Genomic DNA, 72089 nt, shown 5'->3' with positions numbered 1-72089 from the left:
TGCGGATGCCTGGGAAAATTGGATCAGCCCATGATTGAACGGCAGACCAGGCTCGATGGGCGGAATGGCCTACTCCTGCTCCTATTTCGTATGGTCTGATGCGCTTATAAAAAGTAGTCCCAGAATTTACAGTGTCTCACTAATTATACAGGAGACCGCATCGAAAGCACCAGATACAGCAGCTGTCTCCAACCGAGACATCAACATATCAAGTCTCCACATCTTTGACCCCCGTTCTTTGCAGAAAATGAACCACGATGTCCTGGAAAAGAAAGTGTCATTCTGGGAACAGATGCATTGGAGACAAAGCAGCTGAGAAAGGGGAATTACGTTTTTACAAGAGACGGGGTGAGTAGTGATACAGTTAAAATAGGCGTAGGAACCGGTCGTTGTATAAAAAGATATCGGTAGATGGTCTGTATCCAGAGATTAAGGCATAGATATCGAGATCGTGAAAGAGGACGGAGGTTTTAGAAATGGACGAAGTGTATTTAATGGCAGATTGGGAGTTGGAAGCAAAGGTAATTACATTGATGTGCTCCGCTCGAGTGTGTTTTTTTCCGCCCTGTCCTTCAATTATTTCTCGCTTTGCCTCGATCTTCCATCTTGCCCTTCAATTCCTAGTAATGCTAACAACACCTTTTTGCTATATTTACCCCGCATTGGTGTTGTTTCTTGCACCCATGCTGACGTCGTCTAGTTGCCTCCAAATTCTACAGACTTCCAAGGCTATTTGGACGATACCTATTCCTCAACTGTTTCGAGTTTCCCTTTTCTCTGTTCCTTCATCTACAATTCAAGTGTCACAGGATGAGGCTTTTGTTGATATCCCCCGTTCTGGTTCCCCGCTTATGCCTTGCTTCTCGTAAACAGTCGATAACATTCAACTGGTGCCCCTGCTACATCACTTTCAGTCATGGTCCATTCTGCTACCTGACCAGATTCCTTCTTCACTAGCTCTTTACCCTTTCCACCTATCACCTCCCAGAATGGTATTTCATACACTCCCACACACACTTAGCTTCACATATAACTAGTTAGCTTATACTCAATCTCCTTCCCACAGATTCCTAATCTGGCTTCTTCATCTACCTTTCCAATCCTGATGAATGTTCCTGGTCGGAAACGTCCACTGTTTATTCATTTACTTAGATGGTTCCCCAAGTGCTGAGTTCATTCATCATTTTGTGTGTGTGTGTGTGTGTGTGTGTGTGTGTGTGTGTGTGTGTCTAGAATTTCAACATTCGCAGTATATCTTGCGTTTCTGAGCATAGGTGTTAAAAATACAGCACGCCCAGAAATTATGGAGGGCACAGGTGAGTATAATGATCTGTATTACCCTCTTTTCAAAAAGAGGAATTGTAGCAAGATTTCACAAGAAATGGCCTGAGAAGATCGATTTCCTGCATCAGAAAAGATTGAAACGGTTTGATCCAGATTTTCCGGCGTTGAAGGGAATCTGAGATGTTCGTGGTATACGTCCACAATTGGAATGTAAGCAGAGGAGACTCATCTGTCTGAGGTGTCTCGAACAACCACTCAGAACGGAGGTGAGGAGGAATTCCATCACAAATACGGTGATGATATTTGGGGTTTACTTTTTCCATACAAAACAAAGATTTATGAATTTCCAGATATTAATCTGAACAATGAATATCGGGATCATGTATGAAAATGTGCAATGATAGAATATTAACCATGATATCGACCAATAATAAAGGTCGACTTTCCTGTCCTCTTCACATGCCTTGCATGATTTGATAGGCAGTTAAACTCCATCCCCAATTACTACACTGGCAAAGCTGTTCCGAGTTGACATTCTTTAATGTAGCAACTGACGGTAGGGTAAAACTGACAGAAAGAAAAACCTACAATCAAAAGATTTCCAAATTCCCATTATGGTAAGTACAAAGCAAGGGTTAAGTTTACCACAAATGATACAAAATAATACATACGATACTGTATACAAATAAGTTACAAATATATCATGAAGTTAGGCTACTGGTAGACAAGATGTTGTTATATGCAATGTATGTTATGCAAATTTTCTCACTGCAAGCTAACCAAAACATGTGCCCTACACTCACTCTATATTTTTATCTGCACACAAACAGTTCAAATATCTCTAATTTGTGGAAATATGCATATATATCAGTAAATAATAAACCCAGCAATTACTTTTACATACTAACTATGCTTTCAAAGACCTGACGTCAGGATGATGTCGGATAAAAAGGCATGAACTTTTCCTGAGCTTCAACATGGAGGATTGGCTAGACACTTACTGATGATGTCATCAACTGGAGACAGATCACATGACCTAAATGACTGCTATACAAAACTACCAGCAGATGGTTCTCAATAACAAATAAAAATAACTGACTACTGAGGCAGAACATTCCCCGCCTGGTATCCCGAGTTACCACAATTTTACACTTTCACAGTTTACCTCTGAATGAAGAATTCACTCATTCCTAGTCCTCAGGGGAGAGCAGCAGGACCACTTCAGCCACAGGCCTAATAAATGTCATCATCTCTGTTGATCTTCACTTCAACTTTACAGACTTTTCCGTCCTTGCTGGGAAATACCTGGGTTAAGACTCTCAGGGGCCAATCATTTCTCTTAGATTGATAATCTCTCACAAGCACCACAGATCCTGGTGTGATGCTTGGCCTTCTGGACGATTCAGGGCAGGAGTTTCAGGGAAAGAATTTCATGGGTGGAGTTTCAGTGGAGGTCTTTCAGGTGTGGAGTTTCGGGTGTGGAGTTTCAGGTGTGTAGTTTTAGGCGTGGGGTTTCTGGTCAAGGTCGACAAGTGTTGTTAGTGCCATCTTTCCAGAAGGTACTGGCAAGGCTTTGCACCTGCCGCCATTGTCTCTCGTACAGGTCCATGCTGTCGAACACACCTTGAGGAATGTGCTAAGAGCCGCTTTTCTGTGTGAGCAGCGTGGCAGGAGTGAGGATAAATAGATCTCTTGCATCTATGACACGGGCACTAGATGTCTATTGTTCACAATAGCCATCAGCTCGGCATAAAGGTAGTGGCTTCCTCATGAATGAGTCTAGAAGACCTTGACTGGAGAAGCATTGGGTCCAGGATTTTGCGGGTGATGCCGATCATGCTCTCTCATGCCCCTCCCATATGGGAGGAATGAGGCGGATTGAAAGTCCAGGTACAGCCCTTTTCTGAGAGATACCTCTTCACCGCATCTTCGTCAAAATTGGAGGAGATTCTTAGATCTTTGCACGCTCCGATTAAATTCATTCCCCGGTTGGAACGGATTTGCTTGACTGGCCCACGGATCGCCAGGAACCTTCTCAGGGCATTTATAAAACTTGAGCTGTCCAGCAACTCTATGACCTTGAGGTGGATAGCTCTCAAGGTCAAACAGGTAAATACAACTGCCCATCTTTTATTTTCGGCATGCCCACTCCTCATACGGCGCGCCAAGATGTCCAGGGTCCAAATACATCAGCTCAAATATACGTGAAAGGCAGTTCCATGTTGAGTCTCTCAGGAGGTATGTCAGCCATTTTCTGACTTCACAAATCCCCTGATGCTTACGGCAGATGATGTACTTGAAGATGAAACTGCTTACACTGTTTTTGGCACCCACAATCCAGTAACCAGCTGAGCAGACAGCGCCCTCAGTAAAATAGCGTCCTTGATATTGTGACTCCACATGGTAATGCTGCACAAACATGATGCCGTCTGAGAATGATTAGGGGCCTTCTCCCTTTATGTCCTAACTGTGATTCCTGTATACGTCCTTCGACTCTTAATAGGTCATCCTCACCAGTAAACGGATTTAGCATCCTCAGAGGATATCTCTTTGGGTTCGAATACATTCCATTTCTTCAGCATAAGTTTCCTGTTGCACAGATCGAATGATGACATTTTTGCTCTGACTGCGTCCCTCCACTGTGTATGGTGTCTTGCAATAATGACATCCCCTGCAGCTCCCAGTAGAGACTTATGAGGTCTTCTTGAAGAGGCATGCAATATGTCTGAGACAATATCTGGTACAATAAGAGCCCTCCAGGTAAGAAGCGCTCTATACGTTGAGGTTCAAGTCCGCTGTCTTGGTGGAGGTCAGCACTGTTAGTTGTGTGCGAATTTCTTTCGAGCAGGCCAGGCAGCATCTCTAGGAAGAGGTACAGTCGACGTTTCAGGCCGAGACCCTCCGTCCTGACGAAGGGTCTCGGCCTGAAACGTCGACTGTACCTCTTCCTAGGAATGTTGCCTGGCCTGCTGCATTCACCAGCAACTTTAATGTGTGTTGGTTGAATTTCCAGCATCTGCAGAATTCCTGTTGTTTGCGAATTTCTTTATCTTGTTGTGGGTCCACCAGTTCAAATACGGCTGTCTTGAGAGAAGTTTTCTCTGGCAGCGATAAGAAAGCAGGTCCGGTAAACCAGGTGGTGCCTTTCAGACGGGCTGCAGAGGTGCACCTTGTGGCATGGTCTACAGGGTTGTGTTCAGTGGACACATAATACCATTGTTGCGGCTGTGTGCCCCTCCTGATCCTCTGGATCCGATTGTTGACGTAAAGTAGAATCTCCGCTTTTCGTTATAAATGTAGCCCAGAAATATCGTGCTGTCTGTATAGAATGTGACTGCATCACACTCGATGTCAATCTCAAAGGAATTGAGCTCCGCCATGCCCACATCCATTATAGCAGCACAAACGCTAACCAAGGTAGAGCTTGTTCTGGACGTGGAGCTAATCTTGCCTTGCCTAATGTAAAGCCTATGTGGCAGTTCCCTTCTGCATCTGAGATTTTTAGATGGGTAACTGCCGATATTGGCTTATCTGAAGCATCCGAAAAGACACAGTTATTTGTGCTGGGCCTCTGTTGGAGACACACTTATGTATTGCCTTGGGATCTTCAGGTGCTGAAGCTCTTTTAAGGATTCTCATCATTTTTCACATAGTTCTTCTTTGTCTGGAAGTAATGGAGCATCTGAATCACTCGTTTTCATTGAGAATTCATAAAGTTAGGTCTTGCATCGTATAGCGACCGGTACTACGAATCTCAGCGGGTCATATAAGCTGTTCACTGTTGATAATACACCCCGGCGAGTGAACGGCTTCTTTTCTTGTGCGACCTTGAATAGGAAAGTGTCTGTCTTCAGGTCCCAGCAGAGTCCACGGCTGCGCTGTCTATGTTGGGAGTCGATACCAAGATTCAGATCTTTAAGGTCAGTGGCGTGATCCTCAGTGGGGAATGCCTCCATGACCTGTCTCCTGTTTGAGGCTATTTTATGTAACCCGATGTTGGACCAAGCCAGCATGTTCTGCGTTCTTTTGAGCAGGTTGATAACAGCCGCTGATGTGGACAGGAACTTAAGTCCATCATCAACATAAAAGACACTTTCAGCGAACTGGCTTGCACCCTTTCCGAACTCCCTCTCCCCTTCTTCAGCGGCTCGTTTGAGACAGTGAATGGCGACTACTGGCGATGGACTATTCCCGAAGACATGCACTTTCATGCGGTAATCCATGATGTCATTTTCCAGATTGTTCTCTCGATACCAAAGAAATCACAGGAAATTTCTGTCCTCCGGCCTGATGACAAAATAGTGGAATATCTGTTGTATGACCACTGTGATGGCAATGGAGTCCTTATGGAAGCGGATACCCAAGAAGTCAGGTTTTGAGGTCCGGGCCAGTCAGATAGACCTGATACAGCGAGACTCCCTTGTGTTGAGCAGTTGAATCAAAGACCATCCGAATCTGGCCTGGTATCATTGGATGGTCAACCCCAAAGCAAGGGAGGTGCCAATATTCTTCATCTCTTCCAAGGGGATGAGCTACCTCTTCGAGGCCATTCTGGAATATCTTTACCATGAATGAGATGAAATGATCCTTCAACTCAGGCTTCTTGTTCAAGGAGATGTGCAGTGAAGAAAGACGGTCTGCTGCTTGTGATCTGTTGTTGGGGAGGCGAGGTTGTGGTACTCCGAATGTCATGGGAGCTACCCAGCTATTGTCCTCATCTTTATATGCTTTCTGTTCCATAGTCTTCAGTAAGAGTATATCCTCAACTGAAAGGCCCATTTTGTTATCATCTTTTACCTCTTGAAAGACTCTACATCCCAGGTGGTCTCCGTAGTCCTCACATATGGGTCCCTCCACAAGGACAGGTGAGAGGAGACCAGGGGCCTTGCTGCGTTACCACTTTTCCTTTACGACGCAGCGATTAACATAACATGCTACGAGCATAGCTTGGTTCAAAGACGGAGTGGTGGCCATTTTTCAGAGTGTTGGTATAGTTGGCGCTCACAGTGGCCGGCTTGTGGACATTTCCTTGACAGACGTTGCCAACAATAACCCATCCCAATCCAGTTTTTTAGGGGGAGTCATGTGGTCCATTTATCTGTTTCTGTACTGTATGGATCTTTATGATGTCTCTTCCGAGCAGTATTATGATCGGAGCCTGAGGTTCGAGCTCCGGGATCTTTTGCGCCACATGTTTCAAATGTGCATGATGCAGTGCTGCTTCCGGTGTGGAGATTATTGCGAATCGCGTGAAACTCAATCAGAGTTGGTAGAGAGAGCATAAACTGCCCGTTCATGAATCCCAGCAGAAAGCCATGCGCTCTTCTCCCTGCTGTCGCAAACACACCCTCACACGTCTTGAGGGAGTGAGGAGAATTGTGGCCTTTGATGTCAAAAAGGTCAAAGAACTCAGACATTATTAATGAGCGATTATTCTGATCGTCCAGTATCGCATATAACCGATTGCATTTTCCTGCTGGCCAGCTGGATAAACATTCACAAGTCAAATCTTTGAGCACGATTTCCCAGTGAGGTCTCCCCCACAGACCTGTGTACAGATTTAGAAAACAGTAGCTTCTTTAATATTGTTACCTTCCTCCCCGCCATGCTCACGTGCAGGGGTTTGGGCCTTTGAGGACCAAGGAGCAGGTTGAGGGTGCAGGGCTTCCACATTCAGAACACTTTATGCTGCTGTCACAATTTTTGGCTAGATGTGCTGATGATGCACAACATTTGTAGCAGATGCCACGCTGCTTTAAAAAGGTTTTCCTGTTCTCGATGGACTTCTCCCTAATTCCAAGGCATTTTTAGAGGAGGTGCGGTTTATTTTGGAAGGGGATTGCTTAACAGGATCCACTTTACTCTTGCGTGTTGTGTCAGCCGAAGAGAAGGTATAAGAAGACACTTCAGTCTTGTGGACTGAGATTGGAGGCCTCTCACTGCTGTACTTAGAAGCTGACTTTCCCATCACTGGAGGGCCAGTACTGCCTGAAGAGAAGCTGGGATCACTTCGCATCTTGGCTTGCTGACAAACGAACGCCACAAAATAGGCTAACATACGCTTAATAAAACAATATTATGACAAATAACCATTAGACAGTTTCAATTTATAGTATTCGTGAAAGTGAAATAGATCAACCAATGTATTTATAATTTTCAGGATGTAACACATAAGGCCGATAAGTAGGAGTAGGTAGATATAACACGTTAGATTTTCCTTGTAGAGTAGAGGGTCGAGGATGCAGCTTTGTGGGGCACCAGTGTTGAGAAAATTCGTGGCCGAGCTGTTGCTGCATCTCAGGCATCTTTCGTGTTCAGTATTGGACTATTGTTTTACTCCCTCGTCATTATTGTCTGATAATTCCATTCATTCCAGATTGATGCCTTGCGTGAATTCACCAGGATTCCTGAACACAGCTAGTGAAGCAACAAACGGAAGATTCTGCTGTCTATATTAGTGGTTGACTGAATTATGTTGCCCTTTGGGAGCGAATACGTTTGCATTCTGCCAAGCCTGGGAAACTGGACTGTCGAGTGCACTGACTCTGCTTTCGTTTTATTTTTAGTTGTTCGTTTCAGCCGCATCGTAGGCTTCGTTTTCATTCGAGAGCTTAGTTAACGGCCCTGTTTAGCCTAGTGTTTATTGTTTTCCTTTGCCTTTAATACTGTTCGCATTAACGTCTATGAAATTTCGACACGTTTCATTGTCTCTCACTCACCACTCGAGTCATATCCAAACCTGGTGACAAACATAGGTTGTATACAGACCTTGCAAATGGTTCTTTAGGTCGTAGAATATGTTCAGGTTAACCACGTTGGTTCACAAAGCTGATGATTGAAGGACCTGAAGCTGGTGGCATGGGACCCAAGGGTTTTTAAAGCTTCTGTCCGATGATTGTAGCGAGAAGAAAACTTGGTCTGGATGGTAGGGTACTTTGATGATGGCAGCTGCTGTCTTGTTGAAATACCTCATGTAAGTGTACTCAGTGGTGGACCGGTACTTTCTCGTGTTTGACTGCGCTGTATATCCTGCTTTTGTAGTTTTTTTGTTCATTTCCCTTGGCTTCTTGTCGTTTTCTGCTATTGTAATCTCATTAAGAATTGATTTAATTTATTCCTGATGAGATCGAGTGGCTAATGACTTAATTATTAAATTGGAAAGTCGATACAACCTGCTGGGAGTCCAAATTTGCAGGCTTCTATGAGTTGTAATTTCACTTTACTTTGAAATCTCCCAGGTGTCAGATGTACCTATATTAATAAACACGCTCTTCATGTAACATGCCGTCATCGGAGTCATCATACATTAGAACAGTAGCTGTATTTTTCAACCGCTCTGGGAGAATTTCAGATCTTGTTGGAGACAATATAAATCCATGATTTTCTGCTGACCGTGACAGATCCGTACAGCAGAGCAATGTCTACGTTTCTGTTTTTGGCGTTACTCGCCGCTGTGCCGGGAGTGCCTGGGATCGTCTGCAAACGTCGTGCAAAGAACCATTTGCCTGATTTAAGAAAGGAAGGTGATATCATCCTTGGCGGGATATTCACCATACATCTGGATCAGATTCACGACTTCCATTCATTTACCTTAACACCGAAGAGTACTGGGTGTAAAAGGTGAGTTTAATTCTTGTAGTCCGGCATTTTGACAACATTCTGTCCATAAGAAATCGCTTTTGCCCATTGAGTATATGTTTCAAATCGAGAGCTAATAATCGGCGGATATTTTTTGTATCGTTGCCATTGTCCTTTATTGTTGCTCGGCACCGTAATGGAATTGTTATTTTAGCATGGTACATCAATGGGAAATTATTGAGTTGACGCTTTCTTGCGTCTTCAGAAACATATGTGTTTCTTATTCAACACTTGCTGCTGTGACATCATGGCACAAAGAATTCAGCTTTGAAAGGAGTAGTATCCGCTAATTTTCTCCATCATACGGTTGTAGTGAACAACATAATTGTGTCTGCCTTTCATCTCAGAGATCCTATTAGAACCCGGCTGGCGGTACACATTCTCTGAAGATCCTCCTTGAAAGGGCTAGTTTTAGAACTACGTGGTTACATAAAAGAGTGTGACTATTAAAACCTAATTACCATGGCTTGCTCTGCACTGGTTGTCCACTCTGATGCTACACTTCATGTGTTGGGTTTTCTATGAAATATGTTAAGTATTCCATGAGAGAGGTTTAACCAGTGGAGACCGCAAACGCTCGAGTCAGCAGTTAATACAAATGGACTGCTGGAGGAACTCTGCGGGCCAGATAAGATCTCTGGAAGGAAATCAACTGGCAAAGTTTCGAATCAATAATCTCACGAAGACCACATACAGCCTCACCCGCTCGGTTCCACCAGTAGTTCGTATATATTTTTTTATTTTTCTTTAGAATAACACCGTGAGTCATCAGTATATCAGAGAGAGGTTTCAGAGCAAGATTTCGACTCTTCGTACAAGCACGATTGCAAAGATTTTATTCAGGGATGCGTAAATTACAGTATAGCAAAGGCCAATTTTCTGTGCCATCCTGAGAGCAAAAAACAACTTACCATGAAAGATCATATGATTTTCTGTTGTTGCACATACACTAAGTATGTGCCACAATTGGATAAAATTCTGAAATAATTTATCCCCGCTTGGTTTTGTCGAAGAATCCAAAGATCTCGTCTCATTAGACTGATATTTCTGGCATCATGATAAATTCAGTAAACATCATTTCATTAAAAAAATATTGACTTAGTACCAGGGAAAACAAAAACAAACTGCAGCACGTTGTGTAACACGGCATATAGGTATTGCAGTGTGTACGGGGTTTCCTCTTTGTCATGTTAAATTTAAAATAGCTTTTTTGTTATTTTAATCTTCTAAACTGCTGCGTATGTGGAATAAAATGGCTTCTATGTTATGTTAAATCCTGAGAAAGTCTCTAGCTAGACATTTGCTTGGGTTAGTACAGACAGCAGGGTTCTATTAGCCAATGGGTGTCCATGTTATTCTTTTCTGGGGCGATAATGCTGTCTCATATGACTGGGTAGGATGGGCTTTTGGCGGAGAGTCAGACAAGAGACAGGGAGGACGACGGATCTGAGGGAAGACTCTGGTCGATCACTGCGGGTGGTTCCGAGCCGCGAGTCGACAGGGTCAGGGTGGTCCCGAAGAAATTCCTGAGCTGCAACTTGTGCACGAAGAACTTGAATTTTGATAAGTCTGGCGCCTTTTCCATTCCTGTTTTTTTCTGTATTGAATTTATATTAATTTCATAGACTTTATAATGCTGTATCTATAAAGTGTACTTGGTAAAACGTACTGTGTGTGCTACCTGATGATTGATGTTTGAAACTGATTTCGGTGGCAGTGGTACAGCAACCGACACAACTGGAAGTGTCCAGGCAGGCGCCAGACGGGATTTCCCCTAGATTTATACGAGCCAATGTAGCTGAGTGTTACAAGTGCAAGCCCATAACAGGATAGATTATGCGGTCAAGTCTTGTAATAAGGGAACATTTAACTACTTTTATAAGAGCGGGACAGAATTAATCCTTGTGTCAAATTGTACGCGTTGATGTGGATAGTATGTTTCCAATGGTAGTCGTATCTAAAACCAGAGGACACAGCTTAAAATTATAGGGGCATCGTGTAGAACGGAGTTGAGGAGGAATTGTAGTATTAATAGATGAGAGTGGTGAATCTGGGGGGGGGGGGCGGAATATCTATACATGTTTAACTGAAGTGGTCATTGAATTTTGATTGGTCAGTTTTTGCGTGGATACGGGTTGGAAGGAGTGGAAAACAAGGAAGGCAGGAGATTGGGGTTGAGAGGAAAAATCTATCAGCCATGATGAAATGACAAAGGAGACTCGATTGGCCAAGTGTCCTAGTTCTGCTCCAGTAGCTTAGAGTCTTATGGTCTTATGGCGTTCTCATTCTTATTATCTCTGGCGCAATAGGATGGTACCGAAGCAGAAGGTTTCCATGTGTGGAGTGATGCTGATGTTCTCTGCCTTAGCGAGGCAGAAACAGGGACAAAAATGGAGGGGAGGCTGGTTTGCATGATGAACTGAGCACTATCCACAACTTTGGATGTTGAACGGAGCAGTTGTTATTCCCAACTGTGATGCATCTGAGTAACCGTGAAGCATTTGTCCTGCTGAAGGGCCTCAACCCAAAACGTTGACTGTCCTCTTGCCATAGATGCTACAGGGCCTGAAGAATTCTTCCAGTAATTTTTGTGTGTTGCATTGGAATAGGATGGTTTCTATGTTGCATCGTTAAAAAGGGGCACCTCAGAGGGAACATGCATAATAATGTTACTGTTTCAGTATAGTTTATAATATTGTTCTACCTTCAACCTTGATTGGCAGACAACCTAAATAATGTTCGAAGCCACAGCATAATAAATCATAGGGGCTGGCAGCTGGTTCTACCGACACACTAGTCAATGTCGACCGCAGTGTCTGTCGACGTCAATCAGATATTCGGAATATATTGTTCAATTACCTGCCAAATTTGCATTTCAAGCGTAGTAATTACATGTGTGCAACGTAAATACAGAATTACTGATGAAAGGATGGTTCATCGATAATGAACATTGATATTCATTTAAATTGGTGTTTACCTGTTCTTGGATTTTAATATTGGACCATATTTTTAAAGTGAAAGGTGAGCCATTTTAAGGGTGTTTTACTATTTAAAAAGGAGTTATTGCCCGTATCTGATTCCTGATGTTGTGACTAAAACTCTAGTTTGACCATATTCGTAGTATTTCATTCATTTCGGGTTGTCCGATGAAGGACAGGCAGGATTTGGAAACGGTGCAAAAAATGCTTATCAAGGTAATACCTCGATTAATGAAATGTTTAATGATATATGACTCTTGCCCTTCCCTCTCCTGACTGTTACATAATTATCTGTCTCCCGAGGCCACGGTGTCACTACGTGCCTTTAGCTCCTCTCTATCTCTTATTCACTTTACCTGACCAGATTGAGGTCACCGAGCTGCACCTCCATTTCTCTAACCCGATCGCAAAGGAGCTGCATCTCGACGCACCTGGTGCAGATGTGGATGTCAGGGAGGCTGGGAGTCGCCCCGACATCCCACGTCTGACACCTAGCACAGAACACCGGCCTTACAGACATATTTCTTATTCCTATTATTCACAAGTAAGTTAAATCGCCTCGATCCGTTATCGCCAATAAAGATCCCGTTCAAGAGAACGATTGAGGCTGCTTGGCTTCGACTCTTAGACTATGTGATGTTGCGCCCGTCCTCACCGGTATTGTTAAAATATCTCTGCTCAAAACGGGACTGTTGATTTTCCTCTCTAGATACATCCCGACCTGTTAGCTATTCCATCATTATTTTCGTGCTGCTTTGTTCTGGTTGTCCCCCTAATGCTGAATTCGACTGTGAGATCCGATCACTCCTGTTTAATTTGAGATGAGATGTGTTTGTTAGCTTGAGCTGGTCTTTGGTGAAATAATCGATAAACAGTGTCCGTTCCGAGCCGAGTTAAGCGCTGAGAACACCATCTTTCAACACCAATAAAGCAATGAAATGATTTCCAATTAAATTAGGAATTCGAATAATTTTATTACCTTTTCTTACATTTATCCCACAGTTTTGATTTTGAGAGCTTCCGACTGGCGCAAACAATGATTTTTGCCATTGAAGAAATAAACCAGAATGAGAATCTCCTCCCGGAGATCACACTCGGGTATCAGATCCACGACGACTGTTCTTCCTCTGCGAAGGCTTCGAATGCAGCGCTGGCTCTGATCACCGGAGAAGAAGATTCAGTTGAATCCCTTGAATGCAGAGGTTCGTCCAACGTCGCTGCTATTGTTGGATGCGATATGTCGACAAACTCCATCGTGACAGCAAGAACAATGGGTCCTTTCGGGATTCCGCTGGTAATATGTCAAACATTCAACTGCATTTTTAGTATGGTGGTACATTTCCTTATTAACAGTGGCACAAGGCATACATTTCCCATGTGAGATATCGGTTGAAATAGGGATGTCTTAATTTTGAATGCTCACACAAATGAAAGATATTTCATGTATTTAGTTTAAATAAAGTTTGATAGTAGATGTAATATTTTATAGCATTGATACGTTAAGGTTTTCATAGCCCATAGAGGGAGTGAGGATAAGCTCACATTGTCTATTAAATACTCCCAAGAGCATGCGTCTCAAATGGACTCTAACATCAAAGTCCAGTTCCTGGTTTTCACGTCTCTCTATAGCTATTAAGTCTAGTCGAACTGTTTCAGCTGATAGAAGACAAGGCAAACGTGGATTATTGGCTGCATAAAACCAGCCGCCTCGAGCAGATGGGGCTCGTTAGCCGTGGTTGGAAGCTGAGCTAAGAGAAGGCAAACTGAGATCTCAGACCTTCGCTGCCTTGAGGATAGACCCAGTCATAAGGAACTGGGGTCCTTAAGAAGTCCTACGTGGCTTTGAACGATGAATGGCACCTCCCGCGATGTCGGTGATGCCAAACTGTATAGGCTTCTGCCGTTGTTATAGATTCGTCAGATGCGTGCAAAAGGAAGCCTGATCTGCCTTGCGTATAGGCTTGTGTATCATATAGTGAGCCGAGACGCAATAGCAATACTCTACCCCGACCCCGATCAGGTTTACTGTTGTGTGCTGGGGCAGCAGGCTGAGGGTAGCAGACACCAACAGAATCAACAAACTCATTCTTAAGGCCAGTGATGTTGTGGGGATGGAACTGGATACTTTGAAGTTGGTGTCTGAAAAGAGGATGCTGTCCAAGTTGCATGCCATCTTAGACAATGTCTCCCATCCACTACATAATGTAATGGTTGGGCACAGTACATTCAGCCTGAGACTCATTCCACCGAGAGGCAACACAGAGCGTCATGGGAAGTCATTCCTACCTGTGGCCATCAAACTTTACAACTCCTCCCTTGGAGGGTCAGACACCCTGAGCCAATAGGCTGGTCCTAGACTTATTTCCTGTCATAATTTACATATTACTATTTAATTATTTATGGTTTTTTTTAACTATTTAATTATTTATGGTGCAACTGTAACGAAACCAATTTCCCGGGGATCAATAAAGTATGACTATGACTATGAATATGACCAACGGAGGGCCTCATATACCCACCAGCATGTTATGTGCCATTCACAGTAATAAAACAGTGTAAAATAAAAACACAGACCTTCAACAAATTTTGTTCGATTTCGCTGTTATAGAACATTGACGACAGAATGTAGAACATAACGGCTTAGGATCAATCCCTTTTGCAGAATGGTGTTCCGCTGAACGAATTTAACTATTAATTCAACGCCGAACTAAATTACTACCATATGCATTTGTGCTGTGTCCACATTACTACGTTCTATGCATATTTTATTGCCCAAGACTCTAAAGCGCGTTGCCTCAGTTACCTACGCTACCATCCTTTGTCAACGGTTGCAGGCATTCCCGTGTTCTGCATTAAAAATGCTCGGCAAATCTATTTTAAACAATGCCCCTCGCAGCTTAAATGCCTGCCATCTGGTATTAGAGTTTTAAACATGTAATATTTATCTTACCGAAGCAATAACTAAGTAATTTTTGGAACGTTGTAAATTATATCTGCAATTACTGTTATATCTTTTGTATATTCGTGTTGTATATTCAGTATTAGAGTTATGTAAAAACAAAATGATTCAACGAAACGAGAACGGTATATTAGTCACTTACAGTTACACATCTGACCCAGATATTGATCTGATTACTTTGTAGGTTAGTTACTACTCCACTTGCTCCTGCCTCAGCGATAAGAGAGAGTACCCCACTTTTTTCAGAACTATCCCAGGCGACCAGTACCAGTCCAAACTTCTCGCTGAACTTGTGAGAACTTTTGGTTGGACATGGATTGGAACCATTAGAAGTAATAGCGATTATGGTAATTTTGGAATGCAGGGATTTGTAGAACATGTGAGCAGGTTAGGGGTTTGCATTGCCTACTCTGAGTCATTCTACAGGACGGACCCGGCAGAGAAAATCACTAACGTCGTCCAGGTGATTAAACAGGCCTCTACTAAAGTGGTAGTGGCCTTTGTTGACAGTGGTGAAATGCGAATTTTATTGAAAGAGATTTGGCGTCAAAATGTAACCGGTATACAATGGGTCGGAAGTGAAGCTTGGGTGACAAGAAACTTTCTCCCGGCTGAAGAAAGTGCAATTTATCTCACCGGTACAATTGGTCCGGCCACCCGAAGGATCGAGATAGATTATCTCAGAGATTATCTGCATAACGTCCATCCTTCAGACTTTCCAGGCAATGATTTGGTGACGGAGTTTTGGGAAAATTTATTCACGTGCTCTTTTAGCACAGACAACAAGTCGAGCTCGGGGAATTCTCCAGTTCAAAATCGGCAATGCACAGGGAAGGAACAGATGGAAGGGATAGCAAATAGCTATCTACCGCCGATCATGGACGGGAGTTCTTACCACGTGTATACAGCGGTCTACTCCATCGCTCACGCACTCCACGACCTATTAACCTGTGTCGAAGGGGATGGACGGTTTATCAACGACACATGCGCGCATATTGCAAACTTCGAGCCCTGGCAGGTAGGTCTGTACTTCATTTAAAAAAGGAGGCAGCTAATTGACAGCAGGGAGAGTTTATAATTAATATCTGTCGATTTTTACTAGTACACTAGAATACCACCGCACAGTACAGGCCCTTCGGCCCTCGATGTTGTACCAACCAATATATTCCTTAAAACAAGTTCTAAACGCACTCTACCCCTTAACCTTCTATTTTTTTTTCATCCATGTGCCTGTTCAAGAGACTCTTAAATACCCCTAATGATTTAGCCTCCACCACCATCCCTGGCAAGTCATTCCAGGCTCCCATAACTCTCTGTGTAAAAAAACTTACCCCTGATGTCTCTTCCACATTGTCCTATACTGAGGTGACCAGAATTGAACGCAGCACTCTAAGTATGGTCTCACCACAGATTTGTAGAATTGCAACATGACTTCTCTACTCTTGAACTCAATTCCTCTATTAATGAAGCATAGCATCCCATAGGCCTTCTTAACTATCCTATCAACCTGTGCAGAGACCTTGAGGGATGCAAGGATTTAAACCCCAAGGTATCTCTGTTCGTCCACACTCTTGAATAACCGACCATTAACCGGGTACTCAGCCTTCTAGTTTGTCCTTCCAAAATTCATCACCTCACATTTATCCATATTGAACTCCATCTGCCACTGTTCTGCCCAACTCTGCATCCTGCCTGTATCCTCTTGTAACCTTCGACAACCTACAGCTCCATTCACAATTCATCTAATCTTTGCGTCATCCGTAAAGCTACCCAGCCATCCTTCCGCCGCTTCATCCAGGTAATTTCATGTGCGGGTAATCAGCCACTTACAACTATCAGCAACGTATTATACTTGTGTGTCAAAACCTCTATTCTCAGCAGGTGACTCAAATACATAGCACGCCAATCCGTTAATAAATTTTGAATAGTGCAGCTTACGAACTGAAAAGTAAACTCCAACAATAATAGCGTGATGACGCTTCGATCATTTGACGAGGGTGTTTGCTGAAGGATAAAGTTTAGCCAGGGTACTGGTGCACATTTCCTGCTTTCCGTCAAGTGCATTCTGATGAATTTACTCCTGTATATTAGCTGGTGGTTATATATTCTTGTATGTTCAGGGTAGGTAGGGATGAAGAGAGAACACAGGAGAGTAGTGCTAAGAGGATTAGCAATGATGAAATGGCGTATTAGACGATGGAACATAGGGCATAATTCTGCTTCAATATCTTATGTTTTCATTCTTTCAGTAAGTAGAGCTGTCTCGAATTTACTCTTCTATATTAGTGATAGGGAGGCACATTGTAACACAATGTTCATTGAAGAAAGTTGCGTTCCTTCGGTTTTGCAGTGGCGTGGAAGCCTGGAGGTCATTTGTGTCTCTACCTTCTTTCTACAGCCTAGAGCTTTTTTATTCAGTGATTATATCTGGGGATCAACGGCAATTATAGTATTCCATAAACACTCTTCACCCTCCGTAGAAACTCGTACGTTACACTACTGACCCGTATCTATCATCAATCCCGAAAAACAGATTACTGGAAGAACTCACCGGGTTCAGGTATTATCTGTGAAGGGATATGGACTGTAAATTCAATTCCAAATAGATTTCAACCTGGCCTCCTGAGTTTCCCGAGTAGTACTTTTTAAAAACTTTTTTCACATCATAGTTTTTACTCCAGATCCTATTTTCGGCCGTCTCTAAAATACGTCACTTCTTTTGTGGTAGATTCAACTGCAGCACCTTCAAATCAGTTACATTCATGGCAAGTTTGAAAGTCGTGATCCGAACGCACGACACAGAGATAAGCCTCTGCTGTTTCCTTACCCCCTAGATGGTGAACTATCTCCGAACCGTGAATTTCACAGCGAAGAGTGGAGAAGCCGTATATTTTGATGAAAATGGTGACCCAGTTCCAAGATATGAATTCGTGAACTTACAAACGAATTTGAAAGGCAGCGTTGACATAGTAAGAGTCGGATATTATGATGGCTCGGCGCCGGAAGGGAATGAGCTAACGCTGAATATCAGAGATATCATGTGGAGCACGACCGGAAATACGGTATGATTTTTTAACCATGCATTTAAAGCAAGCGAAATGGAAAACACCCGGTATATGGTTGGTATTATAGAAACAGATGTAACTTGTCATGTTCTGGCTATCTGCAATGTAAACTGCAGTCCGCACACTTCAGTTTGCTTTCTTGAGCGCTTAAAAGAACAACTGAAAAGTTTATTTAAAGACATGGGCCCAAGATTAGATGTTCGGATCGGTTGGCCAGTTGGATAGTACCGAACAAGGGGAAACAGTCGATGAGGTAAGTCGCTCGTCAGTATAAACTATGTGCATGGACATTTCTGTTTTCAGATGTTCGTGAATCTCCGAGATTCTCGGCCCCGTGAACAGTGAAGAACACATAGTGAGTTACGTTTAATTAGGTGTCGAAAGGAATTGAGAGCGAAGCGGAACTGTCACAAAATGGGAGGTGAGCCGAGCGTGGCACGGTCACGTTCAGGCTGAATAATGGAAAAGGCTCTTGGCACCGAACGGGCTTGCCTTATATCCTTATGTGCTTATGTACATCTGCATCCAATTTCACTTCCTACAGCAATAATTACTAACCTTAAAATAATGTTTCCTAACGCCAATTCGGCTTTCGAGAGCCATAGACAAACACAATTTCAGCTCAGCTAGACTGTTGAGTGGTCCACACTAATCCCATGGAGTTGAACCCGGGCAAGAGTCCTCCAATATCCTACCAGACATTACTTATTCAAATTTTCTATTAAATGTTGAAATAAAAGCATGCATCCAACACTTCCGCAGACAGCTCGTTCCACTCTCTCGCCAGTTTATCTGTGAAGAACTTCCAAGTCACGTTCCCGTTACACATTTCACCTTTCCTCATGAACCCATGCTTCTACTTCTAGTTTCAATACTATAAGGGTGGGATATACAGACACAAAAACGATGGAAACTACTACACACAGACGATGATGTCCGGATTTCGAAATCACGAATGGTTCGGCTCAAATAAGTAAATAAGGACTAGTAACTTATCTCAGTTCAATATATCGCCAAGTTCAGAATGTAAACTATTCTATAATTCTGTACCAGTGTTCATATCGGAATTTAAAAAAAACAGGTTTGCTTTAAGCAATACTATTTGCAAAATTATTAGATGTCGTATAACGAAGTAAAATAGAAGGTACAATCACACAGGCAACAATTATATGAGAATAGGGCACATGGTATTTCGAGCCTGTGCAAATATTCAGACTCATCATGAATGGTGTACCTGGCCTCAACTCATTCTGTGCCAGCTCTTGTTCACCATCAATTGCTATCGAACATCTACCTCATTCTATCCTAAATGCATTTTATGATCTGGCTTCTACCACATTAGGGAGCGAGGAATCCAGAGATTCAATAAGATCGGATACAAGAAAAACGTTTGAAATAATCAGCGTCATGCTTCGTTACTGTTTCCTTTCGTACGATACATTCAAACTGCACAAACGATCTCAACACCTTCACGTTGACCTCGATTTTATTTTATAATAATAACATACCCGGTCCTCTAAATCTTATGAGAACTTACCAAACTGTGAATAATGCATTTTACATTGCATTCTTGTCAATAATCGCTTATATCTTCATAGAATAAAGACATAGGATACAGTAGCACAGAAACACCCTCTTCCAGCCATCTGGTCCGCTTCGAAACAGTAATCAATCTCAACTTGGGCCATAGACCTCAATAACCAATAACGAATCCACCCATGCATCTATCGAAATTTCACGAAGATGCCGATATCGATCCCGCATCCACCACTTGCGTTGCTGACCACCCACTCAGGAAAGAAGTTCACCTCATCTTCCCCTTAAACATTCCATCTTTCGCGTTAAACCATGACCTCCCGTTTTAGTCTCACTGAAACTCAATGGAATATGCGTGTTTGCATTTAAGATATCCATGCCGCTCGTAACCTTGTATACCCCCATCAAATCTCTCCTCAAACCTCTACGTTCCAGGAATAAAGTCGTGGCCCATTCAAACTTTCCCTGCAACTCAGGTCCTGAATTCCCATAGAAATCCTTGTAAATATCCTCCGCACTCAAACTTACTTACATCTTTACATCCTGCTTCGGGTTTGATTCGAAGAAGGAGTCTGAGAGTCTGAGTGGGAGTACCGAGAAAGAGATTTTTGAAATTTTCGTTATTTTTTTTCTCCAACGGCTTTCTGAGAGGCGGGACTGCGCAGGCGTGTGACGTCGGGCAGTGCAGCGCGGCAGATTTAAAAGGAACAAAGCCTCATAGAGCGGGCAGCGTAGTTTGCGGGCTGCGGAGTGAGCCGGGAGCAGAGTGAAGACTTAAGGGCTTCGGCTCACCGGGCTTAGGCGGAAGCGGGCGAGGCGAGGAAGGTTTGACATTCATTTTCTGTTGCTATTTGAGGAGAGGGGCATTATGACTGTGAGGGCAGTTTGCTGTTCTCGGTGTCGGATGTGGGTGGCCCTGGAGTCTCCAAGCCTTCCGGACGTCTACATCTGCGCCAAGTGCATCGAGATGCAGCTCCTAAGGGACCGCGTTACGGAACTGGAGCTGCAGCTCGATGACCTTCGTCTGGTAAGGGAGAGCGAGGAGGTGATAGAGAGGAGTGGAAGGCAGGTGGTCACGCCGGGGCCACGGGAGGCAGACAAGTGGGTCACGGTTAGGAGGGGGAAGGGGAAAAGTCAGGTGATGGGGAGTACCCCGGTGGCTGTGCCCCTTAACAACAGGTACTCCTGTTGGTTTCCCCCGGGGGAAGCGACAGTGGCCGTGCCTCCGGCACAGAGTCTGGCCCTGTAGCTCAGAAGGGTAGGGCAAGGAAGAGGAGGGCAGTTGTGATAGGGGACTCGATAGTAAGGGGGTCAGATAGGCGATTCTGTGGACGCAGTCCAGAGACCCGGATGGTAGTTTGCCTCCCTGGTGCCAGGGTCCGGGATATTTCTGATCGTGTCCAAGATATCCTGAAGTGGGAGGGTGAGGAGCCAGAGGTCGTGGTACATATAGGTACCAATGACATAGGTAGGAAAAGGGATGAGGTCCTGAAAGGAGAATATAGGGAGCTAGGAAGGGAGTTGAGAAAAAGAACCGCAAAGGTAGTAATCTCGGGATTACTGCCTGTGCCACGCGACAGTGAGAGTAGGAATGCGATGAGGTGGAGGATAAATGCGTGGCTGAGGGATTGGAGCAGGGGGCAGGGATTCAAGTTTTTGGATCATTGGGACCTCTTCTGGGGCAGGCGTGACCTGTACAAAAAGAACGGATTACACTTGAATCCTAGGGGGACCAATATCCTGGCAGGGAGATTAGCGGGGGCTACTGAGGTGACTTTAAACTAGAATGGTTGGGGGGTGGGAATCAAATTAAAGAGGCTAGGCGTGAGGAGGTTAGTTCACAACAGAGGGATGGGAACCAGTGCAGAGAGACAGAGGGGTGTAAAGTGAGGGTAGAAGCAAAAAGTACAAAGGAGAAAAGTAAAAGTGGCAGGCCGACAAATCCAGGCCAAGCATTAAAATGGGCCACTTTTCAACATAATTGTATAAGGGCTAAGAGAGTTGTAAAAGAGCGCCTGAAGGCTTTGTTTGTCAATGCAAGGAGCATTCGTAATAAGGTGGATGAATTGAAAGTGCAGATTGTTATTAATGATTATGATATAGTTGGGATCACAGAGACATGGCTCCAGGGTGACCAGGGATGGGAGCTCAACGTTCAGGGATATTCAATATTCTGGAGGGATAGACATGAAGGAAGGGGAGGTGGGGTGGCGTTGCTGGTTAAAGAAGAGATTAACGCAATAGAAAGGAAGGACATAAGCCGGGAAGATGTGGAATCGATATGGGTAGAGCTGCGTAACACTAAGGGGCAGAAGACGCTGGTGGGAGTTGTGTACAGGCCACCTAACAGTAGTAGTGAGGTCGGAGATGGTATTAAAGAGGAAATTAGAAATGTGTGCAATAAAGGAACAGCAGTTATAATGGGTGACTTCAATCTACATGTAGACTGGGTGAAACAAATTGGTAAAGGTGCTGAGGAAGAGGATTTCTTGGAATGTATGCGGGATGGTTTTTTGAACCAACATGTCGAGGAACCGACTAGAGAGCAGGCAATTCTGGACTGGGTTTTGAGCAATGAGGAAGGGTTAATTAGCGATCTTGTCGTGAGAGGACCCTTGGGTAAGAGTGACCATAATATGGTGGAATTCTTCATTAATATGGAGAGTGACATAGTTAATTCAGAAACAAAGGTTCTGAACTTAAAGAGGGGTAACTTTGAAGGTATGAGACGTGAATTAGCTAAGATAGACTGGCAAATGACACTTAAAGGATTGACGGTGGATATGCAATGGCAAGCATTTAAAGGTTGCATGGATGAACTACAACAATTGTTCATCCCAGTTTGGCAAAAGAATAAATCAAGGAAGGTAGTGCACCCGTGGCTGACAAGAGAAATTAGGGATAGTATTAATTCCAAAGAAGTAGCATACAAATTAGCCAGAGAAAGTGGCTCACCTGAGGACTGGGAGAAATTCAGAGTTCAGCAGAGGAGGACAAAGGGCTTAATTAGGAAGGGGAAAAAAGATTATGAGAGAAAACTGGCGGGGAACATAAAAACGGACTGTAAAAGCTTTTATAGATATGTAAAAAGGAAAAGACTGGTAAAGACAAATGTAGGTCCCCTGCAGACAGAAACAGGTGAATTGATTATGGGGAGCAAGGACATGGCAGACCAATTGAATAATTACTTTGGTTCTGTCTTCACTAAGGAGGACATAAATAATCTTCCAGAAATAGTAAGGGACAGAGGGTCCAGTGAGATGGAGGAACTGAGTGAAATACATGTTAGTAGGGAAGTGGTGTTAGGTAAATTGAAGGGATTGAAGGCAGATAAATCCCCAGGGCCAGATGGTCTGCATCCTAGAGTGCTTAAGGAAGTAGCCCAAGAAATAGTGGATGCATTAGTGATAATTTTTCAAAACTCGTTAGATTCTGGACTAGTTCCTGAGGATTGGAGGGTGGCTAATGTAACCCCACTTTTTAAAAAAGGAGGGAGAGAGAAACCGGGGAATTATAGACCGGTTAGCCTAACGTCGGTGGTGGGGAAACTGCTGGAGTCAGTTATCAAGGATGTGATAACAGCACATTTGGATAGCGGTGAAATGATCGGACGAAGTCAGCATGGATTTGTGAAAGGAAAATCATGTCTGACGAATCTCATAGAATTTTTTGAGGATGTAACTAGTAGAGTGGATAGGGGAGAACCAGTGGATGTGGTATATTTGGATTTTCAAAAGGCTTTTGACAAGGTCCCACACAGGAGATTAGTGTGCAAACTTAAAGCACACGGTATTGGGGGTAAGGTATTGGTGTGGGTGGAGAATTGGTTAGCAGACAGGAAGCAAAGAGTGGGAATAAACGGGACCTTTTCAGAATGGCAGGCGGTGACTAGTGGTGTACCGCAAGGCTCAGTGCTGGGACCCCAGTTGTTTACAATATATATTAATGACTTGGATGAGGGAATTAAATGCAGCATCTCCAAGTTTGCGGATGACACGAAGCTGGGTGGCAGTGTTAGCAGTGAGGAGGATGCCTAGAGGATGCAGGGTGACTTGGATAGGTTGGGTGAGTGGGCAAACTCATGGCAAATGCAATTTAATGTGGATAAATATGAAGTTATCCACTTTGGTGGCAATAATAGGAAAACAGATTATTATCTGAATGGTGGCCGATTAGGAAAAGGGGAGGTGCAACGAGATCTGGGTGTCATTATACACCAGTCATTGAAAGTGGGCATGCAGGTACAGCAGGCGGTGAAAAAGGCGAATGGTATGCTGGCATTTATAGCGAGAGGATTCGAGTACAGGAGCAGGGAGGTACTACTGCAGTTGTACAAGGCCTTGGTGAGACCAGACCTGGAGTATTGTGTGCAGTTTTGGTCCCCTAACCTGAGGAAAGACATCTTTGCCATAGAGGGAGTACAAAGAAGGTTCACCAGATTGATTCCTGGGATGGCAGGACTTTCATATGAAGAAAGACTGGATGAACTGGGCTTGTACTCGTTGGAATTTAGAAGATTGAGGGGGGATCTGATTGAAACGTATAAGATCCTAAAGGGATTGGACAGGCTAGATGCAGGAAGATTATTCCCGATGTTGGGGAAGTCCAGAACGAGGGGTCACAGTTTGAGGATAGAGGGGAAGCCTTTTAGGACCGAGATTAGGAAAAACCTCTTCACACAGAGAGTGGTGAATCTGTGGAATTCTCTGCCACAGGAAACTGTTGATGCCAGTTCATTGGCTATGTTTAAGAGGGAGTTAGATATGGCCCTTGTGGCTACAGGGGTCACGGGGTATGTAGGGAAGGCTGGGGCGGGGTTCTGAGTTGGATGATCAGCCATGATCATAATAAATGGCGGTGCAGGCTCGAAGGGCCGAATGGCCTACTCCTGCACCTATTTTCTATGTTTCTATGTTTCTATGTTTACTGTAACCATGTGTCGAAAACTGCACACAATACTGAAAGTGCGGCTTCACTAATCACGAAAGCCATTTCAACACAACATCCCTAATCCTTCAACATGTACGTTGATTTATGAAGACCAATGTACTGAAAGCAGTATTTGCGACCCTGTTTACGCAACATTCAAGAAGTTATGGTTCCGTATTACCAGTGTCCTCTGTTCGACGGCATTCTTCAGTGCCGTACCAATTATGGTATAAGAGGTGGTCGTCCGAAAGTACAATTTACACTAGCCTGTATTAAATTCCATCTGCCATTTTCCGGCCATGTTTACATGTGGTCCAGAAAACATTCGAAGATTTGGCAGTATTCAATGCTGTCCACTACACCACCGATCGTGGTTCCTTTCATATATTTAATAATCAAATTTACCACATATTTATCCAGAACGTTGATATAACGTTGCACATTATAAGTAACAGACCTACAGTTGGAGAAGCAACCATCTACTACCATTCTCTGGCATCTCCCGCGAAACCGACGTCTAATCAATTTATATGTCATGACGTCCGAGCGACTGAACGTTCTTGATCGACCACCCATATGGGACCTTGTCAAAAGCCTTGCTAAAGTCCATATAGACAACATACAGTGACTTGCCTTCAATATATTTCCTGGTAAATTCTTCGAAAATGTATAACATTGGTTAGAGTGGAACTACCACGCAGAATACCATGTTTGCTACTCTGAATTTACCCTTCTCTAAATAAATATTTAAATATCTAGCACCTAGGAGTAAATTCCAATAAATTTCCCAATACTGACATCAGGATCATCGGTCAAACACTTCCTGGCTTATTCACAGAGCATTCTTGAAACAGCAAAAACATCTGCTATCGTCCAATCCTTGGCGGTACACCTCTGCTGTAAAGGGTGCATGCAATTTTATCCTAGGATCTCACATGGAACACTTTATCAGGCTCTGGGGAATTATCCACTGTAATTTGCTTCAAGACAGCGAACACCTCATTTTCTGTACACCTTATAGTTCCGTGACCTGTCTGCTTCACATCTATTCACTCTGCGTCTATATCCCGAGTAAATAGAGACGCAAAAGATATCCATTTAAATTATCTCTTATCTTTCTTTTTTGTCCCTGTATAATTATTTTTCTCTCTCTTCTTCCAGAGGACCAACTTTGTCTCATGCTAACCAATTGCTCTTGATATATTTGTAGGAAAACATCATTATCTTTCACAGTCCAGGTGGTGTAACCTCATTTCTTATTATAGCCCTCCTGATTTTCTTCTGAAGTGTTTTTGCAAGTCATATAGTCTTCAAATGCCTGATCTGTTGCTATGTATCTGTACTGGCTTCGCACCTTATTTTTCAAAACATTAATATCGATGAATAGTCAGACCACTGAAAGGATACTCTGTAGAAGTGAACGGGAAACCGAGATGGTATGTTACCTCCCAGGTGACAAGATCAGGGACGTCTCACAACATTTTGGAGTGGGAAGGGAAGCAAACAGTTGTACCAATAATGTAAAGGAAAAACAAAGATGTCCTGAAGAGAGGAATTAAAAGGAAGGGGAGAAAGAGGAGAAACACTCTCCAGGGTGGGATTTGATACCTGTGCCACGCGACAGTGAGGGTAAAAACAGAAAGATTTGGCAGATCAACGCGTCACTGAGAAGTGGGTCCAAGGGGCAGAGTTTCATGTGTTTGGATCATTTAGGATCTCTTCTCGGTTAGGTATTATCTGTACAAATGGAGTGGGCTGCACCTTAAAAGGTTGGGGACCAATATTCTCACGGGCAGGCTTGTTAAAGCTATTTTGAAGGATTTAAACATATTTTTATTGGGATGGGAACCGAAGTAAAAGGACTCAGGGATAGGACCGATGATAAAAAGCACAGATAACGTGCAGTCAGACTGTCAGAAAGCGCAGGAAGACGATAGGACAAAAGTGCAGCAGCAGGGTGAGTATCAGTATAGTAGGCAGTGTAAGAAATGAAGTGGTTAAACTTGTTGCACTTTTACACACTGTCGAGTGTAACGTTGTGACCATCACTGAAGCATGGCTGCGACATGATTGTAGTTAGGAGCTAATTGCACAGCTTTACGCAGTTAGCATTATATCAGAGGGATAGGAAGGTAGGTAGAGGGGGTGCCGTGTCACTGCTGGTAAAGAGTAACATCGAATAATTAGAATGAGGTGACATAGAGTCGGAATATGTTGTATGCTTGTGGGTTGACGTGAGAAAATGCAAGGACATAATACCTTGATGGCAGTTGTCCACAGTCCTCCAAACAGTAGCAGGAATGTGGACTACAGATTGCCGTGGGAAATAGAAAGTGCATGTCAAAAAGTAAACGTTATAATAGCTTTTGAAAATTTCAACATGCAGATTCATTGGAAAAATTAAATTGATCATGGATATCAACAGAGTAATTTTGTTGAAGGCCTACGAGATGACTTTTTAGGGTAGCTTGTCGCAGAGCCTAGTAGTTGATCAGATATACTGGATTGCGTGGTGTGTAATGCACTGGAGATGATTAAGGAGCTGAAGGTACAGAAAATTTTTGGATGCAGTGAGCACAATTTGTTTGGGCTCAACATGAAATTTGATAGGGAGGAGGTAACGTTTGACATTGCAGTACTTCAGAACAGTAAAGGAAATCGTAGTCTTATGAGAGAGTACTTGACCAAAGTAGAGAGGAAAACGTTGCTGATACTCGTGATAGCAGAACAGCAGTGGGTTGCATTCCTGGTGAAAAAGAAAATGAGGGAGGCGCAGGATACACGTATTCCATAAATATGAAAATGCACAAATGTCAAAATAGTGCAACCGTGGCTGACAGGGGATGCCAAAGTTAATGTAAAAGCATTAAATAACATCTAGAACAACGCAAAAAAGTAGAAGAAATATAGAATATTGGGAAGCTTGTATAAACCAACGGAAAGGAATGAAAATAAACATTGGGAGGGAAAAGATCAAACATAAAAGAAACAATACCATGGTGGATAGCAAAAGTGCTTTCAAGTATATATATATATATATGCATAAAGTAAAAGAGGGCTGAGAGTGGATATACAACTGCGAGTCCGGGTAAATAACAACGGGGATAAAAAATAACAGATCAACTAAATGAGTACTTTGCACCAGTCAACACTGTGGAAGACATCAGCAGTGTGCCACGTGTAAGGGAAGAGAAGTGAGTGCAGTTACTATTACAAGGGAGTAGATGTTCAAAAAGCTGAAAGACCTAAGGGTGCATAAGTCATTCGTACCAAGTGACCTGCGCTCAGATTTCTGAAAGAGATAGCGGTAGAGATTGTGAAGTCTTGGAAATGATCTTTCAAATTATAATTGGCCTCTGGCATGGTCACAGAGGAAAGGAAAATTGTAAACGTCACTCCAGTCTTTTTTTTTTAAGTAAGGGGGGATGACAGCTGAAACGAAATTATAGACCAGTTACCCTGACCTCTGTGCTTGGAAAGATGTTGAATTCAGTTTTAAAGGATGAAGTTAGGCAGTATTTATTAACAAAGGGCAAGATAGGACGAAGTTAACATAGTTTTCTTTAGGGAAAATCTTGCCGGATGAACCTGTTGGAATTCTCTGAGGAAATTACAACAAAGGCTGATAAAGGGGATGTAAAGGATATAGTATATTTGGACTTTCAGAGTGCCTTTGACAACGTGCCACTTACCAAATTAATAGCCCGTGGTATTACAGGGCAGTTAATGGCATGGTTAGCGTAGTGGCGGAATGGCAGAGGGCAAGGAATGGGAATAACATGATTATTTTCCAGTTCGCTGCAGGTGGTTACTTGTTTTCCAGGTGTTGGAAGCGTTTCTTTTACGCTGTATATCAATGATTTAGTTGATGGCAGTGATGGCATTGTGGCCAAGTTTACAAATGATACGAAAATTGGTTGGGGTAACAGGTATGTTGCAGAAATTAGACAGATTAAAAGAATAGGCAATAAAATGGAAAACGAAAAACCATGTTGGAAATACAGATTTATGCACTTTGTTAGTAGAAATAAAAGTGCAGACAATTTTCTGAACAGGGAGAAAATGCAAAATTCTGAGTTGCAAAGCGGCTTGGTAGTCCTTGTTCAGAAGATTCTAAAGGTTAACGTGCAGGTTGAGTCGGTGGTGAGAAAGGGGAATGCATGTTAGTACTCATTTGAAAAGGTCTAGAGTAGAAGTGCACGGATATGATGTTGATGCTTTATAACGTACCACGAGGATTCACATTGAGTATTATGAGCAGTTCTGGGTTCCTCATCTAAGAAACTATTTGTTGACATTGGAGAGGGTTTAGATGGGCTTCAGAAGGATGTTTCTGGGAATGAAATGGTTATTATATGAATAACGTTTGGAAACTCTGGGCCTGTACTCGCTGGAACTATAAAGGATGAGGGGGCATATGATTGAAAACTTTCGAATATTGTAAGGCCGAGACAGAGGAGATGTGGAAAGGATGTTTCCCATTATGGGGTAGTGTAGGATAGGAGGGTACAACCTCGAGATAGAGGGACCACAATTTAACAAAGAGAAGCAGAGTAAATTTCTTTAGGTAGAGAGTGATGAATTTATGGAATTTGCAGCTGTGGAGCCAGGTCGTTTTGATATAATTAAGGAAGAGATTGGCATGATTAGCCCGGCCATCACAAGTTACGAGTGTGATGCAGGGAGCAGGACTAAGGAGGGTAGAATAAAGGATAAGACGTGATTGACTGGCGATCCTGCCTCGATGAGCCAAATATCCTAATTCTTCTCCTATGTCTTCTGGCCTCTCGAAAACAAAGATTTTCTAAACATGTCAGCCCTGCCTTTTATTCTGCCAAGAGGGTAGTAACTCTCTACTTTCAACATTTTACTTTTGAAAGCCTTGCTATTAAGTTTACCCTCAGCAATAACGAGGCTATTTATAAAAAGCCTTTATTTGCAGAGTTTATAAGCATGTGAGTTCATACAAGCGAATACCGGACTGCAGACCGTCTAGGCTTTTCTGATCCTCCATGTAGGTCAATGAAGAGAATCGGTAATACACGGGAGAAATAGTTTACTCTTGCCAGTCGTACCTCGTGTTCCTAGTGTTATGTCCATGTGTCCGATGTGGGATCCTTTACATTCAGGACTGTTGATTTCTATGAGATTTCACTACCAGTGACTCCCTAGATCTACAATCTTATCGTTTTCCTTATTAGATCAATCCGTGATACAGCAATTTATTTGGTAAAAAGGTTATCTGACATCCAATGGGAAGTGGATGTAACCCAGGGATGCAATCAACATGCTTTCTGTGTGTTTCAATCAGATTTCTGCCTGAGGAGACTTCCATTGTTCTCTCCGACTGAGACTAGCTCAAACTGATCTAACGAGGTCACCGAAAGAGTGTGCCGAGCCGAACAGATCGCAGGTGCTAACAAGCTATATCTTAGGTATAGAGCAAACTCACTCTCATGAGATACATTACCGGCCTGTTTTTCCCAATCTACCTGCATGTTAAGATTTTCCATGACTACCATAACGTTGCCCTTTTGACTCGCCTTTTCTCTTTCATGTTGTAACCTGTGGTCGATCTCCCAGCCACTGTTGCGAGGCCTATATATAATTTCCATCAATATCCTTTCAACCTTGCAGTTTCTTAACTCAACCCACAATGATTCAAAATTTTGCAGTCCTATGTCAAATCTTTCAACTGATTTGATGCCATTCTTTACCAGTGGAACCACATCACCCCGTCTGCCTACCTACTAACCCTCTGGTATAACGTGTAAACGTGTACATTCAGTTCCCAACTACAACCATCTTTCAGCCACGATTCAGTGATCGCCACAATATCACACCTGGCCAACTGCAATACTGCAACAAGATCATCCATTGTATTTCTTATATTACGCGCATTCAGACACATAGGCTCGATTGCAGTATTTGCTATCCTTTCTGATTCTGCATCTCTAATGATCTGATACTCAGCCTGTGGGCTGCAACTAAACCCCATCACCTGCCTGCCCTTCCTGGCAGTCTGACCGCATGCCATCTTTCCTTCTTTAACATCTATCCTGTCCCTTCACTGTGGTTCCATTGGAACTACGAAAATCACTAGCACGTGGCAGGGGTAACAATATTGAGATCACAACTCTGGAGGTCCTGTTCTTAAACATAGCACATAGCATCTTAAAATCTCTTTGTGGGACCTCGTAATGCCCCCTACGCATGTCATTGGTGCCGGCGTGGACTACAAACTGCCTTCTTACTGTCACATATTAAAGCGCCTTTGAGTCGATCCTAGATATTCCTGACTCCGGCACCTGGGAGGGAATATACAACGTGGTAATCCCCTTCTCGGCACAGAATCGCCTTGTGAGTGTTAAATCAACAAACTACAGCTCTGTTATTCAACACCCACAACTTCAAAACCAAAGACAAAGTCTCATTGCCGAAGATATCCACTGTAGCTTTTCTCTGTTAGGTCCGTCCCCGAATGTTATACAAAGCGGTATATCTGTTGTTGCCGTCCACGACCACAGTGCAGTTCTACACTGTCTGCATATCTTCTTTTCGCCTCCTGCAGTTTGAGTATAGTTCAATCTCTGTCTTGTCTAGCAATCCCTGAGCCTCCAGAATGACACGTTGTTAATCCAGTTCCAGCTCTAACTTGTTAAAGTGTTCTGTTGGAAGGTGTAGCTGGATCAAATATTTGCATGTGTAGCTCCGAGGGATATTGAAGATCTCCCTGCCTTCCCCAGGTTCCGTAATAGTGGAATTCCTCTACCTTGCTTGGCATCCCCACTGCTATAAATGTGCAATATGAAAGAAAGAATAAATAAAATAGAAAATATCTAGCTATGGCCAACACCTCTCCTACCCGAAACCTCGAATCAGCAGAAAGATCAAGTCTTCTGATCCAAAGAGCAAGAAACACAAAGACTTGCTCTTTTGCCACATACAATATAAAACTTTCCACTAAAACAGTGACTGCCTCACACGCTGCCCGGTCTTCTTACACCTAACTCCTCTTGAATGCTGCCAAGTGGCTCATTATCCGCAATCTAATGTCTCCTCGAGAAGTATGGCGCGCAGTAGTGCCGACAAGAAGCGTCCTTCTTGTAATGTCAGCAGCATTCTATTCATGTTCCCATATCCCAGGCATATCACAATTTTTATATTGAGCCTAAGTAGAAGAAAGCTATACCGCATTTCCCGTCGTGCCAGTGCTTAATCGGGCCGTCACAAAGGTGCACATAAAGCTATATCTTCGAATTTTCCAAAAACATATATAGTGCATGAGAATTACGACACAAAGTACAGACGTTCATATAAGACGGCCGATGATCAGATCCGAATTTGAGTTCTAATGTAAATAAAAATATTGTACTGCAGATTTCAGCAGTAGGTAAGAGGTTGGAAGTTATTCTAAGGACCTGATATATAAATATATGGAGACACATGGAATAATTAGGGATAGTCTTCATGGCTTTGTGCGTGGGATATTAAAGACTTGTTCGATAATGTTACCAGCAAAGCTGTCGAAGGCAAGACAGCGGACGTTGCCAGCAGATACCTTAGCAAATCTTTTGACAGGGTCCCGCATGAGAGTGACGTTAAGAAGACTTAGTAATGCGGCTTTCAAGATGAGATTTAAAAAAATTAATTCAGGAAGCAACCATGCAGTTGAATTAAATGATTGTCCCTCTTACCGCATATCTGTGTGCCGTATTAGTCGGTATTGGACCAGTTGTTGCCCGTTATGTATGTCAAACATGTGCAGGATAATGCGGTAAACTGGATCAGCAAACTCTGGAAAACTCTAAGATTGGTGTTGCCCATCCTCTGGTCCCACCCCCCCACTTGTCTTTCTCCCCGAACGTCCTGTCCCATGATCTTCTCATATCCCTTTTGCCAATCACCTGTCCAGCTCTTGGCTCCATCCCTCCCCTTCCTGTCTTCTCCTATCATTTTGGATCTCCCCCTCCCCCTCCCACTTTCATATCTCTTACTAGCTCTTCTTTCAGTTAGTCCTGACAAAAGGTCTCGGCCCGAAACGGCGAATGTACCCCCTCCTAGAAATGCTGCCTGGCCTGCTGCGTTCACCAGCAACTTTGATGTGTGTAGGTTGGTGTTGTAGTGGATAGCGAGGGAGACTGTTAAATATTGCAGGGGGATATAGACCAGCCGCAAAAATCGGGTGAAAACTGGCAGATTGAATTTAATGCAAAGAACTATGAGGTGTTGCATTGTTGGAAGACTAACTAGGGTATGAATTACTGGGTGAGTTGTTGGGGCCCGAGGAGTGTGGTACAACAAATATATACGGGAATACAGAACCATGATTCATTGAAAGAGAGTCAAATGTAGACAGGGCTCTAAAAATGTTTGGCATATTGACCTTCATAAATTGGCGCTTGAGTCCAGGAGTTGGAATGTTATGCAGAAATTGTATTAGATGTTGAAATGTTCTTAATTGCACTGTTCCTGCACATTGAATAACGTACATGCAGTTAAGATGCAAATAAGTTTGACAGAGTACAGAGAAAATTTACAAGAATGTTGTGAGGAGCTGAGAAACAAGATCGTACAGAAATGTTGAATGGTTTAGGACTTTCTTCACTGGAACAGTATAATTAACGAAATGAATAGGAGCGTTTGACAGCTTTTCGCCAGTACTCACTAGAATTTAGATGTACGCTTGGGCACCTCATTGAAAGCTAACGAATTTTGAAAGGATTGGAAAGTATGGATATGCAGTTGAAGCTTCGTATGGTAGGAGTATCCAGAACTGGAGGGCACATAATCAAAATTGAGGGTGCAAACTTCAGAAAAGATGCAAGATGGTTTTCACTAAGCCAGAGAGTGGTGAATCTGTGGTACGCTCTGCCACAGCCTGCGATGGATGTGAAGTCCAAGGCTATATCTAATGCGGAAGGTGATTGTTTCCTGATTGGTCAGGGCATCAAAGGATATGGCGCGAAGGCTAGTGCATGGGGTTCAATGGGATCTGGGATCAACTATGAAGAAAGAGTGGAGCTGACGCAAGGAGGAATAGCCTTATTATGATCCATCTTATGGTCTTGTGGTCTAAGAATGTGTAGTCCTGAGAACGTTATACAGAATATTGAGAGGTGTAGATATGCTAAGTAAAAGTATAATTTACTTAACATATATGGAGTAGTGGGAGACAGAGTAGGAAGGCTTTGGCTCGAGAGGCTTTGGCGAGCAGACGCTGAAGGACGAGCTTCACTCCATGTGAGATAAGATCGGGAAAGTTCCTTTAATCAATTTAATTACCTCAGGAGTAGGTAGTGGGGGCAGCAGTTACGGCAGCTGAGTGCTCCGTTTGCAGTACGTGGGAAGTCAGGACGAACACAATCGTCACTAATGACTACACCTGTAAAAGGTGCATCCAACTGCAGCTCCTGACAAACCGAGTTGGGGAACTGGAGCTGGAGCTGGATGAACTTCTGATCATTCGTGAGGCAGAGGCAGAAATAAACAGGAATTACAGGGAGATAGTCATCCGTAAGAGTCAAGAGACAGGTAGCTGGGTGACTGCCAGGAGAGAGAAAGGGAATAGACAGAATGAGCAGAGCACCCCGTGGCCGTTCCCACCAATAATAAGCATATCATATTCGATACTGTTGATGGGGACGGCCTACCAGGGATAAGTTGCAGTGGTTGCGTCTCTGGCACTGAGACGGGACACACAGCTCAGAAGGGAAGGAGGGAAAAGAGGAGAGCAGTAGCGATAGGGGGTTCAATAGTTAGGGCGACAGATAAGATGTTCTGTGGAAGAGATCGAGAATCCCGAATTGTCTGTTGCCTCCCTGGTGCCAGGGTCCGCGATATCTGGGATCGAGGTCTCAGTATGCTCAAGAGGGAGGGTGAGCAGCCGGATTCCGTGGTCCATGTAAGGACCAGTGACGTGGTTTGGAAGAGTGAGGAGGTCCTGAAAGGTGAGTTTAGAGAGCTAGGCGCCAAGTTAAACGACAGGAACTCCAAGATAGCAATCTCAAGATTCCTACTAGTGCCACGTGCAGACGGGTTTAGAAATAGTAAGATAACGTAGATCAACACGTGACCGAAGGTATGGTGCAGATTTATAGATAATTGTGCGGTTTTCCAGGGAAGGTGGGACCCGTTCCAGCGGGACGGTTTGCATTTGAACTGGAGGGGAACAAATATTCTTGCAGGTAGCAGTGGATTTAAACTGGATACAAAGGGGGAGGGGAATCAGAGTGTAGGAACAGATGTAGGGGAGAAGGAAGAAAAAGGAAATAGTAAAGATGTTTGCACCGTTAGTAATAAACAGAGAGTGAGAGGTAGAAATGTTCTTAAATGCATTTTTTAATGCTAGGAGCATTGTAAGAAAGGTGAATGAGCTTAAAGCATGGAATGATACCTGAAAGTGTGATGTGGTAGCTATTAGTGAAACATGGTTGTAAGAGGGGTGTGATTGGCAACTAAATATTCCTGAATTTCCTTGTTGCAGGTGTGTTAGAATCGGAGGGACAAGAGGGTGAGGTGTTCCATTGCTTGTCAGAGAAAATATTACAGCTGTGCTCCGGCAGGATAGAATAGGGAGCTCGTCTAGGGAGGCTATTTCCGTGGAATTGAGGAATGGCAAAGGTGTATCAACACTTATAGGGGTGTATTATAGACCATTAGAAATAATGGGGAGCGAGAATTGGAGGAGCAAATTTGTAAAGAGATAGCAGATATTTGCAGTAAGCACAAGGTTGTGATTGTGGGAGATTTTAATTTTCCACACATAGACTTGGAATCCCATACTGTAAAGGGGCTGGATGGTTTGGAATTTGTAAAATGTGTGCAGGATAGTTTTTTTTTTTGCAGCAATACATAGAGGTGCCAACTAGAAAAGGGGCAGTGTTGGATCTCCTGTTATGGAATGACATAGGGCTGGTGACGGAGGTATGTGTTGGGGAGCACTTCGGATCCAGTGATCACAATGCCATTAATTTCAATATAAATATGGAGAAGGATAGGTCTGGACCCAGGTTTGAGATTTTTGATTGGAGAAAGGCTAAATTAGAGGAGATGCGAAAGGACTTAGAAGGAGTGAATTGGAACAGTTTGTTTTATGGGAATGATGCAATAGAGAAATGGAAGTCATGTAAAGGTGAAATTTTCAGGGTACAGAGTCTTTATGGTCATGTTAGGTTGAAAGTAAAGATTAAAAGTTTGAGTGAGTCATGGCTATCAAGGCATATTAGAAATCTGGTTCAGAAGAAGCAAGATATCTGCAGTAAATATAAGCAGCATGGAGCAAATGAGGGGCTCGAGGAACATAAAGAATGTAAAAAGAATCTTAAGGAAGAAAATAGAAAAGCTAAAAGAAGATACGAGGTTCCTTTGGCAAGTAAGGTGCTGAGGATGTTCTATGAGTCTGTGGCCAGTGCTATCATGTGTGCTGTTGTGTGCTGGGGCAGTAGGCTGAGGGTAGCAGCCACCGACAGAATCAGCAAACTCTGTCATAAGGCCAGTGATGTTGTGGTGATGGAACTGGACTGTCTGACGCTGGTGTCTGAAAAGAGGATGCTGTCCAAGTTGCATGCCATCTTGGACATTGTCTCCCATCCACTACATAATGTACCGGTTGGGAACAGGAGTACATACAGCCAGAAACTCATTCCTCCGAGTTGCAACTCTGAGCGTCATAGGAAGTCATTCCTGCCTGTGGCCATTAAACTTTTCAACTCCTTCCTTGGAGGGTCAGACACTCTGAGCCAATAGGCTAGTCTTGGACTTATTTCCATCTGGCATAATTTACATATTATTATTTAATTATTTATGGTTTTATATTGCTATATTTATACTCTGTTCTTGGTTGGTGCAACTATAACGAAACCCAATTTCCCTTGTGATTAATAAAGTGTGTCTATCTATCTATCTATCTATCTATCTATCTACCTATCTAAATCCAAAGCGTATCTACAGTTATACTAATAGCAAAAGGATATAAGGGATAAAATTGGTCGCTTAGAGAATCAGAGTGGACAGCAATGTGTGGAACCAAAAGAGATGGGGAAGATTTTGAACGATTTCTTTTCTTCGGTATTCACTAAGGAGAAGGATATTGAATTATGTAAGGTAAGGGAAATAGGTGGGGAAGTTCTCGAAACTATAATGACGAAAGAAGAGGAAGTACTGGCGCTTTTAAGCAATATAAAAGTGGATAAATCTCAGGGTCATGACAGGATATTCCCTAGGACATTGTGGGAAGTTAGTGTAGAAATAGCAGAGGTCTGACAGAAATATTTCAAATGTCATTAGAAACGTGGATGGTGCCGGAGGATTGGCGTATTGCTCACGTTGTTCCATTGTTGAAAAAAAAAGTTCTACGAGTAAACCTAGCAATTATCGGCCTGTGAGTTTGACGTCACTGATGGGTGCATTGATGGAAAGTATTCTTAGAGATGGTATATATAGTTATCTGGATAGGCAGGGTCTGATTAGGAACAGTCAACATGGATTTCTGCGTGGAAGGTCATGTTTGACAAATCTTATTGAATTTTTTGAAGAGGTTACTAGGAAAGTTGGCAAGGGTAAAACGGTGGATGTTGCCAATGTGGACTTCAGTAAGGCCTTTGACAAGGTTCCACACGGAAGGTTAGTTACGAAGGTTCAATTGTTAGATATTTATATTGAAGTAGTAAAATGGATTCAGCAGTGCTGGATGGGAGACGCTAGAGAGTGCTGGTGGATAACTCTTTGTTAGATTGGAGGCCGGTGTCTAGTAGTGTGCCTCAGTCTGGGTCCAATGTTGTTTGTCATATATATTAATGATATGGATGATGGGGTGGTAAATTGGATTAGTAAGTATGCAGATGATACTGAGATAGGTGGCGTTGTGGATAAGGAAGTAGGTTTTCAAAGCTTGCAGAGAGATTTAGGCCAGTTAGAAGAGTGGGCTGAAAGATGGTAAATGGAGTTTAATGCTGATAAATGTGAGGTGCTACATTTTGGTAGGACTAATCAAAATAGGACATACATGGTAAATAGTAGGGTATTGAAGAATGCAGTAGAACAGAGTGATCTAGGAATAATGGTGCATAGTTCCCTGAAGGTGGAATCTCATGTAGATAGGGTGGTGAAGAAAGCTTTTGGTATGCCACCCTTTATAAATCAGAGCATTGAGTGTTGGAGTTGGGATGTAATGCTAAAATTGTACAAGGCATGCTAAGGCCAATTTGGAGTATTTTGTACAGTTCTAGTCAGCGAATTATAGGAAAGATGTCAACAAAATAGAGAGTACAGAGAAGATTTACAAGAATGTTACATGGGTTTCAGCACCTAAGTTACAGAGAAAGGTTGAACAAGTTGGGTCTTTATTCTTTGAAGCGTAAAAGGTTGAGGGGGGACTTGCTGTTTAAAATTACGAGGGGATAGGTAGAGTGACGTGGATAGGCTTTTTCCATTGAGAGTGGGGGAGATTCAAACAAGAGGAAATAAGTTGAGAGTTAGGGGGCAAAAGTTTAGAAGCAACATGAGGGGGAACTTCTTTACCCAGAGAGTGGTAGCTGTGTGGAAGGAGATTCCAGCGGAAGTGGTAGAGGCAGGTTCGATATTGTCATTTAAAGTAAAATTGGATAGCTATATGGATAGGAAAGGAATCGAGGGTTATGGGCTGAGTGCAGGTCGGTGGGACAAGGTGAATGTAAGCATTCGGCACAGACTAGAAGGGCTGAGACGGCCTGTTTCCGTGCTGTAGTTTTTATATGGTTGTATGATTATAATTATTTTCATCGCATGTTCACTGGACATTTAGTTTACTTTTCCTTCTCAACCATAGTTTTATGGTAATCTGTCGGCTGTTCCGCATGATCGACAGAGTGCATTTACACATCCCATTGGTACAATCAGAATGTTTTCTGTTGCCTCAGATCCCGCGAGCAGTTTGCTCAGAACCCTGTCTTCCTGGATCAAGGAAAGTCAGCCGGCAGGGGCAGCCGATGTGTTGTTTTGATTGTGCAGAGTGCGCCGATGGTGAGATCAGCAATGTCACTGGTAAGTGCTGAGATTTGACAGTAACGTTTCTCTCACTTACGCAGTTCCGCATTCACACTCGTTTCTTATAAAATGATCATTCCAGATTCTACCGATTGCTTCACGTGTCCATCGGAATACTGGTCAAATCATGCAAAAACTCTTTGCGTTCTCAAGAAGGTTGAATTTCTTTCCCTTGGAGAAGTTTTGGGGTTCGTATTAGTGACGCTTACTCTGGTAGGAATATGCTGTACATTGGTCACCGCTGTGATTTTTTACCGGTACAGAGAAACTCCCATGGTTAAAGCGAACAACTCCGAGCTCAGTTTCCTGTTGCTCCTCGCAATCCTGCTTTGCTTCTTTTGCTCGCTCGCCTTCATTGGAGAGCCATCCCGCTGGACTTGCATATTGCGCCGAACGGCTTTCGGAGTTCTTTTCGTTCTTTGCATTTCCTGCATTTTGGCCAAAACCATTCTTGTCGTGGTCGCCTTTAACGCAACTTCTCCTAACAGCAGCGTGATGAATTGGTTCGGAGTAGCGCAGCAGCGCCTGGGCATCTTCGTCCTTACATCTATGCAATGTGTAGTTTGCTTGGTCTGGATAAGTGTGTCACCTCCCTACCCCCTGAAAAACATGAAACATTACAGAGATATAATTATTCTGGAATGTGACGTGGGCTCGTTGACTGCCTTTTACTTAATGTCGGCCTACATTGCTCTGTTATCGATTGTGTGCTTAGTGCTTGCATTCCCTGCCCGGAAACTTCCGGATAGTTTCAACGATGCCAAATACATCACCTTCAGCATGCTGATCTTTTGCGCTGTTTGGATAACTTTTATTCCAGCTTATGTGAGCTCTCCGGGAAAGTACACAGTGGCTGTAGAAGTATTTGCTATTTGGGCATCGAGTTTCGGTCTGCTCGTCTGCATTTTTGTACCGAAATGTTACATAATCTTATTGAAACCGGAGCGTAACACAAAGAAACTCGTGATGGTTAAAGGGGATGCCTTGTAACTACGTCCGTAAATAGTTTTGAAACAGATGGTTTTGGATTCAGTGGATACGTCGGTTAATATCTTCCAAAATAATGTAGATTCATTAAAAAGTTTCTGCAGATATTAAATGTAAAGCAAATATTTAAGAGCCCAGAGAAACCAAAGACAGGGAATTACCAATCTGCCGCTTTGACGCAAATAGGTAGGAATATGCTGGAACGCATCCTAAAGTCAGTAATTTCGAAATATGAATAAACATTAATATGTCTGTGTGAAGTCAATATGGGTTTATGAAGAATGTGAATGTCTGGCTATGCGTATATGCTCTTTGCCTGGCGAAGAAAATGGCGAAAAGATTACATGTGTTTCAGAATAGTGATATTTTATACTCTACTTAGTAATCGATCGGAGTGTAATGACAAAATAATATTGTTAATATTCACAGGTGTGGTAATATCTGCTGCAATAAGCATCACATTTAAAAACTATTATCTGCTGTGATCCGTCATGTAGCAAGCTTGGATTAAAATTTGCAATTAATGGGTCCCACATAAGTTGTTATGCTGTGACTAATGGAATACCACAGGAATTACTGATTACAAATATTTCGAATTTTCCACGGATGCTGCCCGACCTGCTGAGTTCCTCCAGCGTGCAGTGAGTGTTGCTTTGACCCCAGCATCTGCAGATTATTTTATGTTAACAAATATTTCGGGTTGGATCTGTATCAAAAATTTAGTATAGGAACTGTAACACTTCCAAAATATTTTGGGGTCACCCAGCACTGAAATGGGCCATCTGGCTTAACTTCACCGAGCCAACTGAGATTCGTATCTAAGCTCATCGAATCTGCCTGTGTTTTGCCCCTGTGCTACGAAACCTTTCCTTTCAATGTCCCTGTGCAGGTGCATTGATAACACAAAGCTGAATACTGTGAATAATAAGCATTACAGGCATTTGTGGAAAGGAAGAAACTGTTGTTAGTTTGAGGTCAAATCTTTGCATTATGACTGGTTAAACCCACGACAGCCCAGCATGTGAACAGTTTCTTTTATTTTCGCTCCATCCGTATATATCAAACACCCACCAATAATAGGAGCTATTTTTAAATCCATCATTTTGGATAGTAACATCCAATATGTAGTGACGACTACGGGATGAGACCATAGTTTTTTTGGGCTTCAAAGGCTGTCAGGTTTGAAAAATCGTTTCTTTCCTAACTTCTCCTGGGTCCTGATATTCTGGAATATCTGGCATTATCAAAGAATACATTCCTTCAGTCAGGACATGTCAACAACGCATTTATTTTCTGAGGATGTTGATGAGACCTGACCTATACATCAAAACTCACATTATTCTACACCCTAACAGAGCACCCTAACAAGCTTAATCACTCTATGATATGAAACTGCACTGCCGTGTAGAGGAAGGATCTACAATGGGAGTGAAAACAGCCAACGCACCAATACCAGCCTAGCCACCATCAAGAAAGTTTTAGACATCTATGTATAGGTTGTGTATCGAACGATTTTGCATGGTACTGTTCTTATCATAGACATAGACTTAAGAGAAGATAGTAAGTAAATACGACCTTCTGTCCATCTATTACATGCCAAAACCATTTAAGCCGCCTAATCCAAACGGACTGAACATGAAACATAACCCGCTATACATTCTACATATCCAAAATTATCTTAAACGTTGAAATCCAGCAAGGATGCACAAGTTGTGCTGGCAGTTGAGCAACGACTCCCACGACCATCTGAGTGAAGTTGTATGTCCGCATACTCACCTCAAGCTATTTCACATTTCACTCTGCACCCATGAGCTCTAGTTGTATTTCGCACAACTTCTGTAGTAAAAAAATTGCTTGTACTAAGCTGAACTACAACCCTCATAATTTTGTCTACCTCTCTATTCTACTGTACTGTCATCCTTTTGCTATGTAAGGAAGACAGTTCTAACCTGTTCGACCTTTCCATATAACTCACGTCATCCAGGCGGGCAATATCCTTCTGTATGTTTCCAACACTTATATATTTTCTGTAGGTAGGAGAACAACACACTACTCAGCTTCACCAACGTGCTATACAACTTCAACTTATCAACCTATCTCATGTATTCAGTAAGTTGATTTACGAAGGCCAATGAGTCAAAAAGTTCCTTTAGAACCCATCTACCTGCGAAGCCACTTCAACGAATTATAGACCTATCGCTCTGGATCTTTTTCTCCTCCTTCATTCCTCAGCGCACTGCCGTTGACTGTGAAGAAAAAACTACCCCAGTTTGACCTACCGAAGTTCAATGGCTCACACCTGTTTGCATTAAACGCCATCTGCCATTCATCGGCCCATTTTCACGGTTGTTGCACTCACTCTACCAGCTAAAATAGCCTTCCTCGTTGCCCAATAAACTCCCAAACATAGCGCCTATAGCAAATATTCTGATCCACTTATCCACATTGTCATCCAGATCACTGATATAGACGACAACAAGCAACGGGCAAGCATCGCTCACTGTGGCTGAGCAGTACCAGGCCTCCAGTAAGAGATGTAACGATATATTACCACTCCCTGACATCTCCCATGAAGCCAATGTATAACTAAATTTTCTACCTGATCAGGAATGCAGAGCGACTGAACTTTCTTGACCGATTTCCTATGCAACCCTTTGTCAAATGCCCTTTTAAATCCTTGCAAACAACATGCGCTGCTTTGCCTTACACCACTTTCTATAATATTGTTTAATCATGACCTACCACACATGAAGCCATGCTGATTATCCACTATCTGAGTGTGGCTAACCAATTTCTTATATACCCGGTCCGTTGGAATAGCTTACAATAATTTTCCCATAACTGATGTCAGAATCACCGGTCAATAATTCCTTGCTACGAAAGAAATTTCTCAATGAAGGGTTACAGTATCTGAATTGTTAACACCCTTCCCCTTCCTTTAGTTAGCAATATGCATGATGCTTATTGTTTTCGTTACGTACCCCGAAAATATTAAATGAACCAGCAGCAGTAAACCAAGCCTTGAAGCTCGTTTTGATGTTAAAACGGCTATCTTTACTCGTATCTACTTAATATAGCAACTTAAACAAGGATAATCAAAAGTTAACAGTGTTATGAGTATACATATGTGTATATATAACTCCCAAACAATTGAACTCGGGGGCGGGGGGCGGCACCAGGCTTAAAATCTTGAGATGGTCAGGTATGAAAGTTTAGTTCATCCACGGATTAAAGGGTGTGAGAGAGATATTTGTAATGCAAGGAAAATATCGAGAGAAGGCATTTATGTCGTATTCTACAGGTTCCACGGTGGTAAACAGGGTAACAATCGCCTTAGGTTTTACCCGTCGTCGTTCCCAATCTGCTTACGAATATCACCAATAGTAGTTTATCACAGGGGGTACCATCTTCAAAGAGAGCTATCACCCAGGCAAGGGTTAACGCATAGGTAGATTCCACGAAGTTGACCCAATCACACAACGTAATAGCCACTTATCGATGTGCTGGATCGATACTCTCCCACCCTTGTGGGCACTCGAAATTTCCAAGTAGTGACCCCTTAGTCACTGGCTTCCTTCCATTGTCCGATTCCAGCTGCGAGTGATGTGTAAGTGTGTCTCCTTACTTAAATCTTACTTAAATCAAAACAAGCTGCAGAGTCAAATATTTTTACCGATTCACGACATTCTTCTGGAGTAGTGCATGATTTCGGAATCCTATTGCATCATAGTTTTTATTATCTTCTATGCTAAATCTATATAGCATGTCCAATTTACTAAGAATTAACTACAAGCAGTTTTGTTGCCTCAGCAGATTGTTGTAATGAAATGTGAAGCCCTGTGGTACAACGTAAAGCTACCGTAGATGCGGCCGCTAAATCCGCCGCCATTTCGGAGAGGCCATAACAGTTTGAATAAACTTACAACTGTTTACACCAGGACTCACTACCATTGATTCCTTACTAGCTGCGTAACAGGTGGCCAATACAAAGAAACAGCAGCTTTGTTAACGCTGCACAGGTGATGCCGATGGGTGATGCCTGTCCTGTGTGTACCAGTAGTATGCCATCGTTAAACTACAACATGGCCAAGGACATGTTGGGGAAAGGAGGAGTGGCCAAATAGCATAGCAGTGCTTCGCCGCAGGGCTACCGCTAGCAGCAGAACAGCAAGTTAGAAGTCATGAGATTTGCCAAAGAAATAATTGGGGGAAGTTTGCTGCTAAATTTGATCATTTACCCGCCCCGTAGACTCCACCAATGAATCTGCAGATGCACATTTTATAGATGGTAGCAAAAGGAGGATTTAAATATATCAATAATAGTGCACATGTTTTCCCCATGCCATTGGCAAACTGCAAGGTTACAATAGGTCAATAGTTATAGTCCCGATGAAGATTATTCCCAGATTTGAGATTCCTTGTAAATTTAACAGTGGTAAAGGAAAAATATGTGAAGTATTGGGATAAGCTATGGGTTTCTCCTGGAGGTAGCGTTACCCTACGAACCACAAGCATCGGGATTAGTGGAGAAGGGTGAGTGCAGTACCGAAAGACATCTAGCCAAAGTATACCAAGAGGAGGGATTGAAATAGCCTGAGGCGCTTTTAATTGTTCTGCATATTTTGAGAAATAATGTTAACAGGACCAGCAAATTGACCCATTTTCAAGTATTAACTAACTGTGCGACCTCATCGCCCTTCCTCCTTATACTGCGCGCATTGATATATAACACCCGTCCGTTCTGTAATAACTCTTCAATTTTGACCGCCTTTTTCACTGCAGCTCATTGTGTTGACTGGAATTTTGCCATGTCGTCGGCGAGTCACTACATATTGCCTCTAATCATCCAACCATTTCATCTTCAGCACTTTAACGTTGGTTTTCACCCCCTGCCAAATCCATCTAAACGTCCTGAAGAATTCCAGCCAACCTGCAAAAATATTTGACTCCTCAATTTCAGGCGTAACCCATCCTTTTTGTGCATGTTATACCTTCCCCAGACGAGATTCCAATGATCCATAAATCTGAACCCCTGTCCGTTGCTGCACCAATTTCTCAGCCACACATTCACCTACCAATTTATCCTATTCTTCCCCTTACTGACACCTGACACAGCGTGTCAGGAGATCACGACCCTGGAGCTCCTGTTTCTCAGCTTTTTCCATAGCTTCCTAAAATATCTCTGCGGAACCTCATCACATTGTCTACCTATTTCATTATTCTCTGCTCACCCTTGCACTTGACAATGGTATGGACACGATCGGCGGCATTCCGGCTCATGGCAAAAGGGAAGTAACTTTCCACCTCGGCCCAAATAATCTCGGGTCTGGTCCTCAGTCTATTAAATTTCCTCTGGACACAGTATTCTTCGTCAACCCTCTGCTTTTTTGAGCAAGTGCACCAGACTGTTTGTTTCAGAGCCCAGCACACTTTGGCTCCACCTTATTTGGACTTCCCCTGTCCTGTACTCCGACTCTTCCTTATTTGGGACACAGCCTAGTAAGGATGTGCCATCTGCAAGCTTGTCGCTGTTGTTAAAGCAGAATCTGCCCACAGAGTCGTGAGAGTGTTCAGAGGAGAGCACACATTCGGTGTGCCACAGATGGGGGGAGTTCAAAAGTATTATGCGGGGCATTAGAGTCTCTCCACCCATCAAACCTCCCAAGGAGACTATGAATTGTGAGAACTCATGAAATCGGCAATTTTCAATAAAATTATTTTTTTTTACGCAGAGTGGCCATTGTTGCATGCGACATTGTATGAATTAGCCAGTGTGAATCAGGATTTCAGGTTTTGACTCAGAGGCTCTTTCAAAGATAGGTGGAGGGAGTACGTAGGTTTATTTCATTTAACTTTTCCTTCTTTATTTTTGCACAGTTAGAACAGAGGGAAGTAGGACAGAATAGTGGAGCACTCCTCTTTCGGTCTGAGGTAGACAGGAAGACTTCTAGTGTCCCTAATTACTACAGCTGTAAGTTATCAGTTTATTAATGAACGTGTCAAGGACTTGCAGCTGGAATTGGACAAACTCCAGATTATCGGTGAGGCTAACTGGTCTATTGGTAGTACAGAGAGGGAGGCAGCAACATCGAGGGTGCAGGACACAGGTAACTACATGATCGTCAGGAAGGGGGAGTGGGAGGGAAGCCGGTACAGTGTCATCGTTCACATCATCAACGGGGATAAAGCTCTGGAAACTGTGGGAGGTGCGATGATCTTCCAGAGGAACGCCTCAGCGGTCAGGTCTCTGGCACTGAGATGACTCTATGGCTTAATAGGTAGGTGGGGTGGTGTGGAGTGAGAACAGGCGACCTATAGTGTTACGAAATTGATTGTCTGGCTGAACAAACAACAGATTCTGTTCAACAGATCGAAATGTTTTGTTTCCTCCCATTTGCTAAGTCCATGGGCAATCATTTTTATATAAGAGGGTTAATACCCAGAGCGTCGGGTCCACGTCGGCACCAAAGACGTGGATTGAAGAGTTGACGAAGTCCTGCAAAGTGAATTCAGGTAACTAGGTGCTAAATTTAAGGACAGAACATTGGGGCTTCTGCTGATAGGAATGCTACCGTGCCCTGTTTTAATGAGGCCGGAAGTAGAAATATCATAGTGGTTAACGCGTGGCTTAGGAGCTGGTGTGGGATGGAGAGCTTCAGAATTTTTGATCATTAGGCTTTCTTTAGAGAATGTGGAACCTGTACAGAAGGCACTGTTCGTGCTTCAACTGTAGGGGCAGTAATATCCTTGCGGAAATATTTTGTTTTACTGCATGCAGACGGGTTAAATTAGATTTACAGGGCGATGGGAACTAGAGCGCCAGATCAGATAGAGTTATGGTTATGGGGAGAAACTTTCTTAAACCAACCGGCAAAGTCATGAACCAAATAGTTGAGCATGGTGGGACTCCTGTTCTGATTTGTGTACATTTCAATGCAAGGTATATATTATGAATTGCAAATTTGATGAGGGTATGGATTATCAAGTGAAATTGTGTCAATGTAGCCATTACTGAGACTGTTGACAGGAGGAACAGGTCTGGCAGCTTAATATTCCGGGAATCCGTTATTATATGGAGTATAGAGCGGGACCGATTAAAAGTCAAGGGTTGGAATTACCAGTCCGGGACAATGACACGGATGTGCTCCGACAGGATAGGGTAGAAAGCTCATATACAGGACAATCTCCAAGTTTGCGGATGACACGAAGCTGGGTGGCAGTGTTAGCACTGAGGAGGATGCTAAGAGGATGCAGGGTGACTTGGATAGGTTGGGTGAGTGGGCAAACTCATGGCAGATGCAATTTAATGTGGATAAATGTGAAGTTATCCACTTTGGTGGCAAAAATAGGAAAACAGATTATTATCTGAATGGTGGCCGATTAGGAAAAGGGGAGGTGCAACGAGACCTGGGTGTCATTATACACCAGTCATTGAAAGTGGGCATGCAGGTACAGCAGGCGGTGAAAACGGCGAATGGTATGCTGGCATTTATAGCGAGAGGATTCGAGTACAGGAGCAGGGAGGTACTACTGCAGTTGTACAGGGCCTTGGTGAGACCACACCTGGAGTATTGTGTGCAGTTTTGGTCCCCTAATCTGAGGAAAGACATCTTTGCCATAGAGGGAGTACAAAGAAGATTCACCAGATTGATTCCAGGGATGGCAGGTCTTTCATATGAAGGACGACTGGATGAACTAGGCTTGTACTCGTTGGAATTTAGAAGATTGAGGGGGGATCTGATTGAAACGTATAAGATCCTAAAGGGATTGGACAGGCTAGATGCGGGAAGATTGTTCCCGATGTTGGGGAGGTCCAGAACGAGGGGTCACAGTTTGAGGATAGAGGGGAAGCCTTTTAGGACCGAGATTAGGAAAAACTTCTTCACACAGAGAGTGGTGAATCTGTGGAATTCTCTGCCACAGCAAACTGTTGAGGCCAGTTCATTGGCTATGTTTAAGAGGGAGTTAGATATGGTCCTTGTGGCTACAGGGGTCAGGGGGTATGGAGGGAAGGCTGGGGCGGGGTTCTGAGTTGGATGATCAGCCATGATCATAATAAATGGCGGTGCAGGCTCGAAGGGCCGAAAGGCCTACTCCTGCACCTATTTTCTATGTTTCTATGTTTCTAATATGTTTGGAATTAACGAATAAGAAATTGATGAACAAAATAATGGAATTACATTATATACTATTCTGAAGTCTGCGGAAGATAGATATTCAGAGAGATTGTTACAAGAAATTTTAAAATAGTTGGTGATTTTAACTTATAGCATATTTGCTGGGACTCCCATACTGTAAAAGAAATGGGTGGAATAGAGCTTGTCAAATGTGTACAGTTACGTTTCCTTAATCAGGTTTTCTGTAAGCTTGGTATGCGAGACTTATTGAGACCCTGGTTAGGAAAAAGATGGAAGTGCATAGTGGATATAAACAGATAAGAACAAATAATACACTTGAAGAGTATCAGAGATGAAGTAGAACAGTTAAGAACTGTAAGAAGAGAGTTAGAAGGAAGCAAGGTTTTACTTTAGCCAACAAGTGAAGAATCGTAAAGCATCTTTCAGGTGCCCTCAGAAAATAAAAAAAAAACACGACAGCAAGGGGTTGAAAAATGATCTTCTGGGAGATAAGAGAGGTTATATGTTTGTGAAGTTGATGTAGTAGGGACAGGTTTTGAATGGAATTCTTGAAAGCGGACACAGAGACTGTAGAAGTTGGGCAAAAGAGCTGCCAGTTCATTGATCGCATTGAGATTACAGGAGAAGAGGTCTGTGCTGTCTTTAGGAAAATTAGGGCCGATAAATCCCCAGTTGGTGGCAATGTGTCAACCTGGACTCCATGGGAGACTAGTAGATAAATTGCAGGGGCCCTCGTAGAAACATATTCAACGTGCTTAGAAACATATGAGATACCGGACCATCAAAATATAACTAATACTAATTCGTTCATGAAGAAAAGTTGTAAAAATAGGGCAGACAAATATAGGTTAGTGAGCCTGAGATCAGCTGCGAGAAAGATATTCTAAGGCATTCTTAGCGACCGGATATGTAACTATTTGGATAGATAGGATCTGATTACGGATATTCCACATGGTTCCATGCGTGGTAGGTGGTGGTTAACCAAACGTATAGAGATTTTCGTGGACGTTACGATGATAGGTTTTCAAGTGAAGGCAGTGGATGATGTACGCATGGACACTAACAATTCCGTTGATAAGGTACAACACGGGAGTTTGCTTCAGAAGGTTTAGTTCTCTGGCATTCAAGACGAGTTAGTAAATTCGATTAGACATTGACTTGGGGTGGGAGAAGACGAAGTATTGTAGTAGATCGTTGTCTCGATGACTGGAGACTTGTGACCAGTTTTGTGCCGCAGGGACTGGTGTTGGACTTATTGTTATGCGTCATCTATATCATCGATTTGGATGATAATATGGTGAACTGGATCAGCAGATTTGCGGATGACACAATGCTTCGGGGTGTAGTGGACAGCGAGGAGCACAAACAAAGCTTGCAGAACACTTGGACCAGCTGTAAAAAATAGGCCAAAAATAGCAGATGCTATTTAAGGCAGTGAAGTCTGACGTGCTACACTTTGGGAGGACTAATCTGGGTAGTTCTTACAAGATGAGTGATTGGGCACTGAGGAGTGCGGTAGAAAAGAGGGATCTTAGAATACAAATACATGATCCATTGAAAGTGGCGTAACAGGTTTATAGAGTCTTACAGAAACTTGTTTGCATGTTGACATTCATAAATCAATGTATTGAGTACAGGAGATGGGAAGTAATGCAAAAATTGTATAAGAACGATTGGAATAGGCAGAATATATTTTTAGCCTGGACTTGGTGGGTTGAAGAACTTCTTTCTGTGCTGTCGTGTTCTAGGAGTCTATAACTCTAGGTGCATCTTTGGGATGTGTATGGATGTCTCTGGTCCAAATGCAGGTAGTTGGGATTAGGCAGATTAATAATTTGATAGGACTGGATAAGACAAAACGTTTCTTTCTGCTCTGTAGTGTTCTACGTCTCTATGAATAGAGTACTTGTCGAATAATCCTGCAGGGCACCTTTGATGAGTTAGGACTGGCAGAGATGTTGCTACCTCCAAAAAAGTAGTCGTGCTCCTAATTAGACTCACGCTCTGGTTCCTCAACACCACTGGTCATCTTGTATTTTCATGTTGTAAGACTCGCTTTGCCTAGTGGCATGATCTCGGAGATGGCACCCTCTACCCGGACAAACTTTAGCACTCTTGATTGGGTGGATTCTGCGTGTTGTGTCACCTGTGTACCTTCAGTACCCCGAAATAACATTCAGTCCACAATGTGCGGTTAAACGATTAAGATTTTATATTTAAGTGTGGGGTTGGTAGAGAAACAAAAGAAAAAGGAAAACAAATAAAAGGCGCCGATAAATCTCATAATCATGCCCAGTGCACAAACGTTGGAGCTCACGGATTTCCTTTCGCTGATCCTCCTTTGCGCGTCGTCAACGCCTGAGCTCCCGCCACGAGCCCAGGCCCAGCGGGTCCGGCAACCGTCTCCTCAAGGCAGTTCTTCTCTCTTCATCCTCTTTGCGCCTTCTCTCCCAAGCCCGCGCCAACTAACAGCTTCCACACAGACAGAAGAAATAACATCTATCCCAATTGGTTAGCAAATGAATACAAGTCTCGTCATCACTAATTATAACACTAACATACTGCTATAGAGAACCACTGCTTCAGAAGTTACATTCAGAGAAGCCACTTTATTCATCTTAGCAGTAACATAAAGGAAGAAACCTTTACAATTTCTTCCTATTATCTGGATTTCGTTAGTAATGTGAGAGTTTGCAGATGCTGGAATCTAGACTGGTCGTTGCCGAGATTTTGTCTCCTTTGAAAAGCAGAGACAGATTTTAGGTTCAACTTCAGTCTTTCCAATGATGAGATAAGTATGTATAAATGGTTTCTGTCGTTAGTATTTAATTAAGAATTTATTTTAGTTACCCCTGATGGGACCAGGTGATTACTGGCGGAATAACATATTAGCTGTCAATTATCAGCAGTACAAAACCAAAATCACGAATCCCTTATTTTATTAGAAAATCTTTGCTCCCTGCTGGGAGGGAAGATATGCCCACTATTATTAGATGTCATTCTTATTCTCAGTGAAATTCCCCAGCTGTTACCCAGATGTACCAATATCAGGATATGATCCCCTGGTGTAGCATGTCATCATCGGATACCTCATTCATTACAAAAGTTGTAGCAGTTTTGGTCTGCTTTGGGACATCTTCAGATCTTCAATCACAATATAAATTCAGCTTCTTCCAGTTATTCATAGCAGGTCCCTGCCGCAGATCAATGCCTCCTTTTCTGTTCTTGCTGTTGTTCGCGGCTTCACCGGAAATACACGGAATCCTTTGCAAACGTCAAGCAAAACTCAATTTGCCTGTTTTGTGCAAGGATGGAGATATCATTCTCGGCGGAATATTCACTATGCATTTGGATCTAATTCATGACTTTCATTCATTTAGCATTTCCCCGAAAAGCACTGTGTGCAAAACGTGAGTTTACCACTTGTAAAGTGGCAATCCTTAACGTTTTCGTCCAGTGGAAATGTTTCTTATTATAGAGCTGCTTATCATGTGGAATTTTTGCGTACTTTTATCGTAGTTTTTTTTAATCTGCCGTTTTAGCATGTTGTTGTAGCAATTCGAACTTAGTGTATCCTGTTGAAGTTGTTGACTTAACGTTCGCAAAATGTCTCACGTGTCTTAATAAACATAGCTGTTTGTTATTCAGCACTTCGTTTTCCTCTCTGCGATTAACAAAAAAAAAATCACCTAGAATCCCGTTTTAACGGAATAGTAGTTATTGTACATTTCACCTTCTCAAAGATCCTGGAAAATACACAGTAGGTATGCTTTTGGCTTGTGGTCCACCTTCGCTGGGGATCGAGGTAAACTAGGTACCGCAGCACCGGATTCAGAAATCTGTAAGTAACAAAATGGGAATTCAATGAAGTGCTTATGGCAAGGCATTTACGATTTCGTTTCTGCATCAGTTACTGTTTCTGCACTGTGATGTAAAACTTTGTACTCTTGGATATTCCTTGAAAAATTTTGGATATTCTTAGAGCTATAATCATTGTGGAAGCAAATGACGGCAAACGATAGAATATGGAGCTTTTTTTTAAACGAAAAAGAACAACTGCCGTAGGAAGTCGGCGGGTCATGCAGAATATGTGGAAGAGAATAAGGAGTCACCATTTCGAATCGAAACATTTCATTGGGTGCACATCGTACCCGACCCATTGACTTCCTCCAATATCTCGTAGGGAAGGTAAAAAAAAACAAGAATACAAATTTGTGGGAGGGGAAGCAGCACCAGCTGGCAGGTGGTAAATGAAAACAAGTAAAAGGGAAGGTAGGTGGATGGGGAGTGGAGAAGAGGTAGGAAGCTACAAAAATGCCGAGGGTGGGTGTGGTCCTTCATTCTGTTGTCTGCTATACGGAATTGTGGGAAATTTACCCATAACGGGAATCGTAGGTCTACATGTTGCACTATATCGACAACACCCTGCATCTTTCTGTAGTCTCCATTAGTACAGTTGCTATACCTAACCATGATTCTTTCGGAAATGAGACTTTTATGTGTCGAGTGTAAAAGCGGAATTATTGGACTGTGATAGATTCTCAGCGGAGTTGGTATTGATGTTTCACCTTCCTGTTGAATGGACAACCTGAAAACCGGTATTATTTTCCATGAATAGAAATGTTTAGTACTACTCAACCGTTAAGGTATGTAAGTTCAAAGTAAATGTGAGGATAAATTATTTATAGAGACTGGTTTGTGACTGGAATGCGATGTCTGGGGTTGGGGTGGCGCATGCAAGGTTTACAAGCTTAGATTTTCACATGGCTGTCCTGAGAATAGAGGGATAGAGGCATCGTGTAGGCAGAAGGGGTTAGTTTAGCTAAGTATTCAATTGTCGTCCAGAAGTATTCACGAATTTTACTGATAGATTGCAAGTACGTTCACGTTATGAAGAGAGTTGATGAAAATTCGTAGGCCGAAAAGTCAGATTTTTTTTGCATGCTGGATGGCCTGTGAAATTCATTCAGCATTCTATGCGTATTTCTCTCAATTGGCAGCTTCGGTAGAACTTGCATTTCTCTTAAGATTCATTGGGTGTTCACCCAACAGCTTAATGTGCTATATTTTGTGTTCATAAGCTTTATAGTCAGCGTTACCGGAATATAATATTTCTTCGGAAGTTTCCGATCATGCTTTGTCCTTAAACGGACTATTCCAGGGCGACCACAGAATATCTTCCCAACTGAGCACATTCTGCCCTCGTCACAAACACACCAGAGATTCTGGGGATGCTGAAAATATTGAACAATACACACTAGGTACTGGAGGAACTCAGCAGCTGAAATGTCATATATGGAGGGGAGTAAACAGTGAGTAACTCGGGTCGAGAACGATCATTAGAACTCGAAATGCTGCTGTCTAACGACTTAACTACCATGTATAATAATGTGCGTTCGCTACCCAATCCTGACAAAGGGTTTCGGCCCATAAACTCAAGTGTTCATTTCCCTCCATAGACACAGCTTGACATACTGAATTGCTCAAACATTTTTAGTGTGTTGCTTTTACTGTGCTATTCATGTATTCGTGCGGTGGGCCGTGTACTGCTAAGAATACAGTTCCTTTCTATCCGTCTCCAATGGAGTCCGTTGATCTGTGTTCGCTGTGAAATGGAGCGCGTTTGGTTATTTCAGTTTTTAAAATTGCCAAATATCAGTTTCCGTCCGAAGCAGAGGTCAGTGCGGTGAACACTTTTTTTCGTCATCAAGAAAACTGTTATATCTTAAATGTTTCAAGATCAAGACATAAGATTTTTGAATGTCACTTCCCGATTGCGGTAGAAATCAGAATACCATTTAAACCTCGTCTTATATTTATCCCACAGTTTTGGGTTTGCAAGCTTCCGACTGGCGCAGACGATGATTTTTGCAATTGAAGAAATAAACCAGAATGAGAATCTCCTCCCGGGGATTACACTCGGGTATCAGATTCACGATGACTGCTCGTCCTCCGCGATTGCTTCGAAAGCAGCACTCGCTTTGATCAATGGAGAAGGGGAATCGATTGAATACGAATGTAGAAGTTCCTCCAACGTTGCGGCCATCGTTGGCTGTGATATATCTACAAATTCTATCGTAACCGCAAGAACAATTGGATTATTCGGGATTCCTCTGGTAATATGTGAGATGGTCGTGCCATCTCCTTCTTAGCACCAATGCAAAATTATGATGATATGTTATTTTTTATATTAAAAAAATAGAGCACAGAGTACTTAACAGTTCAGACCATGACTATTAATTTTGGCCCATATACAGCACCGGAATAATTAAAATGTTATTTGAATGATGAACTAAATAGCCAGCTTTCACTGCATAATGCAAATGTATCTCTTTTCTCTGTAAATTCAGACTCAAACGCCTCTTTCCTATTTGTCTCCCTCACCACCACAGGCAACGTATTTTAGGTAATGAGCTCTGTGTGGGAACAAATAATGTCGAGCTCATTTCCATTCCCGGCCTTACCTAAAATGTAGGATTATGGTAGAAAGCATTTCAACTCTAGGAGAAAAACACCGGCAGTCAATTGTATCTGAATCTCATATATTTCTTTCAGGTATCACTTCCTTCTTTGTCGCTGCATGGACAAGAGCCCAAGTTTGTCCAAACTGTCCCTTTCGCGTATCCTCTGGAATTCAGCCAGCAAACTATTTAGCATCGCCTACGCACCCTCGGGAAACTCCAGATCTTTTCTATAATTGAGCTATCAGAATTGAAAACAGTAGTTTTGATTTGGCTGACCAGATATCTATTAACTGAGTGATAAAGTGGTAGTTCATGCTTCGTTTTAGGTTATCCTGCTGTATTGTTCATATTGCATATCCAATTTTATAGTTATATACAAACGTAAGAACATTCACAAAGAAACGGTTCGCGTCTATCAGGCACGTACATACAAAAGCCAGATCTGGGTACTCATCTGTTTACCTCCTTCTCTGCAGGTCAGTTACTACTCTACCTGCTCCTGTCTCAGCGATAAGAGAGAATATCCCACGTTCTTTAGAACCATTCCCAGCGACCAATACCAGTCCAAGATTCTCGCGGAACTTGTGCGAAAATTTGGCTGGACTTGGATTGGAACCATTAGAAGTAACACCGATTATGGTAATTTCGGAATGCAAGAATTTGTCGACAATGTGCAAATGTTTGGGGTTTGTATTGCCTACTCTGAGTCATTTTACAGGACCGATCCGCCGGAGAAAATCCGCAAAATGGTCCAAGTGATTAAACAAGCGTCCACTAAAGTGGTAGTAGCCTTTGCTCATGTCGGTGATATGCGAATTTTATTGAATGAAATTCTGCGTCAAAACATAACCGGTTTACAATGGATTGGAAGTGAAGCGTGGGTGACAGAAGATCTTCTCCAGCCCGAAGAAAGGGTAATTTATCTTGCAGGAACAATTGGGCCGTCCACCCGAAGGACAGAGATAGCGGATCTCAGAGATTTTCTTCTCAACGTCCATCCTTCTAACTTCCCTGATAATAATATTGTGGAGGACTTTTGGGAAAATTTATTCAACTGCTCTTTTACAACGGACAACGGGACAAACCTAGGGAACTCTTCAGGTCAAGTTCGACAATGCACAGGGAAGGAGAAGATGGAAGGGATAGAAAATGCTTACCTTCCGGCGAAAATGGATGGAAGTTCAAACCACGTATATACTGCGGTCTACTCCATCACTCACGCACTCCACAATCTGTTAACCTGTGTAGAAGGAGACGGACCCTTTCGCAATGACACGTGCGCACATATTGCAAAATTCGAGCCATGGCAGGTAGTTATGAATTCCATTGCTAATTCAACAATGCACTGAGAATGTCGTTCCGTATGATTAACTTTTGAAATGTGAACTATGTTCTAATTTTATTTGTGGGTGTCCAGTTAGAGCCACTATATTTTATCAAATAATTCTGTTTGAGAAGTCAAATGTTAATCCCAGAAAATAGTTTCGAAAGTTTAGCACTCTTATCTCTTAACAACGGGGATTATAGCAGCTAATGTGCAGGGATGCAACCTCCATCAGACCAAAATACCATACCATTTAGGCGTAGAATTAAACCATTTGGCTCAGTGTCTCAGGTACTCCACTTAATCTTGGCTGATTCAATTTTATTTTCAGCCCCAATCTCCTGACTTCTCATCGTATTCCATCATGTGCTTACCACTCAAGAGTCTATTGAACTCCGCTTTAAATATACATAAAGACTTGGCATCCACATCTGGCTGCAGCACCGATTGCCAGAATTCACCACACTCTGAATAAAGATATTCATCCCCCTCTCCTTTTTAAAAGGACGCCCATCTATTCTTAGGCTGCGTTCTCTGGTTTTCAGAGCATCCTGCAGGAGAATCATCCTCTAGATTTCCACTCTATCAAGGCTTCTCATCATTCGATAGGCCTCAAAGAGGTGATCCTCATTCATCTAAATTCTAGTGGATACATTCCCAGAGCCATCTAAAGCTCTTCATGTTCCATTCTACGCTTCCACGGTATCACAATAATCCAAGTGAAGTTCATCAGTGCTTTAAAATCTCGAAATTACATCCCTACATTTATATTCTAGTCCTCTTGAAGTAAGTGCTAACACTGCATTTGCCTTCCTTACCACAGACCCAGCCTACAAATTAACCTCTAGTTAATCTTGCAATAGACTCCCAGCTTCCTTTGTACCTATGTGTTATATTATTCTTTGACCAGGTAGAAAATAATCAAACTTTTCAATTCATCCACCAAAGTGCATGACTATTCGCTTCCCATCAGTATATTCTATCTGTCATTTCACTGCCCATTCTCCTAATCTGTCTTAATCCTTCGCCAGTCTCTCTACTTCCTCAAAATGACCTGTTTCTCCCCATCACCGCTCTCCCCCACCCCCCAGCTATCTTAATATCGTCTGAAAACTTTGCAACAAGGCTAGCAATTCCACAATCTAAATCATTGACTGATAAAGGTAAAAAAGGATCGGTCCCAATAGAGACCGTTTGGAATACCACCCGTCACCGGCAACCAGCCAAAAATTGTTCCATCTTTCCTCATTCTTTGAATCCTGGCGATCAGCTATACCTTGACAAAGGACTGCTGAAATTCCAAGGACAAATCAACAAGCGATTCCTCTTTCTCTACTCGGCTTGTTATTTCGTGGAATAATTCTGATAGGTATAGAGGGCAAGATTTTGACTTGAGGAGATATTTTGAAAACGTACTATTTTATCATGTGCCTTCAATTACCTTGAGATATTATTCTTGATAATCGATTCCAACATCTTCCAAACTGTTGAGTTCTGACCTATAGTTTCCTTGCTTCTGACGCACTCTTCCTTGCTTCCTGCATGGTGTGTGCAGTAAGATTTGCATGTCTTCCGGAAATAGTCCAGATGTTATTAATGCTTGAAAGATCAATATTAATCCCTCCACGTTTTTCTTAGATACCGCTTTCAGATCCCTGTGGTGTACACTGTTTGGTCCAGGTGACTTAGCCACCTTCAGTCCATTCAGTTACCCAAAAACCCACTCTAATTATAGGTACTAAACGCACTTCATGACCTCTGAGACCACTAACTTCCAGCAAACTGCATAGTGAAGTATGATCCAAAGTACCTGTTCAGTTCGTCGGACATTTCATTACATTTTATTTCATTTTATTCTCCAGCACATATTCTGATATTAGTTCCAGACTCACGAAAAAGCTTAATGTTTCTGAGGTAACTTCTAGTATCCTCTTTAATATTATTGGCTAGCCTACTTTCGTATTCCATCTTTACCTTCTTATTGGCTGTTTAGTGGCCTACTGTTGGTATTTAAAACCTTCAAAAGTCACCACTTTCGCCAATATATTTGCTCTTTTATATGCCCTCTATATGATTTTATCTTGCCTTTGCGTTCTCTTGTTAGCCGCAGTTGTGTCATCTTGCTTTTAGAATTCATCTCTCTGTTTAGGTTGCATACTTTCTGTGTCTTCCCAATTGCTTCCCGAAATTCGAGCCAATGCCGTTCTGTCGCCATCAGTGCCAGTGTTCCTTTCCAGTCAATTCCGGCGAACTCATCTCTTAAGCCTCTGTAATTGTCCTTACCCCACGGCAATACTGATTTATCTGACTTAGCTTCTCGGTGTCAAACTTCAGGGTGAATTTGGGCATATTATGATCACTTGCCCCCAAGGGTTATTTTATCTGATGGCCTTTAATCAATTTTGGCTGATTCCACGGAATCTGATCCGGAATAGTTGATCCTCTAGTGGGCGCAGCCACGAGATGCTCTAAAAGGCCATGTCGTAGGTATTTTGTAGATATTCTCCATCCTGTAATCCAGCACCAAGATGATTTTCCAAATCTACCTGTATATTGAAGTCCTCTGGGACTATTATCACACTGCACTTTTGACATGCATTTTCTATCTCCCGTTACAATTTGAAGACCACATTTTTGCTTCTGTTTACGGGGTTTCAAATCATCCCCAAATGTTATACTTGCAGTTCCATCGCTATATCCACACTAATTCAACGCGTTCCGCTTCGGTATCATTTCTTTCCAATGATTTGATTTGATTTGATATCCCCACAGAGAAACTTCGCCCTCTACTTTTTTGCCTATCCATTCGATAAAACTTATATCACCGGACATTACGTTTCCAGGTATACTGTAATCGTTTAGCTATGATTCAGTGATGCCTAAAATATCACACCTGTCAATCTGTAACTTTGGTGCAAATACATCTGCCTTATTCCGTCTACTGTCTGCATTTGGCTACAGCCCCTTCAGTCTTTTTTTTCGATTTTGTCGCAGCTTGCTCAATTTTTTCATTCCTGAATTATTCAGCATTCTAACCAACACCTGCTTCTTCCGGAATGATGCAACTCCTGTTTAAAAACTATCGTGCAGCATTAACAAACGTCCTGCTAAACTATTACTTCCCACTCCTGCCCCGGTGCAGACCATCCCTTATGTATAGGTCCCACTTCCCTGGATACAGAACAATGTTCCGGAAATGCTATTCCCTCCCTCCTACCTTAACTCATTTGACTGGTATTGAACTGTACTATCTTTCTAAATCTACTCTCACCTTCACTGACACGGGTAGCAATACTGATATCACAACCTTGAAAGGACTGTCCTTTAACAAAGCACTTAAATTATGGAACTCCATATGCAGAACCTCGTCAGATATCGCACCCATGCTATCGTTAACTAAACGGAACACCGCTTCTGACTGTACAGTCTCCCATTTAAGAATGCTGAGGACTCGATTACAGATATCCCGGACTCCAGCACATGAGAGGCAACATACTATCTGGGTAACTCGCTCTTCCCCAGAGTGCATGCTGGCCCCTTAACCCTTTCCGCACTTGACTTTAGTCCAGTTTCGTGTGTACTACATCTTTCCTGTACGCCATACATCTATATATATCCTATCTATCCGCCCCTCAGCCTCCCGAATAATCCAATTCCAGCTTCAGGTCTCTAACGTGGTCTCATAGAGTACAATTAAACTATACGATATAGGAGCAAAATTCGGCCATTTAGCTCTTTGAGTCTGCTCTTACATTTCATCATGGATGGCCCATTTTCCTCTCAGGCCCAATTCCATGCTAACGTCCCCTCACCCTTCTGCCCTGACTAATCAAGAATCTATCAACCTCTGCCACAAAGATACACAAATAATTAGCCTCCACAGAAGCATCTGGTAACGAATTTCACATTTTCGGCACATCCCTCGCTAAGGAAAGCCCTCCTCATCTCCGTTTTATAAGGCTCTACATTCTGAGGCTGTGCTCTCTGCTCTTAGAATTTCCCAATATAGAAAACTACCTCTCCACATCGATCAAGGCCTTTCATCTTCGGATAGGTTTCAAAATGGTCAGCCAGAATTGTTCTGAATTCTAGCCGAAGAGACAACATATATTCTTCATATGACAAGCTATTCAATCCTGGAATCATCTTCCTGTATATTCGTTGAACCCTCACTAGTTTCAGCACCTGATCTATAGGATTAGGCACCCAAACCTGTTCAAGAAACACCAAATGAGGCTTCAATAGGGATTCATAAAGTCTTAAAATTACATCCTTGCTTTTATATTCTAGTCCTCTTGAAATGAATAATGACACTGCATGTGCCTTCCTCGCCATAGGCTCAGCCTGAAAATTATCCATTAGGGAATCCTGCACAAGGACTCACAAGTCCCTTTAGCTCTCAGTATTTCTGTATTTTCGCTGTGTTTTTCAATTAGTCAACCTTTTGATTTATTCCACAAAACCGCATGGCCAAACACTTCCCGACACGGGAAGTATGCAATCTGTCAAATCTTTACCGATTCTCCAAATCTGTCTAAGCCTTTCTGTAGCATCGCTAATTCCACAAAACTACCTTCCCCTCCAGTCATTTTCATATCGGCCAAATTTTCAATAAAGCCTTCAATTGCATCATTGAAATCATACAGCTATAACATACAGCCCAGTACCTTGTGCAACACTACTAGTCACCGGTAGCGAGAATACGTGGCCTTTATTCTCAGTCATTATTTCCTGGCAAACAACGATTGCTATATTGTCAGAATCTTTCCAGTAATACTCTGGGCTCATAATTTATTAATGCTAACGTGTAACACTTTGTTAAATGCCTACTGCATATTCGAATGCACAACATCAACCAATTCTTCTTTGACTATCTTGCTTGCTATTTCTGTGCATAATTCTAACTGTTTGTCAGGAAAGGTTTTCCCTTACGAAAACCAGCCGGCGCGTGCCTATGTAATTAATAGCCTGCAACTCTCCTGAGAACTCATTTTTAAAAATCGATTCTAACATCTGCCCAGCCACTGAGATCAGAAGAACATGCCCATGATTCCCTTTCTTCTGCACTGCATCCCTCTCAACGTGAACGGTATAGTGGCATTTGCAATTTATCACTGTTCCGAAACTATTCCAGCACGACTCTTTTTGTCTCGATTTGCTAAAAATTGATACAATTCTGGTTAATTGCATAACAGCCAAACCCGAAATGCTGATCCTCTATTGGGGTCATTCACCTGCTCTAAAAAGTCATCTTGTCGGAACTCTAAGAAGCCACGCCTTCCTCTTAATCCAGCAACATCTTGATTTTCCCAGTCTACCTGCATATTAAAGTGCTCCATAATTATTGTAACACTACACTTTTAGCATGTATCACCTGTTATAATTTGTCACACACATCCTTACTACTGATTAGGGGTCTGATTACAACTTCCATTAGGGTCTTTTTTTGCCCTTAATTTGCTTAGATCTGTTCACAATGATTCAAAACCTTCCACCTCTCTCTGATGATTTCATTTTTACCAACAGAGCAGCATCTCCACACTGCATTCCTTCCAATCCTTCCGGTAAACTCAATGTGTATTCTTGGATATTAAGCCGCCAGCGATAATCTTTCAGTCATGATACTGTGATGCCTATAGCATCATGCCTGCTAATTTACAACTGTTCTGCAAGATGCAGCTGGATAAAGGTCTCCCATTAGCTCAAGTCAGCGGTACTGGAGGTCCTCCTGCGTTCCCACATCCAGCAAGAGAACCATTGCACTCTTTTGCTCGTCATCTCTACTGTTCTAGCTGCGCAGATATAAAGAAGAGAATGATTAAAAACTTGATTTTTCTTTCCTTTTTCTGTTTCCGAGTGACACCTTTCTTCGCTGAAGCCTCGAAGAGATAAAACCTTAAATATCAATACTCTGAAATATGTCCATTTAGACGACGGCCACTGAGTCTGCCCCTGCCGTCCTTTAATTTCATATTGGCAATTAACTCCAAACTCACTTTGTCCTCTGGGCAAAACTCTATTCCGCTGCCTCAAACAGCTTCAGCATTTCATCCCCATGCAGTGGACCTGATTGACATCCCCTCCTCCCTCAACTTCAGATGTCCATATTTGCCCCTAGTCAAAGCTCTGTTACGCTTCTGTCGTGACACTTCTATCGTTTACAGAGAGTAAACGAGTAAAATCAATGCTGGAAAGGTCACTCTTCTATTTTATGTAAAGCAGTTTCCTGCGTATTGTATTACTCTGTACAAGGTAGTGCTGCGGGGGCAGCATCTGAGAGATTGTACATCATGCAAATTTGTACTCACACGATTTTGCAGTGGTGCACAGCCATGTAGAACACTTTGAGTCAGCATAGCTTCTTATTCTGTAGTCATACATAGGGATCAACGGCCACTATATTATTCCTTAAACATCGGTTACCCTCGCTAGACATATGTCCGCTGTATTTGTGACACGCGTTAATGCCCAAAACCAAATTTCTGGAAAACACATCAGGTCAGGTACCATCTTTGGAAGAAAATAGACACTCGATCCAATTACAGCCACAAGTGCAGCTTTTCTCAGTGAGTACTACCAGCACTATTTTTATAACAGATTGTTTTAACTCCGGATTCGAGCCTCGGCAGTTGCAAATATACAGCTCTTCTGTAGGTGGTAAGTACCATGCTGCACATTTCAAACATTTACTGTTTTTACGACAACAGTTAATATCTGAACTTACGTGTGCCGAATCCACGACCCGGTAAATAATAGCCTCCATTGGTTCCTTCCGACCACCACTCTAGCTGCTGCACTACCTGCGCGCCGTGAACTTCACAGCGAAAACGGGAGAAATCGTATATTTTGATGAAAATGGAGACCCGGTGCCAAGATACGAGTTAGTAAACTTGCAAACGAATTCCAAGGGAAGCGTTGACATAGTAAACGTCGGATATTATGACGCCTCTGCTACGCCAGGGCGTGAACTATTGTTGCATGTCAGAGATATCATGTGGAGTACGACAGGAAATACGGTACGGTCCTTCTTTACCTTGCTATTGGACTAGGGAAATGGGAAATAGCCGCATGCCTGGGATATGGGTCATATTGTGAAAGAGATATTGTTGATAATACACTAGCAGAGCAAAGTGCAGCATCCATAGTACGTTCTCTTTCCTAAATATTCATACTTTATTCATCCCAGGGGAAAATAGTTTAGAACAACGGGAGCTGACCTTAATCAAAGACGGTGATCCATGTGTTAGATGTTGAGATCGATGAAGTGGTTAGAGAGTATCGAACAAGGGGAAGAAATCACGAGGTGAAACGCTCATAACTTCAAACTCAGGAGTGTAGACGTTTGTTTTCTGAGTTGTTCGTGAATTTCCGGGATTCTCTGCCCATATGGTGCTGTAGGCCATATTATTGGAAATCTGTAAGGTAGAGTCAGATATTTATTCTAGAGGAGTTGTGGGTGAACGGGAACGGTCAAAGAAGGGGAGTTAAGGGCAGCGTACTTTGGTCATAATCACATCGAACGGTGGAGTAGTGTCAAAGGACCCAGTGAACTAGTATTTCAACAACGTGTCCTTGTGCAGCAACGCATTGCATTTCTCTTGTCAGAATAACAGTCACACATCTTTGAAGCAGTGTTGCTTAACGTGAACTAGCCTTCGCTGAGTCATTGAACATTACAGCACAGAATGCAACAGTTTGCTCACCTAGTCGCTGCTGAACAATAAACCGCTTAGTCTGATCAACCTGCACTCGAACCATAGCCCTCCATACCCCTGGCATCCAAATACATATGCAAACACATGTTAGATTTTGAAACCGGATCCACTTATATCACGCACGCTTGGATTTCATTCTCTAAAGTCGTCACCCTCTCAGTGAAGCAGCCCGCCCCCCCCAGGTTCCGCTTAATCTGTTCACTTATCACCCTTAAGGCAAAGATTGCTAGTTCTAGTCTCACCGAACCTCAGTGGCAAAATACTGCATGCATTTATCTTATCTGTATCGCTTGCATTTTATCACACCTCTGTCTAAGTTCATTACATTGATCTGATTCTGTGGAATAACGTTGTAACCTATACAATCCTTGCCTCTAACTCATGCCTTCAACTCCTGATAACATCTTTTTAATTTTGCTCTGGACTCTCCCAATCTTACTCTTATCTTTCCTGTAGGCAGGTGACACCATCGACAAGCAATAATCCACACAGAACTCACAAATTTCCTATAGAACCGCTATATAACTTCCAAACAACTGTCTTCGGTACATTCGTTTATGAACAGAAACGTGTCAAAATTTCACTTGTATGAACCAATTTACCCGCAACGCCGCTTTCGATGAATAATCGATCTAAATTTCCAAAACTTCGGTGTGCTTTCATCCGCAGCGTACCTTCTACCATGACTTAAGCTTCTAAAGTCTAACACCTCGCACTGAGCTGCATTAAATTCCATTTGTCATTATTCAATCCATTTATCCAGCTGGTACTGATCCAACAGCAAGTTTTGATGGTCTCGTTTTTACTGCCCAGCACACCTTCATATCTTGGGTCATCTGGAGATTTGCAGATGAAGTTTGCAGCATTTTCATACATATAGTTGTAGAGATCACAAGCAATATGGGCACAGAACCAGCCCTTGGGGCCTGCCATTAGTCACTGACCTCTAGTGAGAGAGGCGATCATCTTCTATCATTGTTTGGCTTCTGACGCAAATCCATTACCTAATCCACTTTATTACGCAATCTTTGATGGCAACCAATTCAACTCCTTGAACAGCCTTCCACGTGGGGTCCTATCAAAGAAGTTTCAAAAGTCATGAAGGTCTATAAGATCGGTTAGGTACAACTTACTAAGCACAAGCCGTGTTAACTATTCTTAATCAGACACTGACTATCCAAGCAAATAAATACCTTTTCCTTAAAATAACTTTAAAGCTTTTCATGCACATCGGCCTATAATGTTATGGATCATTCACTTTCTTATACAAGGAAGCATTATATATCCACCACTCCAACTGGACGTCACTCCTAGGCCCCTGTAATTTTTCCACAAGGCTCCCTAGGGCCCTAGGTATCGTATTGTTAGGACCGACGTCCACCACGACCAATTGCTCCTCATCCCCCTACTTACGAATTCCGCAGACTCGTACCGATATCCCTCTGATTATGGCACCTAGACAGTAGCATACCATCCTGAAATTGCATTTTCGTCCTCAGAAGCTCTTGTCTTTTCCTCAAAGTGGTGGATGTCCTAACACTACAGCTCACCTCGTCACTCCACCCTCACCGTTCAAGTCTGAGGCACAAAAGCAGACCGGACCCGTATGGCTTTCCTCCTCTCGGTCATTCAACCAACAGTGTGCAAAAGTGGTACTCTTGCTTTCGTGTGGAAGGGCCACAAGCGTCTCTGCAATGGGACCCTTTCATTAACCTGTCGAATGCACAGTTGCCGGTTTCCTGCTTCTTTGTTGTAACGACCTCCCTGTATTTCCAACTGATAAGCTGCTCATGCTCCTGAATGATCGGCGTTCAAGTATAAACCAATGCATGGAACGAGAAAGTAGTTTGCAATTTCCGCTTATAATACGCTCGTTTTTCCTTGGGAAGTAATTGAGCTGTGACTACTTACTATTCCTTATGCACATATACTGCGCTGAACATTCCTGATAACAAACTCTTGAATTCGTCCTCTCTGTTATCGGAGAAAACCCCCCGTTGCTACTTTATCGCCAAGTAGCCATTTTAGCGAATCCCGTTTCTGGCTTCACACCCGTCCAATTTAATATTGCCCTGATTTAACTCAACTCCATTTTTATTTTACTTCTTAATCTCCAATTCAAGGTATTTGTGTCAGCAGATCTGTACACTGAATAGCCACATTTGCAGTTCCAATAGATACCAACAGGACATTTTCTGTTCCTTCAGATCCCACGAGCAATTTGCTCAGAACCCTGCCTTCCAGGAAGTAGGAAAGTCAGCCGCAAAGGGCAGCCGATATGTTGCTTTGACTGTACAGGCTGCGCCGATGGTGAAATAAGCAACATCACTGGTAAGTGCAGATATTGGCAGCGATATCTCTCAATTCCGCAGTTCTGTGTTCACACGCATTTTCATCATAAATGTCAATTTTCCAGACTCCACCGATTGCATCAAATGTCCGTCGGAATACTGGTCCAATCCAGCAAAAACTCAATGTGTTCTCAAGAAGATTGAATTCCTTTCATTTCGAGATGTTCTGGGGTGCATATTAGTGACGCTTACTGTGGTGGGAGTGTGTTTTACATTGGCCACTGCTGCCATTTTCTACCGGTATCGAGAAACGCCCATCGTCAAAGCGAACAACTCCGAACTCAGCTTCCTGCTCCTGTTCGCCCTCCTGCTCTGCTTCATTTGCTCGCTCTCCTTCATAGGAGAACCATCCCGCTTTTCTTGTATGTTGCGCCGCACAGCCTTTGGAGTTGCCTTTGTTCTTTGCATATCCTGCATTTTGGCGAAAACCATCCTTGTGGTAGTTGCCTTTAAAGCAACTTTTCCCAACAGTAGCATAATGAACTGGTTCCGACCCGCACAGCAACGGCTGGGCGTCTTCGCCCTTACTTTCTTACAAATTTCGCTTTGCGTTGGATGGATAACTGTCAATCCTCCGCACCCCCTAAAAAACACGAGTCATTACAGAGATATAATTATTTTGGAATGTGATGTGGGCTCTTTAGTCGCCTTTTACTTAGTATCAGCCTATATTGCTCTGTTAGCTGTTGTGTGTTTAGTTCTTGCATTCCTTGGTCGTAAACTCCCGGACAGTTTCAATGATGCCAAGTATATCACCTTCAGCATGTTGATCTTTTGCGCTGTTTGGATAACTTTTATTCCAGCTTACGTGAGCTCTCCAGGAAAGTACACCGTGGTTGTAGAAGTGTTCGCTATTTGGGCATCAAGCTTCGGTCTGCTCGTCTGTATTTTTGGACCGAAGTGTTACACTATCTTACTGCAACCACACATTAATACAAAGAAACATATGATGGCGATAGGGACATCTCTGTAACAACCAGTATCCCGGTGTAGCATTGCCGCATTATTGTTTGTAATCACCGATTATTAAATGCTGTTTTCTCTTTTTTGATGTATCAGGCGTTTAATTAAGTGGGATTCTAATGAAAAAAGTTGCGCTTACACACATATTCAAATAGTTTCAATTGGATTGTGCGAACATGGAAACTTTAACTTTGATTATGATATAATTGGGATCACAGAGACATGGCTCCAGGGTGACCAAGGATGGTAGCTCAACGTTCAGGGATATTCAATATTCAGGAGGGATAGACATGAAGGAAGGGGAGGTGGGGTGGCATTGCTGGTTAAAGAAGAGATTAACGCAATAGAAAGGAAGGACATAAGCCGGGAAGATGTGGAATCGATATGGGTAGAGCTGCGTAACACTAAGGGGCAGAAGCCGCTGGTGGGAGTTTTATACAGGCCACCTAACAGTAGTAGTGAGGTCGGAGATGGTATTAAAGAGGAAATTAGAAATGTGTGCAATAAAGGAACAGCAGTTATAATGGGTGACTTCAATCTACATGTAGATTGGGTGAACGAAATTGGTAAAGGTGCTGAGGAAGAGGATTTCTTGGAATGTATGCGGGATGGTTTTTTGAACCAACATGTCGAGGAACCAACTAGAGAGCAGGCTATTCTGGACTGGGTTTTGAGCAATGAGGAAGGGTTAATTAGCAATCTTGTCGTGAGAGTCCCCTTGGGTAAGAGTGACCATAATATTGTGGAATTCTTCATTAAGATGGAGAGTGACATGGTTAATTCAGAAACAAAGGTTCTTAACTTAAAGAGGGGTAACTTTGAAGGTATGAGACGTGAATTAGCTAAGATAGACTGGCAAATGACACTTAAAGGATTGACGGTGGATATGCAATGGCAAGCATTTAAAGGTTGCATGGATGAACTACAACAATTGTTCATCCCAGTTTGGCAAAAGAATAAATCAAGGAAGGTAGTGCACCCGTGGCTGACAAGAGAAATTAGGGATAGTATCAATTCCAAAGAAGAAGCATACAAATTAGCCAGAGAAAGTGGCTCACCTGAAGACTGGGAGAAATTCAGAGTTCAGCAGAGGAGGACAAAGGGCTTAATTAGGAAAGGGAAAAAAGATTATGATAGAAAACTGGCAGGGAACATAAAAACTGACTGTAAAAGCTTTTATAGATATGTAAAAAGAAAAAGACTGGTAAAGACAAATGTAGGTCCCCTACAGACAGAAACAGGTGAATTGATTATGGGGAGCAAGGACATGGCAGACTAATTGAATAATTACTTTGGTTCTGTCTTCACTAAGGAGGACATAAATAATCTTCCAGAAATAGTAGGGGACAGAGGGTCCAGTGAGATGGAGGAACTGAGCGAAATACATGTTAGTAGGGAAGTGGTGTTAGGTAAATTGAAGGGATTGAAGGCAGATAAATCCCCAGGGCCAGATGGTCTGCATCCTACAGTGCTTAAGGAAGTAGCCCAAGAAATAGTGGATGCATTAGTGATAATTTTTCAAAACTCATTAGATTCTGGACTAGTTTTTAAAAAAGGAGGGAGAGAGAAACCGGGGAATTATAGACCGGTTAGCCTAACGTCGGTGGTGGGGAAACTGCTGGAGTCAGTTATCAAAGATGTGATAACAGCACATTTGGAAAGCGGTGAAATCATCGGACAAAGTCAGCATGGATTTGTGAAAGGAAAATCATGTCTGACGAATCTCATAGAATTTTTTGAGGATGTAACTAGTAGAGTGGATAGGGGAGAACCAATGGATGTGGTATATTTGGATGTTCAAAAGGCTTTTGACAAGGTCCCACACAGGAGATTAGTGTGCAAACTTAAAGCACACGGTATTGGGGGCAAGGTATTGATGTGGATGGAGAATTGGTTAGCAGACAGGAAGCAAAGAGTGGGAATAAACGGGACCTTTTCAGAATGGCAGGCCGTGACTAGTGGGGTACCGCAAGGCTCAGTGCTGGGACCCCAGTTGTTTACAATATATATTAATGACTTGGATGAGGGAATTAAATGCAGCATCTCCAAGTTTGCGGATGACACGAAGCTGGGTGGCAGTGTTAGCTGTGAGGAGGATGCTAAGAGGATGCAGAGTGACTTGGATAGGTTGGGTGAGTGGGCAAATTCATGGCAGATGCAATTTAATGTGGATAAATGTGAAGTTATCCACTTTGGTGGCAAAAATAGGAAAACAGATTATTATCTGAATGGTGGCCGATTAGGAAAAGGGAATGTGCAACGAGATCTGGGTGTCATTATCCACCAGTCATTGAAAGTGGGCATGCAGGTACAGCAGGCGATGAAAAAGGCGAATGGTATGCTGGCATTTATAGCGAGAGGATTCGAGTACAGGAGCAGGGAGGTACTACTGCAGTTGTACAAGGCCTTGGTGAGACCACACCTGGAGTATTGTGTGCAGTTTTGGTCCCCTAATCTGAGGAAAGACATCCTTGCCATAGAGGGAGTAGAAAGAAGGTTCAGCAGATTGAATCCTGGGATGGCAGGACTTTCATATGAAGAAAGTCTGGATGAACTGGGCTTGTACTCGTTGGAATTTAGAAGATTAAGGGGGGATCTGATTGAAACGTGTAAAATCCTAAAAGGATTGGACAGGCTAGATGCAGGAAGATTGTTCCCGATGTTGGCGAATTCCAGAACGAGGGGTCACAGTTTGAGGATAAAGGGGAAGCCTTTTAGGACGGAGATTAGTAAAACTTCTTCACACAGAGAGTGGTGAATCTGTGGAATTCTCTGCCACAGGAAACATTTGAGGCCAGTTCATTGGCTATATTTAAGAGGAAGTTAAATATGGCCCTTGTGGCTACGGGGATCAGGGGGTATGGAGGGAAGGCTGGGGCGGGGTTCTGAGTTGGATGATCAGCCATGATCATAATAAATAGCGGTGCAGGCTCGAAGGGCCGAATGGCCTACTCCTGCACCTATTTTCTATGTTTCTATGTTTCTATGTTTAACATGCAGTGTAACCAACAGGCAATCTGATATCCGATTTATGGTTACGTCATGGTTACGTCTTTGTTCAATTTCATTGTTCATGTAATTTATGCCCTGAGATAGTTTTAATAAGCTGTTGCTGTTGAACAATAATAAATAAAATACTTAACTAGGAAAGTAGACTTGAAATATATTGCAAACAACAGGAATTCTGCAGATGCTGAAAATTCAAGCAACACACATAAAAGTTGCTTGAAATATATTGGAAAGTTTATATCGAACGTGTGCATGTTGAAGAAACGTTTCAATAACATCACAATCAGTACCGCGACCAGTTCATGTTATGTTATAGTGGTCGACATTAGTCTATAAAATGACTAGTGCCAAGGGCCTGATGTTCTTAGCGCTAGAATTTTGAAGTCTCGGGATAATTTGTACACCGACTTCCAAAGCTATGGATTCCCCAAGGTTCCAACAGTGAGGAAATCTGATTTCAATATTTATTTCAACAAGGGAAGGAAAACGCAGAGAACTACCAATTTGCTAGTTTGACGATGAGAGTTTGGAAAATGTTGGAATATAATATAAACTCTCTGATATAAAGACACTAAAAATGATAATATTTCTTTGAATCAATGAAGATTTATGAAGATTGATTCAGTTTCGTGAAACTTATAGAGTTGTTGTACTGTTCCGAGGAAAACCGCGAGAAATTTGTAGTCAGTTTGGGTTAGAGGCGTAAAATATGCTGCATGGTGATATGTACTTTGCGATATAATAAAAAATATTGTTAAATTTAACTGGTGAGGTAATGTTTATAGCTTGATAGCTGAAGTGACTTTTCATCTAAAGCTGTAAGGAAAATAAGATGAACATAAATTTGTAGCTACTAACAGTTAAGAATTGTAAAGGAAGAATGATAATGTTGTGTTCTTTAAAATATTAATTTAGTGTATTTGCAGACTTCCATATTGAACAATTGTCAGGTGTTTTCTATGAGATATTAATCATTCTTACATTTACCAATTGTCGTAAGTTTGTGAACGTTATTCAACGATAAATCCCTCCTGTAGAAAATCACAGAAAAGTGGTTTCTCAAATACAGTCCTTCTGGTTAAGTAAATGCCACGCAGTCAATGCCGTATTCGACAAGACGTTGTTGAACCTGAATAAAGCTGGTGGTAAAGTTGGCTTGGATTAAAGGTTCGGGGCTTTTGAGTTATACATGTGTTGCCATGCGCTCAACAATACTGTACATTAGGGATAAGTAGATACAATTATTTCGTGATCATATTGCATATATACCTTAGCTGAGGAAATTTAATGGGCGGAAATTGTCGGATCATCTGGAATGAAAATGGTTCATTGGGCCAAACTTGTCAATATCAAGTAACATTCCCATGTACGCAAGTTCCCCTTTCCTCTGTTTGGCCTGTATTTTACAATTTCTTATTTTCAAGCACTTATCAAAGTACATTCATGACACGAAACTGAGCAATCTGAATAATAAATATAAAATAAAATTTACAGGCCTCTGCTGGGTGGGTGTGGGTGGTGGTAGCAAAGATAGGTGTTTTGAGATCTAACCCCTGTATCAGGCCACGTATGACGATATTGGGAATTTGTAAGTGTTTGAAACAATATTATACTTAACAAGTCTCTTAGTTTTCTCTCCCTGCTTACATTCTAAGTACGCTCCAAATTACAAGGAATATTTTCTATAGAATTCGATGTTTCCCTGGATAGTCTTTCCGTTTTGCGTGCCAGTGGAACCTTGGTCTGATTTTATTATGTAATGGTTGACAGGTCATTTTTAGCTACATTTGTTCTGCATTATTCTGCACTCCCTTAGACTGGATGGATCATATAATCCTAGATTAATTACTGCTACATCAGTGTGCCTTTACTATGAGAGATTAATTATCACTTGATGCAACATAGCGTCTCTAAATCAGCGATCGGCTGTCTCCACGTATTTCTTCCCATCTCCCAAAGGAAACCCATATGATGATAGTATATCTTTATGATAACTGTTATTATTGCTTTCTTTGTATTTCACTCTCATTCATGGCTTGGTTTCACGAACGAAGATTTAGGAAAGGGGCTGTCCATGTTTTCTGCAGGCTCGCTGGTGGCTGACGAGGCCAATACAGGGCAGGAAGGCCCGGCCACAGCGGCTGCAAGGGAAATTCTGTTCTGGGTTTGGTGCTGCTGTGAAACGGTTCTTCCACGTTCCCTTTTTGTCCTCAATGCCAGCCCTGCGTGCGTTCTCGAAGGAGGAAACATACTGGTGAGTGGTGCGTCGCCAGGCCTCGCGATCGGAGGGTAGATTGGACCACTGGTGATGGTCAATGTGACAGGCACCAAGGGAGATTCAAACAAGAGGATATGAGTTGAGAGTTAAAGGGCAAAAGTTTAGGGGTAACATGAGGGCGAACTTCTTTATTCAGAGAGTGGTAGCTGTGTGGAACGAGCCTCCAGCGGAAGTGGTTGAGGCAGGTTCGATGTTGTCGTTTAAAGTTAAACTGTACAGCTATATGGACAACAACAGGAATTCTGCAGATGCTGTAAAGCAACACACATCAAAGTTGCTGGTGAACGCAGCAGGCCAGGCAGCATCTCTAGGAAGAGGTACAGTCGACGTTTCAGGCCGAGACCCTTCGTCAGGACCCTTCGTTAGTCCTGACGAAGGGTCTCGGCCTGAAACGTCGACTGTACCTCTTCCTAGAGATGCTGCCTGGCCTGCTGCGTTTACCAGCA

General features: G+C 42.6%; 2 protein-coding genes across 2 annotated transcripts; both read left to right on the top strand.

The window, feature by feature from the left end:
• The first annotated feature begins 12909 nt into the window (after window positions 1-12909).
• On the top strand, window positions 12910-39404 carry LOC134345058 (extracellular calcium-sensing receptor-like). The gene is made up of 5 exons (XM_063045191.1): window positions 12910-13194; window positions 15044-15877; window positions 17694-17921; window positions 38288-38411; window positions 38497-39404. Exons 1-5 carry the CDS (start codon window positions 12937-12939, stop codon window positions 39402-39404), a joined length of 2352 nt encoding a protein of 783 aa, XP_062901261.1. The 5' UTR covers window positions 12910-12936.
• Window positions 39405-53382: 13978 nt separating this feature from the next.
• LOC134345057 (extracellular calcium-sensing receptor-like) lies at window positions 53383-66366 on the top strand. Its single transcript, XM_063045190.1, has 5 exons — window positions 53383-53655; window positions 54480-55313; window positions 62116-62343; window positions 65250-65373; window positions 65459-66366. The coding sequence occupies exons 1-5, from the start codon at window positions 53401-53403 to the stop codon at window positions 66364-66366; spliced, it is 2349 nt and encodes a 782-aa protein (XP_062901260.1). The 5' UTR covers window positions 53383-53400.
• Window positions 66367-72089: the final 5723 nt, after the last annotated feature.

Source organism: Mobula hypostoma, chromosome 4, assembly GCF_963921235.1.
Source record: "Mobula hypostoma chromosome 4, sMobHyp1.1, whole genome shotgun sequence".
NCBI classification, from domain to species: domain Eukaryota; kingdom Metazoa; phylum Chordata; class Chondrichthyes; order Myliobatiformes; family Myliobatidae; genus Mobula; species Mobula hypostoma.
This window is presented reverse-complemented; position numbering and strand designations above follow the sequence as displayed.

What these genes read in the sequence shown, in the direction of transcription:
- LOC134345058 (XM_063045191.1), top strand. Translation starts at nt 12,937, where the DNA reads ATGATTTTTGCCATTGAAGAAATAAACCAGAATGAGAATCTCCTCCCG. An exon ending in CAAACTTCGAGCCCTGGCAG is followed by an intron (nt 15,878 to 17,693) that starts GTAGGTCTGTAC and finishes CTTACCCCCTAG; the next exon opens with ATGGTGAACTATCTCCGAAC. An exon ending in GGAGCACGACCGGAAATACG is followed by an intron (nt 17,922 to 38,287) that starts GTATGATTTTTT and finishes CTGTTGCCTCAG; the next exon opens with ATCCCGCGAGCAGTTTGCTC.
- LOC134345057 (XM_063045190.1), top strand. Translation starts at nt 53,401, where the DNA reads ATGATTTTTGCAATTGAAGAAATAAACCAGAATGAGAATCTCCTCCCG. An exon ending in CAAAATTCGAGCCATGGCAG is followed by an intron (nt 55,314 to 62,115) that starts GTAGTTATGAAT and finishes CCACCACTCTAG; the next exon opens with CTGCTGCACTACCTGCGCGC. An exon ending in GGAGTACGACAGGAAATACG is followed by an intron (nt 62,344 to 65,249) that starts GTACGGTCCTTC and finishes CTGTTCCTTCAG; the next exon opens with ATCCCACGAGCAATTTGCTC.